The 70,897-nt window shown below is 47.9% G+C and overlaps 4 protein-coding genes across 4 annotated transcripts in view; all 4 read left to right on the top strand.

Annotated features, from left to right (window-relative positions):
- Positions 1-11,205: 11,205 nt before the first annotated feature.
- On the top strand, positions 11,206-23,867 carry LOC119444990 (CRISP/Allergen/PR-1). Its single transcript, XM_037709322.2, has 2 exons — positions 11,206-11,570; positions 22,747-23,867. Exons 1-2 carry the CDS (start codon positions 11,268-11,270, stop codon positions 23,767-23,769), a joined length of 1,326 nt encoding a protein of 441 aa, XP_037565250.2. The 5' UTR covers positions 11,206-11,267; the 3' UTR covers positions 23,770-23,867.
- A 6,702-nt stretch (positions 23,868-30,569) lies between these two features.
- Positions 30,570-41,837, top strand: LOC125944055 (cysteine-rich venom protein-like). Its single transcript, XM_049663790.1, has 2 exons — positions 30,570-30,927; positions 40,678-41,837. The coding sequence occupies exons 1-2, from the start codon at positions 30,625-30,627 to the stop codon at positions 41,680-41,682; spliced, it is 1,308 nt and encodes a 435-aa protein (XP_049519747.1). The 5' UTR covers positions 30,570-30,624; the 3' UTR covers positions 41,683-41,837.
- A 14,643-nt stretch (positions 41,838-56,480) lies between these two features.
- Positions 56,481-61,254, top strand: LOC119444989 (CRISP/Allergen/PR-1-like). Its single transcript, XM_037709321.2, has 2 exons — positions 56,481-56,747; positions 60,913-61,254. Exons 1-2 carry the CDS (start codon positions 56,481-56,483, stop codon positions 61,252-61,254), a joined length of 609 nt encoding a protein of 202 aa, XP_037565249.2.
- A 7,427-nt stretch (positions 61,255-68,681) lies between these two features.
- LOC119444988 (scoloptoxin SSD976) overlaps positions 68,682-70,897 on the top strand; it is an 8,603-nt gene continuing 6,387 nt past the window's right edge. The window contains exon 1 of the mRNA XM_037709320.2: positions 68,682-68,987. Within this exon, the coding sequence (XP_037565248.1) occupies positions 68,682-68,987 (306 nt within the window). The remainder of the gene's footprint in view (positions 68,988-70,897) is intronic.

The following is a 70,897-nucleotide window of genomic DNA, read 5'->3' as shown; positions in this document are numbered from 1 at the left end:
ACGGCGTTACGCGAACCAAACCTAGTGCGTATTGTTTCCAGTACAGTGGAGTAGCCGCCAGTAATTTTTTGTTACTGAAATTTAATTATTTAATTGTAATTAATTATCTAACTCGAGAAGTACTGTCCTAAGTATGAAAGGGTCAATGAGAAAGTTGTAGAGCAACATAAAAAACTCCCGATACAGCTTTCTGTTGCTCAATACGTGCTACATAAATGCGTTTTTCCGAGTGTAAAAGAAGCCAGCGAACACACGCAGAATTGGCGCGCGACTGGCCACTCGAGGCACTTTGCGTGCATTTGCGGGCTTCTTTCACGCTCGGAAAACACTCTTATGTAGCACGTATTGGGCAACAGAAAGCTGTATCGGTAGTTTTTCATGTTGCTCTACAACTTTCTTATTGACACTTTGATAATTATAGGAAAGTACTTCTTGAGTTAATAACTAATTACAATTACCTAATTAAATCTCAGGAACGAAAAAATTACTGGCGGCAACTCCACTGTACTGTAAACAATACACACTAGGTTTGCTTCGCGTAACGCCGTTCCTGTTTTTTAAAACCGTGCTGCGTGATAGCTGGGACACCCTATATATACAGGGTGTCCCAGCTATCACGCAGCACGAAAAACGACTTTGATGGTGCACGTTTCCAAACTGGTGTCATTCTGGATATTCATTCCAAGTGATTACGCCTTGCACTCAGCGGCTACAATTCGTAAATAGTCTCATGTTTTATAAAGTAATCATTTCTGAAGTTAATTAGAGAACTTTTTGTTGATCAGTTGAATGTGTGTTTGAATTTCTCATGCAAGCAATGTCAGCTTCTTTGAAAAATTCAGCTCAAGGACGAGTTATGGTAACTGCAGTAGGCGATTCTTATAATTTCGTTAAAGCGTAGGAATGATCACCCCGTATAAAACTAGAGTTATGGTAACTGCAATAGGCGATTCTTAAAAATTTCGTTAAAGCGTCGAAATGATCACCCTGTATAAATAGTGCTTGCGTTAAGCGACTAGTGTTGCGCTCTTCAATTACATCACGTAGCGTCTACATGGTTGCTTAGCAGTGATTGGACCTGCGGTATAAAGTGCACTCAAAGTAGTTCAACACTGCAGAGAATGTGTTGCTGCTTCAAACGGTACGTTTCCGCACTGTGGAAAATGCAGTATGAAAAACAATTATCCAGAACAGATATACCACCGGGAATAAGAGTGTTCTTGCTCTCTTTAGTTCGAAAAATATGCTATCGCTGTAGGTATTAGGAGCATGGAGCAGCATTAACGTTGGTTAGTTTTACTCCTAGTATACAACAGCGACTGCCGGATTTTTTGGGCAACGTAACCCACCACTTACTCGACCCTACTACTGTGGTGCGGCAGATGCTACTGTGGTGCTGGTCTAGATCGCCAGTATGAATCTGCCTGTAGCTACCGCTACTAACGCCAACACCACACGTACGTGCACCGCCTCGAGAAGTCGCACAATACTCTGGCGGTTGAGAAACTATACTGACTCCGACTGTCACCCGCGACAGTGCTTCAGTGGCTATGGGGCCCCGCTGCTGAACACGAGGTCGTGGATGCGATTATCAGCGCTGCTGTGGCCGCACTCCGAAAGGGGCAGAAAGGAAAAAAAAAACCTTGTCTGCTCGTTTCCTTTTGGGAGCACGTTAAAGGATCACGTGTCTTATAAAATTAATCCGGAGCCTTCCACTACGGCCTCTCTCACAACACCCCCCCCTGCCCCCCCCATGCTGTTTCAACGCGTTCAACCCATCAACTTAAATTAGTGTGCGATCGTCATAGAAATGGGCAAACGTGCGCAGAGTTAAACGTAGGGTTTTTCCGCTCACCCACTGCAGCAATTTTCTATAGAAACTCGCCGTTTACATTTTTTTTTTTTTTGCATGGAAGCGCAATGAACTAACCGCAGACTAGCTTCTCACAACTTTTACATTTAACCCTGCTGTGTTAAATGCGTCGGAGCACCAATCACCTTACTTCTTTGTTTACGTATTACACAGAATGTAGCCACGATATTAGCATGTACTCGCGTCGGAAGCCATACCCAGTACGTGAAGCGCCGTCACGATGGCGTGTGCTGAAATCAGTAATCAACGGACATTGTGACGGACAGACACGGTCGCTATGTGATCTGCACGCACACCGTACAGCCGGAAAAAAACCATCATTGGCAAACACAAAGGAGAGCATGCAATTCCGTTTCCACGTGCGGTTACACTTGCGACACCGTCGTAATTCATACGCGGGCACTTAGCTCCGCGACCACAGCAAACTTGCAGGTACCGTGTGCGTATGGTAACACGACCACGCACTTGAAGCGGTTGTGCTTAGAGGTTTTCTGAATCCTTTCTGCTTTTCTCTTCTTGCTTCATATGATAACGCGATGGTTCAGTAAATGACCTACACGGAGGACAATCGCTGGCTATCCCACATGTGAAAGGAGATATACGACAGGTACATTGTCCCACAAGAAATTCCACTCAGCCGCTTCCACTCAGTCTTTGTGTGAACGTAGTCTAATTGGGTGCAGCAGCACGAATCCTTAGATTGAGATGTAAAATGTCGTTCTTTCATCTCGCCATATATCTGCTTATTGATATTAGTTCTTCCTTTCCCCCTTTCTCTCTCCTTTTCTTTCGTTGCTTGGCATATTTATCATGCCTATTTTACCGTTTATAACTTCTTTTTTGCTTTGCTGGTGCCACACTGACAGTTCTGAATATTGTGCTCTTTTTTCTTTTCTTCCAAGTTTCGTAGATTTTTTTCAGATTGAAATCCCCCAGGGGGGGGGGGGGGGGGTGAACGATTGACCGTGATGTATTTTTCATTTGTGTGGCCACTAGGACACCTTGTTCCAGAATAGTGAATGTTGGGCCCAGAGATCCGTACTCCTTCTATTTGGGCACCGATCTAGTCTCTAGATATAGTTGAAAACGAGCTTGAAAGATGAATTTCCAGCGAGCCTTGTTGACTACCGGGTGTCATACAGTTTGGTAGCAGAAATTCCAAACCTGCACTGCGGGTGTCGGTGACGCCCAAGGCTTTCAGTAGGCTGCATTGATCTGTGTTGACGTCTTTTTTGTCGACTGTATAGGTCACGTCATCGGCGGGAATTAGGAAAGTGACGTGTGACATGACGAGTACACTCCATGCCAAACGAATAAAGGCCAACTCGAAAGGAATAAGAGTGAGGACCGAGCCTTGTTAACCCCTTTGGCGTACGATATAATAAATTCTGTCAGCTCGTCATCGGCACGAAAGGAGAACGTACAGGAACTGAGAAATGGTGTGGGTTAGGTACAGAGGGAAACCAATAGATTTCATGTTTCAAATGACAGTTTTATGCAGTATGTTGTTGTAGGCCTTAGCGACATAGTTGCAATGACGGTACATACATGGCTGCCATGCGGGGGAACATGCATCTACAGATTTTTTCTAAGATAGCTGAGCCCCGGCGTTTGCGAAATACAACTTGCGCTACCCGCCGTTGTTGCGTACTCGCTTTGGCGTTTCACTGCTACACCTGAGGGTACGGCATCGAATCCTGGCCGCGACAGTCGCATTTTGATGGGGGCAAATGCGAAAAAGCCCGTGCACCGTGCATCGGCTGCACGTTAGAGAACCCCGGCTGGTCAAATTCAATCCCGAATCCTCCCCCACTACGGCATTCTTCATAATCATATTGCGGTTTTGCGACACGCCACCACTAAGTCTAATTTTGCTTTTCAAAAAAGCCTGGAATGATCAGTCATGTATGCGACAGCGCCGCGTGCTGTTGATAACAGCAGTGAAGTAAGCTGGCCCATGTAGTCACGTGGGCCGATCGCGATTGGTTGTAAGGCGGACGTACTTCCCTTCTCACGCATTTGTACCAATTCTTGTACTTGCTAACCATCTACGTTTGTCTCCAGATCCCTACGACATATCAATATAATCACCATTATCATAATCATCAGCCTATATTTATGTCCACTGCAGGACGAAGGCCTCTTCCTGCGATCTCCAATTAGCGCTGTCTTGGGCCAGCTGATTCCAACTTGCGCCTGTAAGTTGGAATAACAATATCGGCTGTCCATATTTCATTGAAGGTATCAAGAATCGAATCCCGAGCGTGACCACCTAGGATCTTGGACAATTCATAGGAAATTTTGTCGTGGCTTGGCACAGAGTGCTTCTTTGTGACCTCAATTACCGGCAGCACTTCCCATTGAATATGTGCATCGCACATCCCTAAATATCCCGATGAACGTTTGAAGGTGGGGCAGCCATGGCGTGGGCATTGTTTGGGAAAAAGTTGAGGACTACTTTATCGGCGAAGTCTTCAGGAGTGAGATCGAGGGCTGACATTGAGCTCGCATGTGGTGTAGGTTACGATCTCTTATTGATCCATCGCCTTAAAGTGTGCGCCAGAAGTGCCTCGTTGGTGCAGGCATAGATGTTTGCAGACCGCCGCCTGCCAAGAGCTGTAAGAGTGTGAAATGACACAAAGGATCGATACGAGGGATCACGTCGAGACGTGTAGGAGCACATACTGAAAACGGGGCGTAACATTGTTTGGTCAGTACTGCAGCTACGCCTACTCTCCCAGACCGAATTTAACGGCTCACACTGGCGCACTGAGATCAGATTGCAGTCGGACGCGATGTGAGCGTTCACCACTCATAACACTATTCAAGAACACACGTCCAGCTGAACCACATAGTGAACTGGCAACCCCGCGCACGCTAATTGGTGAGGCCACGTGCTGCAGTTGCTGCTTAGCTCTTCGCCCAATTCCACAGCACATCACTATTCGTACCTCGAGTCGGTGAGTTGCCTCCACCTTCATGGAAGTTTACTTGTATGTCAAGCGACAAAGTGCTTGGCCACCAGAAGAAACATAACCCGGCATACCACTAAATATTGACGTTGCTTCGCATTCACCTACGCATTAATTAACCTCTTCAGTGAAGCAAGGAATATACCATGAATGTCTGGAACTGAACATTACTTGAACAGCAGGCCGTTCATAACTCCACTGAGGCACCTTCATGTTTACCAAACAGCAGTCCAGAACACATTGGCATTCGTTCGTTGAGTACCAATAAACTGTCTAAGAGATCCAATATAGCTTCATTAGTGTCAGAAAATACGTTGTACCTGAGATGTATCGCTTTCAGAGGTCACGCAATACAAATATTTAGGTCTATGGATAACTAATGACCTCATATGGACTAAACATATTGAGGAAGAACAGCAAATGCTAATAGTAAACTATCTTTTTCTTCGAAGTGCAATTAATTTTTCTACTCCTTCCGTGAGACTTCTGTGCGCCTTCCTGTGCCAGACTATGCTTGTATAATGTGACACCCGTACACTAAAACTATCACAGATAAACTTGACTGAGTAAACAAGAAGGCTGTTCGCTTCATTTACAATAATTTCAGATGTACCTCAATAACATACTTATTAGAAAGATCTAAACTTGAATCCTTTAAGCATGAAGAAATGATAAGAATCGACTAAAATTCATATACCAAATTATTATCGTCACTATAAACTCAATTCTGTACTTTTCTACAGGATACGGTACAAGGCAGACACGAGCTGGCTATAACCGCTTTTTTTAATCAAAAGCAACTGTTTGAAATGTTATTTCCTTTTTCCGCGAACTGTCAGTAATCAGAATGTGCTAACATTTGAATTGAATTGAATGTTATTTCTCCTGTTTTCAAGGGGAAGGAAGGCTGTAAAGCTCGTGTGACCTGACAAAGCCGTGCAACCTACAATGACGTTATTTGTGTCGCAATAAGCATAATTAATGCTCTTTGTCTTTTTCAAATCTGGCTCTTTGGTCACGAAGGCTCTTCAGCAGGCGAAAGCTGTAACTTGGGGGCCTGGATCGAGTTGTCGCCTTCCCTGTAGAGGTAACCAGATGCTCCGGATAGCTTACAAACAGGCACGATGGCGGTAAACGTGGTTATAATAGTGTTTGTAAAGCACTTAGTACTCTTACACAAACTAACACTTCCCTCAATATACCAGACGAGCACGATCTGTGCATTGTGTACCTGAATCACATGGAACTACGGCCTGATGACAGCCCGTGCACCAAGATGGTCCTAGGTGCATCAAATGTAAACTGGAATGTCCAGTTAGCGGAGACGAAGTGACTTGTTGTTTCAGTAAAAGCGGCTTTGCTTTCCACGAACCATTACACCTGAGAAGCGTACTATGCATCGCAAGGTCAGTAGCAGCGCAACACAAGACATGAACGGAAGTAGAAATGACAACACGGCACTGACTCTCAACGGATAATTTTTTGAAGAATTGTCTAAGATACATAGGTGCCAAAATAAAAGAACCATGGCATGCGCAAGACACAGATAGAAATTACATATAATCAAGAAATACAAAGGTAACGAAATTTCTTGTCGTGAAGAGCGATAGATGGTTCGCGGATACATGCAATACCCTTCTCTTTGTATTGTAATCCTCAGCGATTTATCTTATAAATTGGCTCGCGTATTTAAAGATGATGTTAGTTTTATTTGAAAAGGGGCGCCGTGTTGACAGTCATCGCCGTGTTATTGTTTTTATTGCTTTGTCCTTGTCTTGTGTTTCGCTGTCATGAACCTTACGATAAATCCTAACCAACTGGCCCAACTTGTCTTGAAGCGTACTATATCCTATGCCTTCTCCCCCTTCAAAGCAATGTCAAGATTAAACTTTTCCATTCACAGTCCTTCAATGAATTGGCTTAATTCAAGGTGTAATCTAACTACACCAACATCATCGCGTTTGTCTCACCTGTACATATCATTATTTTATATTGCTAGCCTTTATAATTCCTTTTTCCGCCGTCCTCCTAGGGTCTTTCTGTCCCCAATCTCTTTCCCCACTGCAGCTTTAATTAACTCAATGAAGGTAAGTTTTCTGCGCTTCATTAAGTAACATTCTCTATATTTATTTCTCCTCGGCGCAAGAGACACCCGGCCCTATGGGGTGTTATGTCAAACTATCCTGTTACATCGATCTATTCTGCACGCTGCCCGGCGAGGTTTGCGCTGTTTCTTTCTAAAGTTCGGAAATGGCGACCCATGTATAACCCTCTGGAAATTAGTAAGGATCAACGACTATCTATGCGGCGCCTTGTCACGTTTCGTGCATCAGTGACAGCAATCGCCTAGAATCATGTAGAGCGATCGTACGACTCTGTATGCGAAACGCTGAGACCATATATCTTCAGTGCAGTCGCATTCCGGGGACAACAGCCAGTGCTGATTACGCTGCTACGGTTGCGCAATGCAGTGCGAACCTTTTCTGTCGGATCATCATCATCCTCATCAACAACCTATTTTTACGTCCACTGAAGGACGAAGGTCAATCCCAGCTATATCCAATTACCCGTGTTTTGCGCTCGCTGATCCCAACTTGCACTTGCAAATTTCCTAATTTCATCACCCCACCTAGTCTTCTGCAGTCCTCGAATGCGCTCTTCCCCTGCTTCCCTCCCCTTCATTGCATCCGATCGCTTCCCACCGATCGAATGCAATGGTAAACGTTTCTTTTGAACGACTGTAGTAAGCTTCCAGATAGGACTTGGCAATGCCTGCCTTATGCCCTGCAACCCATTTTAACATTTCTGTAAAGTTGTTTCTCAAGATCAGGGTCCCCTGTGAGTAAGTGGCCTATTAGATAAACGTACTCCTGCACCGATTCTAGACGCAGACTGGCCATCACGAATTCTTGTTCCCTTGTCAGACTATTGAACATTATCTTGGCCCACTCAGCGGCTACAATTCGTAAACTGCAATATGTAGCGTAAATATATGTTTAAAAAGTTCATTAGTGTCTTTTTTAATTAGTTGTGTATGTGTTTAGATTTATCGTCCAGATTTCTCGTCCTCGCACGCTTCTTTGAGTAATCCAGCTGAATTACTATAATTGTGCTATCTTCGACAGGCGATCTTGAAAAAAATGACGATCTGGTATTCTATTACTGTACGTTTGTAGAAGGGGCGTCCATCGTAAGGAGCAGCCCTTTCTGATTTCACGGCAAACCCTTGCGTAATCGCACTTTGCGTGCACTTTCCATCGTTATTAGGGCAAAATCAGCATACATTGAAGAAAAACATACACAAGACAAATATGGCTGCACCCTTTGAAGATCCTCTCGCACATTGTCGTAAGTAAGATCCCTGGTACTGCTTATCAATGTAACATCAAGCACGTGATTTCGTATTTGAATACCTGGAATCAATTGACTGCCCATAAAAACTGTCATTTATGCTCTAATGTCTACAGGTCCGCAAAAGTATATGGACTGCAGGCTCGCAAAAAAAAAGAAGTTATTCATAATTCAGACTTATAAACAGAATGCGATGAGTGCACTGGAACGTTCGCAACGCTAAGCTAGGAGTGTAGTCCTAAATTTCAAGTTACATTCATAGTTGACAAAGAAATCGGCTTTATGGTGGAATCACTGGTCTGTATAAGCTCACGGGTGTTCATGATACAAAAAGCCCGAAACGAAATCGAGATGACAAGTGGGACTGAAATGTTCCTTATTGCCATCTCTGGAGCTATCAAGGCTCTTGTTTCATTTTATTGCGATAGCAATTATATGGGCACTTCTACCGGATTTCTGCCGTCGCCGTCGTCGTCGCCGTCGCCGTGAGGTTCCCTATAGATAAAATCTTCGCCGCGCGCCGTATGCCCGAGCGGAAGCGTGCGGGGACGCGCGCTATCACGGAGAGCGAACGCACTCAATCACCCACGCGCAAGCAAGGAAGCGGGAAGCCAGCGCCGGAGGGAGCGCGGGGGGGGGGGGGGGGGGGCACTTCTACGCTGCCAACAACCGCGCTCGTCGCTCGTCTGCACCGTCTCATCTCCACACGGCTCTGACCTTTATGCGCCGTGCATTCACCGCTCACTTTCCGTTGAAGCGAGAGACCGCACGTACCTTCGCCCGCTGCGGCGTATGGGCTCGCTGCCAGCGTTTTGACAGTCGTTGTCTGCAGTCATTCAGTGTGATCTATTCGTGTTTGTTTGTGCGTGCTCACACCACGCTTGTTCATTCAGTTAGTAATAGTCGGGCCACATTTTCCAACGCACGCTACACATGCAATGCTGCCCGCATCGGCAGTGCAGCGCTACAGGTGTGTCCCTTCGCACGCGCGCTGCCCACGGGAAGCGCTTCTCATCAACACCGCCGCTTCACACGCGCCTTCTCGTGGTCATCGAGTCTCTCTTCATGTCGGTCTACTTATGCCGCAGCACACCTGCTTACTTAAAAAGCTCATGTTTACTAGAATTCATATTGCTACCAAAGCCGCTCACCTTACTTCTTATGACATTGCTGTGTTGCTATCACATTCATTGCTTCGCCCTTAGGGCGAAAGGGAGGAGGAATAAACATTTATTGCGGAACCAGCACTTTAAGATGGCCGGGCCTAAGCCTCCCATGAGGGGACGTCGAGGGCTTGCCTCGCCGCCGCCTCACGGGCGTGCTGGGTCGCCCAGGTTTGGTCGTCGAGGGCGGAGCTCCGCACAGGCTCACGCAACCTCGACGAGAGGGTCGTGGTGTTAATGTGTGTGTACTGTGTTGGGCACTCCCACAGCATATGCGGAAGCGTAGCCGGGTGAGTGCCACAGCACCGGCAGTTGGGGGTATTGTAAACTTCAGGGAATATAAGGTGGAGGCGGGCGGGTGAAGGGTACGTATTAGTTTGTAGCAGACGCAGGGTGGTAGCCTGCGCCCGGCTGAACTTGGGGTGAGGTGGGGGGAAGGTTCGGCGACTAAGGTAAAATGCCTTAACAAGATCGTTGTAAGTAGTCAGACTGTCCCTGGTGTCCAACTCGTCTCCAGTGTCTCCGGCGCGGTTGACTAGTCCTCGCGCAATGGAGTGGGTGACCTCGTTGAGGTTGGGGAGGTGTGGGTGGACAGTGCCCGCGTGGGCCGGGATCCATGTCAGGGAGATCATGCTTTCTTTAGAGTGTGGTGCCAGGCGGAGGATACGAAGAGCTTGAGGAGAAATACGGCCTTTGCTGAAGTTACTGTGAAATTTTTTCTCCCTCCCTTGCAGAGTAACACGTAGGCGTGCTACTCTGCTAGGGAGGGGTATACAGTAGTACATGCCGGCAACTACGCAAGCTGCCATCAAATGCGCCGACATCTGCTATTTTAACAGATTCTCTACACGTGTGATCAGAGCTCGCTCGGCAGAACAGACTCAATTATACAGGCCAACATTTCATTCGTTGTGTCCCTGCACATTTACAGGCAGTTAATATGGGTGCCTGGTTAATGTTGAATATATTTAAGTGAAATGGCAGTCTTGCTTATGCCTACGCCTCCCTGGATGGCGCGGTAGTTTCGGTCTTGTCCTTTGCTGCATACGTCTCTTCGGCAAGGCACAGAAACTTCTGCCTAAATGAAGGTTCTACAATGCGAGCAATATTATTGAATTCTGACATCCAGCATCTGAGGTTCTGGAATTCATTATGGAGTCCGTCATAAGCCCGTGCGAAGTTGCTTTTACAGGATTGCAAGTTACATTTTATATTTACAGGGCTGGTCTAACGCAGTTAAGTCTCGTATAATGTTTTATGGACCTGAGACAATTGGTAATTTCTTATTACTCTGTCGTCGATTCTCGCTACAAAGCAACATACTTCCGGAGGCCCCGTTCCGCCAGCTTTTAATTTCACTGACTTTCGCAATTATCCTTCCTATGGGGGCCTCAGCTCTGTGCTTCAGCCAGAGGAATGTCGGCCTTTAAATGTGCAATTTCATTAGCAACACAAAGAGATGGCTGCGATGATGATGATGATGATGTCCTCAGCACATCCATGGCTCGTACCCACTTCGGGGGATTGGCCAAGAATTGAGCATCTGGCTGCGATAATTTGATCTTCTTCTTCTTCGGGTTTGTTCAAAATTGTCATGCAAAGTCCGAGTCCTACTTTTTTATATTCAAGCAACCTTGCATAAGTTCTTTTCTGTTTTCTCTACTTAATCTCTTTTATTTCGTTTTTATTGATTCGTATAACCTTATTTTATTTTAAATGTATGGTCCGCTTCTTGGTGAATCGCCCGACGTGGGTATGTGCCCCAGTCTTTCAATCATCATTATCATCATAATAACTCGGGGCGGGTAGGTACCACTGCATCATCATCAGTCCAAACGCGGGTGACCACGCGCCCGTCGCTAGCAGGCAGCGAGCAACGAGAAGGAGCACATTCGAAGCACCATCAAGATGGTAAGGACCGCCGTTGTCTTGCTGTTTCTGCTGGCGATGGCTGCCGTCCAGTCACCCGCCGCAGCTCAAAACTGCCCGCCGAGCTACCACAAAAAGAACCCTAATCACACGGCTTGCAAGCGGCGAAACTTCTGGTGCAAGATAAAGGTCAAAGGCGTGGGCCCCTTTGATCGCAACTTCATCTTGAAACTGCACAACGAGTTCCGGAGCCAAACCGCACTGGGGAGACTGCCGGGCTTCCGATCGGCAGCTGACATGCAGGAGCTGCTCTGGGACGACGAGCTGGCATACGTAGCACAGGTGAGTGCCATACGAAGGTGAAGCCGTGGTTACTCACGTCGTCTCGCCTTCTATAACGCTGCGCGCCATGCCCGGTGTGTCGACTATGGCGCTCAGCGTTTCATACTCATGTCGCATTTTGACTTAAGCGTTGTAGCACCGACCGAGGCGGCTTCTAAATTAAAAAAAATATATATGGATTTTACGTGGCAAAACCACGATATGATTATGCGACACGCTGTAGTGGGGGACTCCGGAATAATTTGGACCACCTGGGTTTCCTTAACATGCACCTAAATCCAAGTACACGGGTGTTTTCGCAGTTCGCCCCCATCGAAATAAAGCCGCCGTAGCCGGGATTCGATCCCGCAACCTCGTGCTTTTAAATAAGCCTACCGGCGAAACCGAGGAGCGCGCCCGCCGGGAAATACGGGACTGACTGAGGCGCAAATGAGGAGAGGGAGAATAACGTTTTATTACGAGATACTTCTAAATATTTAGCCTGGGTGGCGTCATGAGGTGCCTCTATAGTTGCTATCTAGAAGCCACGAGATATTCCCCCAGCTAGGACCACATAGGGAATGTTCACCTTCCAGACTCAGCGGGTTCCAAAGCTAATAGGAGCATTAACTGGTCAGCGGTCGACGTAACAGACGTTTAGATTTTTCGTCGAAAATACGCAGGGAAGAGGTGGAGCCACGGTCATTACAGGCTTAGGTAACTTTGCAGCATATAAGTATAGGTTACGGTGAGGTGAGATATTATAAAATAGAGATAGCCCGAAAACATATAGAACCCTATTTATAATGTCCTTTTCATCACACTTGGCCGTTGGCTTCAACGACAGGTAGAATGACTTGAATTGGCGAGCTCTACTCGTTCAATGACACATGAGGTCGTGCAACGCAGCTGAAAGCTCCGTGAAATTTCAACTGTCCGTTATGCGAACGCGGTTATGAAACATCCGTTATACAGTATAACGCGTAGAGTGCGCCGGTGGACGAGCCGGTGGTGGCAGCCTCCCTAAGTGCGTTCGAGAAATGAGGCAGCCATCCGCCGCTGTTTTCAGCCTCATTGCTGGTGCTTCTTTGTTTGATTCAAGTTTCCGGAGCGAAATAACCGACACTCTTCGCACGTGTGCTGGCCAAGGCATGTCGACGAACAATCGTTGCGCGTTGAGGTGCTCAAATACTGGCAAGAACGCGCCGGTGACACGTTCTTAATTCGCCCGCGAGGCCTCATGAGCGGAAGAAACGGCAGCAATGGATCGCCGCCGCTAAGCGGGAAATTTCGCGCTGTCACGCTTTCTTTTGTCAGATCGGCGTTTGTTGTACTCGATCAGTTTACACGCGCAAGCGACGAAGTTGATCAAGGCGTACCCATGTTTTGTTTCTGTTAGTCCGCAGTGCTGCATGCGGGTTATAAGCATTTCGCTTAGGTTCTCAATGCGGCATGCCGCTTCTACCGTTTGTCGCTTGTTTGCCGTAGTTGCTCTATAGCTATAGGGTGCACGACTGTACGAATGTATCGTGTGGCTTACAAGGACTGATTTAGTTGGTTTTATCTGGCCCATTAAATCGTCGCGCCAGCTGTCACGCATTTCGTGTTTTGTATCTATTTTCATGCGTGACTTTGCGCATGTTGAACGGTTGCTAGTTGCTCATGCAGAACTGTTGCAGGACTGTTGTCGCTTTGGCTAAGGTACGAGCATTTTGGTGTCTTGGGCCACCAGCTGAGTTGCGACGCGATAAGCTTAAGGAATCCGAGTGGCAGAGTTCGCAGCGTGCGCCGCTAACGCGCGAACACGTTCTGCTTCACGTTGTCCTGTCTCTCGTCGGACCAAAGCAAGATTCACCCGTCGAAGTCGTTGCCTTTCTGCGTCGCTCAGCGCGGCAGTTTTCCTAATTGGTTCCATCGCAAGCGAAGCAGTAGGCGGCGTATAAGAACTGCTGATGCATGCTCAAGCTGCACTCCGTAGGCGACGAGGCGTCACAGGCTGACCGGACGCGAAAGACAAACAATGTGCGGAAACTGCGTTGTCACATGAGCAGAAGACCTACACCAGGCTACACCGCGTTGGAGCCTCCACTGCTCTGAGACTACCGAAGCCCACACTATCGGCGCTCGTTAGCATCATGATGCAGTACTTCGCTTCACCGCTCCTAGATAACGGCGCCATCCCTGTCAAGAAAGCATACTTTACGCGTTCGCGCCGACGTCCCTTCCGTGGAACGCGCCTTAAAACACTTTCGTGGTAGAAAAAAAAAAAAAAACGTTAGTGACATCGCCTTATCAAAGAAAACGGAGCAACCTCTTTACACTAGCTTCATTTCGTATAACTATGGCTTCGTGGCGCTTGTCTGCATGACGCAGACAAATCACAGCCGCGAACTTCAGCCATCCTTGCTTAAAAGTGACGTCGTCTGCATCCCGAGCTTATACTTTCGAAAGCTCCCGCTAAGTGGTGATCAGCGGAGCCTTTATGGGCGTCCATACGAGAATACTGTTATCAACATATCATAGTTTCCTACAAGTATTACTAGAGGGTGCTAGTGTTTGCTGAAGCTGCCTGTCATCATGGGAATAATGGGTAGTACATAATAATAATCATCATCAGTCTATATTTATGTCCACTGCAGGACAAAGGCAGCCCCCTGTGATCTCAAATTACCCCTGCCTTGCTCTAGCTGATTCCAACTTGCGCCTGCAAATTTCCTAACTTCATCACCCCACCTAGTTTCCTGCAGTCCTCGACTGCGCTTCCCTTCTCTTGGTATCCATTCTATAACTCTGATGGTCCACCGGTTATCCATCCTACGCATTACATGGCCTGCCCAGCTCCATTTTCCCCGCTTAGTATCAACTAGACTATCGGCTATCCCGGTTTGTTGTCTGATCCATACCACCCTCTTCCTGTCTCTTACCGTTAGGCCTAACATTTTTCGTTCCGTCGCTCTTTGTGCGGTCCTTAACTTATTCTCGAGCTTCTTTGTTAACCTCTAAGTTTCTGACCCATATGTTGTCACTAGTAAAATACAATAATTGTACACTTTTTTTTCAACAACAGTGGTAAGCTCCCAATCAGGATTTGTCAATGCCTACCGTATGCACTGCAACCCAATTTTATTCTTCTGTAAATTTATTTCTCAAGATCAGGGACTCCTGTGAGTAATTGACCTAGATAAACGTGCTCCTTTACAGACTCTAGAGGCTGACTGGCGATCCTGGTGAGATATTGTTCCGATCCTGGTGAGACATTGTTCCTTGTTCCTTTGCCAGGCTATTTAACATTGTCTTTGTGTTCTGCATATTGATCTTCAATCCCACTCTTACACTTTGTCGGTTAAGGTCATCAATAATTTGCTGTAATTTCTGCCCATTGCTTGCTGCACGACTGTACGATTGCATCGTGTGGCTTGCAAGAAGTGATTTTCTTGGTTTTATGGGGCCCGTTAAATTGTCGCACCAGCTGTCGCACAGTTCGTGTTTTCTTATCTATTTTAATGCGTGACTCTGTGCGTATTGAACGGTTGCTAGTTTCTCATCCAGAACTGTTGAATTTTTTTCAAGTACGAAGTCTTTTGCCTCACCTTGCTTGCAACGGGCTTAAATCACGCTTTGTTTTATCGGAATTAATAGTGAAGCGCTTTTTAACGTCTTTATTGTTTTCGCCCGAGGTCATCTTCGATATTGCGGTTTCTTGGGAAATGTGTTAGAATATAAGTAGCTCAGGGCGGGGATAGGTGTTCGCTGCTGCGGATTGGTGCTCACTGAAAATTTTCCGTCGTGTTTATTATTTCGTTGCACCTTGATGCTGTCGGAGGGGACTTAACACGCAGAGAGCAATTTTTTTTTTTCGTGCGCATTTTGTTTCTCAATTGAGTTCTTTTTTATTATATTGCGCGGCGTAGGAGTGCAGTGCCTACGCCACGAAGGATTACACCCGGCCATGCCACCAGCGCATATCTACCTATAGGCCAGCGCTGCTTCGTCTTTAAATATGTCTGTTGCTTTTTTCTTCCATAACATTGAAAACAAATTACACCATCTTCCCGTAGGAGAACCCTGAGCAGTATGCGAAGCAGCCATGGGGTCGACTCAAAGTAGTTTTATCAGCTGTATAAACTTCGGACATGCAGCAGCACCAGCAACGCGCAGAACTGTTGTCGACGCCGTCGGCGTTTTGCCTGCGTTCGCACCGAACGCGCGCGGCGTTGGTGACTGTTGCCGGTGCCTCTGGGGCGCCTATCGTCGCGCCTCTAACCTAAGCTGCTTCGATCGCGCGCGGAGCCGCAGGTGTTGCCATTCGTTGCGCAATCCGGAGAGGAGAGGAGATGAGGAGAATGAGAGGACGAATGATGATGAGTGGGCGAAGCACCGGGGGATCATTCGGGCAAAATGCCGGAAGCGTTCTCAGGAAGCCAGAAGCTGGCTTCCGGAACCGGAAGCGGAACCGGAAGTGGAACCGGAAAGGGGAAACGGAAGCTGTACCGGAAGCGGAAGTCGGCTTCCGGTTCCGGCTTCTGGAAGTAGACGCCTGCACGGCGGAGCGAGGGAGGGACATAGCCCCGACCATAAGCTGCTTCGCATCTAAAAAATATTCCGGCCTCCATTCCACCCTGTGAAAGTGGACGTACAGCGAAGCTCTTGCCGACGTTACACATGCGCCACCACAAGGCGTCGCACGGTCGAGATCAATGTAGCGCCCTTGACCTCGTTCGCGCCCTTTCCGTTGGCGCTTCGACGCCGCGGTGCACGTTCGCGGCGTCCATATACGCTTGCCCCTAACCCGCGTTCACGAAGCGAACGTCGCTGTAATTTTTTAACAGTATTGCCCCAATATCGATTACGGTCGCAGCACAGTCTGCGCGGCCGATGCAACGGGCAGAGCGCCCACTCATCAAGGACAGATACATCGTGTGCTCAAGTACGTCACGCGCGCATGCAGGTAAATAAGGTATAGTATACCCTCATTCAAGTATACGTCTGGCGCAAGTGCGTTATTGAACTAATTCAATTTCCCAAAGTGCGTCAAAAATTTGTAAAGTACGACTTGCACACAACCTGCACACATGATAGAATCGGGCTGTAATTTCAACGTACGAGAAAAGATGATTCTCTTACGCGGAAACTCAGAGTTGCACTAGCTCTGGAGACGAAAATCTTTAATTGTCGACGCGACGGTATACACGCACGGACGCAAAAAAAATTTGTCGGGGCAGTCATATACAGCTTCTCTGTAAAAACAAAAAAGTATAGTACTCGTAAGTTGGTAAGACTTTCGCTTTGTACACTTCCAAGCAGGTCAATACGGGAATTGCAGATTGCGATGGCTGCAGCGGGAAGGGCAGTTCGTCGTCGTACAACGCGAAACTGCATCATGCTTCGGAATTGCATCGGAGGTGCAGTGTTCACTCCCACTTATTCACTCGCGCGTTTATCGACTTCCTTGACTAGCGAACGCGTTTTCATCAACAAGTTCGCAATTACTCTTCTCGATGCGACGTTGAGGGGAATGATTGGGAGATGTCAGGTTTATTCATCGGCAACAAGATCACTTCAATGTGTTCCGGCATCGCGCTGTGCGGACTCGTTTCAGATATAAGTGTACATAAACGACGTGCGTCTATTATTGAGGTACAGAAAAGTATTACGCCAAGGCTGGAAATAAAACAAAGTATCGTTTATCCCTCTTTCATAGGAATCAGTAGCACACGGAAAGCGAAACGTGTCTTCACAGAAGCTGTTGCATGTTTGCTTTGTGAACAAAAAGTCCGCTGCAGAGAAAGGAGCACGATTTGCGGGCCGGCGACCATGTTACCGATTTCCTATAGGCGCACGGCGTCCTGTTGGCGAGTGGCGTCCGGTTGCCGAGTTCCTTCGGCGAAGGATGCGAGCAGTTTGGTCCGACTCCGAAGTGTGTTAGGCAGCCAGTTGAGTTGCGACGCACTCAGCTTCAGGAATGCGAGTGACCGAGTTCGCAGCGTGCGCCGCGAACGCGCGAAGGCGTTCTGCTTCACAAGGGCGTGTCTCTCGCCGGACCTAAGCGAGATTAGCCTGTCGACGTTATTGCCTTTCGGCGCCGCTCAGCGCAACAGTTTACTTACCTGGTGCCATCGCAAGCGAAGCAGTAGGCGGCGTAGAAGCACTGCCGATGCACGTTCAAGCTGCACTCCATAGGCGACGAGGCGTCACAGGCTGATCGGACACGAAAGACAAACCATGTGCGGAAACTGCCTTGTCACACGAGCAGAATACCTACACCAGGCTACACCGCATTGGAGCCTCCGCAGCTCTGAGACTACCGAAGCCCCGACTGTCGGCGCTCGTTAGTATCATGATGCAGTACTTCTATTCACCGCTGCTAAATGACGGCGCCATCCCTGTCAAGAAAGCCTATTTTACGCGTTCGCGCCGACGTCACTTCCGTGGAACCCGCCATAAAACACTTTCGGGTTAAAGTACGGTTTCCGTACTTCCTATACTCGAAAAAAATAACAAAGAAAACGGATTCATGAAGCAACTGGTGACGCTTCCACTAGTGGGAAGGGGGGGGGGGGGGGAGGGGGTGACGATAGGGGCAGGCCAACGTCCCCCTAGATAGCAGGCCTGTGCACTCTGCTGTATGACAGAAAAATATATTGCCAAGCCCGGCGCAAAATCACTGCGGCTTACACGGCGATCTAGTCCCCATTAGATGTCATGGCAGTCGAGGAAGGTAACATGACGTCATTGATCGAAGTGCACAGAGATGGTATGCTCGCAAGCCGCTCTTTGCCATGACAAGCGAGCGGGGTTTGCTCGGGCATTCTCGTGACTGATGCGGCAAGTGCGCCCATCATGAGCGCACGAAGAATGCGCCACGTCTTGCGAATTTTTTTCTTTTGTTCATTTTCTGTTTCTGCTTTCGTATGCTCAATTTATTTCCGTTGTCATAAAACACTAAAAGCGCGCTTTTGTCAACACGAAATACACTCCCTAGCACCTTCATCCGTGCAGCATCATTCGTTTAAAAATGAAGCAACACAACGTAAGCTAACTGCGCTTCCCGAAAGCACTGATGAAGACGTTGTAGATTATTTCAAAACATATTTTGCATGTATCGGTCCATCCCTGGCTGCAAAGTTTGGCGAATCAGAAATATATCTATCTTGCAGAGTCGCGTACCTAACACTTTCGTTATGTATACCATTGAACTTAAACACGTGGTGGCAACAGTCAGTAAGATGTCAACCTCTAAAGCCTCCGGACTTGAGGGTATTTCTATTCGAATGAATAAAGAGAATATAGATATATTAGGACCAGCTTTATGACAATTGTTTAATCACTCCGTGAACTGCTCTAGATATCCGTCTCAGCTGAAGATTGCTAAGGTTATTCCCATCTTCAAAGATGGAGACCGCAATGACCCTTGTAATTACAGGCCAATATCCATGCTCGGTACCATGAATACTATATTTGAAAAAATTATAAGCAGTCGGTTCCACAAATTTATTGATAAATATTAGGTTATGGGCCCACAGCAACATGGATTTCGTCCGAATCATTCAACTTCTTCAGCAGTGTTAACGTCAACTCAAATAATTAATGTAGCTTTGCAAAATAATATACTTCTATGTGTGTCATATTTCTGGGCCTAAAAAAAGTCGCTGATACAGTTGATCACAGCATACTTCTACATAATTTTAAGCATCACGCTTTTCGCGGTAGCTCATTGGGTCTTCTGACTGGCTACGTTATTGAATGAGTGCAAGTAGTCAGAATGAACAATGTTACATCATCACCTAAGAATATGCGCACTGGAGTCCCTCAAGGATCCGTCCTTTGGCCACTTTTATTTTAATTATATATTAACGACTTCCCACTTAATTTTGGTACAAGTGTAGTTCTTAAGTACATCGACGACACTTGTAGTAACAGCCGATAACATTTGTGATCTAGAAACTAAAGCAAACGAAGAGTAGAAAAGCAAGTGCATAGTTTTTAATGAACAAAATTACGATTAACGTTAAAAAAGACTAAATATGGGGTATTTCGAACGCGTGCCAATATCTCGCCTGCTAAATCACAGGATTTGCAAATAAACAATATTCCATTATGCGAAGTCAGCTAATTTCAGTATCTTGGCCTGATTTTCGGTAGCAACCTGCACTGGCAAAAACAAATAAGCTCAATTTGCACAAAGATCGCATCGGGATGCTACGAACTCTCACAAGCACGTCATCATCTAGATACTAACACACTGTGTATTTTATATTATGCACTGATTCATAGTCATATATCACATACTGTACTGCATCATGAGGTGCGACATGCAAAACTCATCTTGAACCTGTACGCAAACTTCAGATACGAGCCCTGAGAATAATTACCCATTCATGTTACGATGAAGCAAGTCTGCCTTTGTTTAATAAAATGAATGTTTTGCCGTATCATATGATGCACGAATTAAAAATTGCCACACCTGTTTTCAGTATTGTTTAAAACAACCTGCCTTTTCATATTTCCATATTTTACACATCCTCTCGTGCGACCAGAAATCAAAAGTAAAGGAACTTTAATCTTCCTCCAACTAAGAATATTTACGGACAACGTTTGCAATAGCTTTCAGAGTCTAAAATTTGCAATAAACTACCTGCAGAAATAAAAACAAGCAAATAATTTTTCACCCCTGCTTAAAAAGACCTTTCTTAGCCCGAATAATGCTTTTCAATGTGAACAATCATGATGTCCTTTTTTGTAATGGTAACTCACTGAAAGCTGCTAAAAATACTATATTTAACTAGTGTTGTGACTTTGTCGAGATTAACAATGTATATTTAACACCTTCGTAATAAGTTGCCGGCAATCCTCTTGTTAACTAGTGTTTTATATGTTCACTTAGAAATGTTTAATACTATAACATGCTTTTCACTATTTCGCATTTCCTTTTGTAAGCTCGTGCAATTTAATGTTGTACGATAAATGTGCGTATGCACGTGATGTATATTTCTTGTTTTGTACTTGTAATTGTTATTTATTTTTCATTCGACCCACAAGTAGGCTTTGTCTATGGGTCCAACCAGTTTCGGTATTTCTGTGTGCTCTATTTCTGCAAAGAATTGGCAAAAAAGTTGCGGATTTATCAGCCAGTCAAAGGTGCACACAGTCGAGAGCTGAGCGTATTAATTTTTATTAACACATTTAGTACTGTAAGATGACTCGAAGCAAGTTGATAACGTCAAAATAAATATGCAATTCTTATTTAACATTTCAATTCGTACATATGAAGCGAACAAGGGTGCCATAAAGACCCAACTAATAATATAAGATTTCTAGCCATTTTCTAGCCTCTGAAATAAGCTATGTGACAACGCATAACTACCGCTCAAGTTGTCTTGCTTCTGAGGGTCCCTACAGCCGTCAGCGGTACAAAATTTGGCTATACAGGAGTTACTTATATTTGCATCAGTGTCGCAGCAGCGGCACATCATAAATATTGAGCCGACGATTATGTTTGAGGATGATTTCGTCATCACTGCTCCTGAAACTAAATAAAATAAATGTTTTTTTACCTATTTTAGTCTTGGCAACATAGGCGGACAAACCAAATTCCGAAAAAAAAATGTGTAGCCCATTTGACACGAACTCAGGCTCATCATTACAAGTATTTATTAAGCAGAACAAGTATACTAGTGCCTGTCAGTAGGAATGAACTGAGAGACTCTGCTCTTACGTCACTGAGGCTTCCGCAGACACTTAGTGCCCCAAGAACACTGTTGTGCTCATGCAGAACGAGTACTTTCGTGCTCAGTATGAACAACAACGCGAATGCACGCCAAAAAGGGGTCAGGCGTTGCAGCGCGCACGGCTCAGCGCCTTAACTCTGCGCCCGCGAGAAGACGGCGCGCCTCAAACCGCCAATCATCGCGGCTCACTTTCGCGCGCTTCCGCTTGCACCCACAGCATATGCGGCTGAATGTGCGTTTCCACCGGCGAGAAGGGGGGTTCCAAGGTGTGCGTATATCTACTATTGTGGCGCCGCTAGCGGCATTAGCGCTCGGAGCGAACGCGATTGTTGCGTAGGCTTGAAGTTTGGCTGAAATAACGTAACAATTCTATGTTAATGCTACTCCTTCTTGTGCTTCTTCAGCGTCGCGAGTGACACTCCGCCCACATAATCACCGCGACCGGCTGGCCGTGTACTGTGGGTAAGAAATGAATAGAACGGAGAAAAAAAAATTGAAGCACTGCTTAAGCTTCGCCTTGAAGATTGGAACGCGAACAGCGTCATCGGGCCCCGCTCGGGTCGCATTTTTCTTTATGAGCAGGCTTCACTGCAACACGAACGTGGGAAAGCCAGCTTACAAAAACCAAGCTTATACCGATCCCCTTAAAGTCGGCTTCACTTTTAAGCAGAAATGCATTGCTGGGAAGTCGTTTTCCCAGAGGCGATATAAGTCGTTTTATATTAAAATGTGAAGGCCCTATTACTCTTTTTTATTATTTTAATAATTGCTTGCTATTGCCCTGGCGAGCGCGCGTGTCCAAAACGCATTAGGCAGGCTAAGTCCCAATTTGACCTGCCCAGGATGCGAGCACCATCTGGATATGATTGTGGCAAGTACCCTACCGAGCGCGCCGATGTTGGTATGGTAGAAATGCTCCTCGTAGTTTCCTCGTAACATAATTATGTTTTCTTGTGCATTCAAATTACAATCCGACGCCGCCGTGTCTGTAGGTTGTGGTTAAGTCGTACTTTACCATTTTTCTGACGGATTTCAATGTGAGAAATTCAATTTTTGTTGACTAACATCTTGCGCCACGCGGAAGGCCTGCGCGGTCGGGGTGGTTGGGGATGATTTCCTCCGCCACGGACGCCGACACCTACGCCGACGCCGACGCCTGATTTTCTGCGACACGGGGCTCATAACACTATCCCGTTCAAAAGAAATGCTTGCATAGTATCAACCCTGCACGCAAAGCACCACAGCGTTGAGGCCATGGGCGCTCCTTTGGGCGCTAAGCGCGCAGTTACTCTGTTAACTGTGCTGTACAAAATCGCGAATAATTCATAACTGCGCTTTACTAATATATTTTTCGTTCTTTCCGGGGCAAGCACGCATTCCTTCTTACGACCAAACACGATCATCCTGACAATGTCAGCGGCTAGATGAGATGACCATTGAAATTGGAACCCCCCTCCTCTCTTCTGCAGGCTCACGCCAATCTCTGCACGAAGCCGGATGGTGACCTGAAGCATGATGAGGTCACGGACCGCTTTACCAGTCGCTTCACAAAGACGGGCCAGAACTTGGCCTGGCAAGGCCGGTCCAAATACGTCGAGGGAGCCAACTGGACCTGGGCTATGGACGGCTGGTTCACGCAGGAGTACGGACTCTACCCGCCAGAAAACGTGTCCCAATTCACTCCCATTGAAGGTGTCAAGATAGGCCACTTCACCCAGGTAATCTGGGCCGCGACGCGCTATGTGGGCTGCGGCTACGTCTACTACAATGCCGAAGGGGCTGTTTATACGCACATGAAGCAATACACCTGCAACTACGGCCCTACCGGAAACTACGTAGGGGAGCCCATCTACAAGGAAGGCCCGACGTGCAGCGCCTGCCCGCCGTCCACTAGCTGCAACCGGACAACGGGTCTGTGCGGCGTTTCGTCGGGCAGTCCTCCGACCAGCAGTACTAAAACGGGGCCCACAACGACGCCATCTGAAGGACAACTGCCGCCCCTGTCCTGTCCGCCCTGTCCATGCCTGCCTACGCCGAATGTATATCAGGCGCCTGCCTCACGCTATCCGGGTTATCGCTATCCGCCCCCGTACACCAAGCAAAGGCGGTACCCTCCATACGCAAAGGACCCGGCGCCGAGGCGTTACCCATTACCTTACGAACCACGACGGCGCAATGGGCTGCCTCGTTGCGTAGATGTAGAGGGTTACAAGCCAGGAGTTCCGGGGCAAGCGGCCTGTGTACAGGATGGTGGCAGCACAGGCCTTCCTAGCGTCGACGACAGTGACGGCGCGCACTATGGACGTCCCGGCCGAGGTGCAGCTATCTGGCTGTACTTCGTTGCAGGCACCGTCACTTCAATGGCGGCGGTAGGGGTGTTGCTTGGCCTACTCTTGGTCTTCTGGCGCTTCATCGGCTCGACAGATGGCGCTGGAGCGAAGCTGTCGACCGAGGTGATGGTGACGCCGGCCTACTCGGGCACGTCGACTTAAGAAGGCGCGGTTGTCTTAGTGGGCGCCGTATAACGAAGGCCGTAATCGACGAAGCCCCGCAGAGGCTGTTGGCCGAAATAAAGAATGCACACAGGCCACGGAGCGACATGCTGGTGCGACGTTTTTTTACTCCTTACACAATTCGTTACACCTACATTCATTCATATTGCTGTTTCCTTTCTTTTATTTTCTTAAGAACATACCTTCCTATTTCTGTTTTTAAGAAAACAGAAATAGGAATGCTTGTTATGAACCCTGAACTAATAATAAAGTTAATTTGTAGAAATGCAGAGTGGCTTCTGTAGCGAGTAAAGGAGGAGTAATTTAATAAAATTGCTAAAGTAACTGCGCTGTAGCCATGCCGACGCTACAAAAGAAATAAATTTTAAAATTTGGAGCCCTTCCACTATATGAAGATGGGTGACCAGCGAAGCTGTTGGTTTGGTTGAATTATTTTGTTTAATTTGGTAGTTATGTGAAATGGTTGAAAAGTCAAAACAAATATATGAGCCACATATGATTTCTTTCGCTTCCTTTCTTTTTCCTTCCTTCCTTCATTTTTTCTTTCTTTATTTCTTGTCCCTGGCTCATACACGCATATCCAATGCGTGTATGCTCCACACGTAATTTTATTAAGGCGAAAGCCTTGTATGAATCATCGTTCAGTCGAGCTTCAACATCCTTGAGCGAAAACCATGTCGCCGAAGCGAAATCATACACATACAACTTACTTCACTATTAACTTACTACACCGAGCCGACATCAGTGTCTTACCTATATCCAAAGGCTCACGCAACAATTCTCATGATGTGCAGGTCACCATCGTCAGCGTCTTCTATGAGTAAGCAAGCAACGCTCCAACAATTGTGATTGCGCGCGGGTCAAGCAAGCAACGCAAGAAAGCAAGCTCCGCAGCAAACAACGCAAGGAAGCAAGCAAGCAGTTTTTACCATCCCGAAGTTTAAAAACACCGCCATCCCTACGTTTTCATACGACGCCACAAGGTGGTGCGAAGCATCTGAAATTGTTTATCTACTTTCGGTTGTTGGCGGTTGCGATCTCCTGGAACCTAGCCTATAACAGCTTCGCTGTAAAAGTAAATTGAAGAAATGTTATAGGCATTTGAAGAATTATTAGCAAGATAATAAAGTGTCTAGTTTCTAGAAAGTAAATGCGAAACTGTGCAGTCACAAAGCCTCTCGTTTTCGTTGTATAACACAATACATCAGCTTGGTGTGCCCAGTGCCCACCGGTAGCGCAAGAAGCGCCGATAGCCATGCATTTCGGATATCGCGTTTGAATCGCTGAGCACTGGACCTTCTGTACATCGCTTTCCGGGCTGGTGGAATGTAACGATTAATTTCCCCCGATTTCATTTCTTTCTTATCATCCACCGTTCACGACTGGCTGATCTGTTAATAACTTAAGCGGAGTTACATGCAAAACCATGAAGAAACTTGAACAGTAGTCATCATCAGCCTATATTTATATCCACTGCAGGACAGTGGCGTAGCCAGAAATTTTGTTCGGGGGGGGGGGGGGGGGGCTGAGGTTGCAGCGCGGCCTCCTCTTTATAGAATTTGTCGAGGGATCAAATACATGAATAATAACTGCATTGCCAATGTCATTGTATATTAGATGCTGCAAACGAATTATTGAACGCTGCGCACTGTCAAGTAAAATATGTATTTTTGCATAAAAGAATATATTCGTATGTCCCAAAAATTCTGGCAGCAATAACTGATATCACTGCGGCCGCGTTTTTTTTTTGTCTATTTAATAAGTAAAGAAAATATTACACGGACGTCAGAACTATATCAGTTCGAAACCAGCAAAGCAGTGTATACAGCTGATAGGAAGAACGTAAAGGCCACGAAATGAATAAGTTGAGGACAAATATTGTGATGAATCTTCGTCATTCAAGAACCTTGTTTACATTTTTGCACATATGCAGCGGCCAGGAAAAAACCTCAATGACGCTTTCCCTCGTTGCAATAGATTGCGCAGGAGCAGCTGTTACCGGTCGTGTATTGTAATTACACCGAGATTATACTCGCAACAGTGAGCACAAATAAAATGTAGGAGAGAGAGAAGTCATAAGGGAAAAGCAGGGAGGTTAACCATGCTGAGCCCGGTAGGCTACCCTGCACTGGGGAAGGGGGAGAAGGGATTGAAAGAGAAGGAAGAGAGAAGTTCACAGTTCACAAGTTGCACATTTACAGTTAAGCGTTCATCGCTGAGTTTCGTCACAGGCGGTCATACAGGCTTGTGCACTTCAAAAAAACGCAGCAGCGCCTTTGTAGCCCTGCACATAGCAGACACAGAAGGCCACGCGCCCAAGATCTTTTCCTCCGTAAAAGGCCTGTCGTCAAAGTGCCCCAAAGCCGTCCGAAGGGCAATCCTCTCATCTTCGTATCTGTGGCAGTCACATAAACGTAGGAGTTCTGCAAAATATACATTAGAAATGCGAAGATAGAATGGAATATACAAATGCGGAGATACAACTCGCTAAAGGGCAAAAAAGAGTCGCTGGAAACAAAGTTCACTTCTTGTATACACAACACCTCGCAACAAAGATGCTTAAATATGCGTATGCGTCTAAGTCTCCAATAAATCTATGTATTTAAGCAAACGTCCCTGTATATTATGTGTCAAACAAGACAAATAAACACGTTGCGGAGTCAGAGATAGTAAACTTTGCGCACAGAAAGACAGATGATCTAGGCAAGAACAAAACTATAATCGCAGAAATCGTGATATGTACTCGGGCCATGCAGTGGTCGCGACAGCACCATACAGGTAGAATAATAGAGAAATAATGCAGAAATCAGTACGAAAATGTGTAATTTAAGTGCCTGCACAGCTGCAGCAATTATTCTGCACCCAAAATTAAAGGAGGGTTTTGCTTCGTTTCAAAAAAGAAATAAAAGCAAGTAGCTAAAAAGGAAAGAAAAGGACAAACGAAAGCCACAGATGATGTGGCAAGTTGAACTACCCAATATCCGAGTGTGTTTTTGGCAAACGCAGCGTGGGCCGGGCTTTCAATGAGCAAGGTCGGTGAAAATTGGTTATTGATGTCCTCGTAATTTTCGTATTCGCATGATAATTTTGATCATAATGCTAACTGCTAGAATAAACGGCTAAAATTTCTGCGGTTTTTTAAAAGCTAACGAACAGTCGTACGTTTTCATAATTACGAGCTTATGGAGCTGAAGGAACAGAGCTTTTTAGTTGCATTGATTTTTGCTGCATCGCTATCTAAAGGACAAACTTCTCTCGGCGGGGAAGTTGAGCGAAGCGGTCAATGACTTCGAACACGTTGATGCCGACGTCTCTGTGGGTGTATAAAGCACCAGTCTAACCATGCGTTCCACAGACATTGTAGAGCGCAAGTAGTTTTTTAGTAAACTCTTGTTAAAAAATATTCTCCCTGCGCTGGCAGTGGTCACTGGAAGGGTGACTAGAATCTGAAACAGTTTGTACATATTTACATAGAACCCGCAGTCGCAAAGAGAGAGGGCATCTATTCCGGTGCTAAAACCTAAAACACTCCCTCGATGTCGTTGGCATCCTTGTTTAGGTACCTCGCACAAACAGTAGGCTGTTCGATTCCAGCGATGTCCGTCAATTCGTCAGGAAGTACGTAGAAGCAGCCTGGTTTTGCAACTAGGCTTTCTTTGATAATTTCGCCACAAATTTCTATTATTTGGTTTTGTGCATCTGGGCTTAAATAGGAGGCATTACTGGGGGAAATTCCAAATAGTTCTTCAGATATGTATCTCCACAATCAGCTCGCATGCGAAGAAGCGCTCTGAAAATACCTGTATTTTCAGCGGGGGCTACGCTTAAATCCATAGGGCCACTGTCCCTGTGGCCACGGAGAGCCAGACCTTGTAGCCCGCAAAAAGAATTTCCTCAATAATAGGCCATTTCCTTTCTCCTGTTTTGTCATATTTTACTTTGCCTGCCCTGGTCCAGCTGATCGATCACATTGGGCACGCTTCCTGAAAATGTTTGGAGAAAATTATCAGCTGCTAGCTCACAGTCACGGTAATATTTAGTATTTTCGTGTGTGTGGAAGATCGCGAGCGCGTGCTTTCATTTCTGGAACGGCTTTGACACGAGGGCTCCAGTGCACGCATGTTGGTCCAAGTTTATAACAGCATTAAGCCCATAAAGTTCCAGAATTGAAAATCTTTTAAAGCACGCCTTTGGAAATGTCAGTGCACCTTTCGCGTCAAAATTTTATGAGAACTTTATACCCATAAAGCTTCGGAATTGAAATTCATGCGCTCCGTAGATCCCGCGGCCGCTGGGAGATGCCACAACGCGTCCGCTCGCTATCGAAAATCCCTTGAAAGTTTGTGCTCGGATGGGGCTCCTTGCGTTACGTGACCACAGGTGCCACGAAATCCAGCCCGAGTTCGCAATGTTCGTGCCGAAATGTCTTTCGAGCGGGAAAAAGACATTGTAGACAGAATGCAGAATGATTCCCGGCGTCAGTGGTAGTTTTGGTCGGCGGTGCATGCCCGCACGAAAAAATTTCGGGGGGGGGGGGGGGGGAGGGGCTGAAGCCCCATCAGCCCCCCCCCCCCCCCCCCCCCCGCCTGGCTACGCGCCTGCTGCAGGACGAAGGCCTCTCCCTGCGATCTCCAATTCGCCCTGTCTTGCGCTATAGCTGATTCCAACTTGCGCCAGCAAATTTTCTAACTTCATCATCGGATCTAGTTTTCTGCCGTCCTCGACTGAGCTTACCTTCTCTTGGTACACATTCTGTAACTCCAATGGTCCATCGGTTACATCTTATGCGTTACATGGCCTGCCAAGCTCCATTTTTCCCTCTTAATGTCAACTAGAATATCGGCTATCCCCGTTTGCTCTCTGATCCACACTGCTCTCTTCCTGTCTCTTAATGTTAGGCCTATAATTTTTCATTCCATCGCTCTTTGTGTGGTCCTTAACTTTTTCTCGAGCTTCTCTGTTAACCTCCAAGTTTCTGCCCCATATGTTAGCACCGGTAGAATGCAATGATTGTACACTTTTCTTTTCAACAGTGGTACGCTCCCAGTCAGGATTTGGCAATGCCTACCGTATGCACTCCAACCCAATTTTATTCTCCTGTAAATTTCTTTTTCATGATCAGTGTCCCCTGTGAAATAATTGACCTAGATAAACTTACTCCTTCACAGACTCTAGAGGCTGACTGGCGATCCAGAATTCTTGTTCACTTGCCAAGATAGTCGACATTATGTTTGTCTTCTGCATATTAATCTTCAACCCCACTCTTACACTTTCTCGGTTAAGGTCCTCAATCATTTGGTATAATTCGTCCCCATTGTTGCTGAATAGGGCAATGTCACCTGCAAGCTGAAGGCTGCTGAGATATTTGCCGTTGATCCTCACTCCTAAGTCTCCCCAGTCTAAGAGCTTGAATACTTCTTCTAAGCATGCAGTAAATAGCATTGGAGAAATTGTGTCCCCTTGCCTGACCCCTTTCTTGATAGGTAACTTTTTGCTTTTCTTGTGGAGAACCAAGGTTGCTGCGCAGTCCTCCTAGATATTTGCCAAGATATTCACTTATGCCTCCTGTGCTCCTTGATTCCGCAATGCCTCTATGACTGCTGGTATCTCTATTGAATCAAATGCTTTTTCATAATCTATGAAAGCCATATAGAGAGGTTGATTGTACTCCGCAGATTTCTCTATTACCTGATTGATGACATGGATTAATTAAATTAAAAAATGGGGTTTTACGTGCCAAAACCACAATATGATTATGAGGCACGCCGTAGTGGGGGACTTCGGAAATTTCGACCACCTGGGGTTCTTTAACGTGCACCTAAATCTTAGTACACGGGTGTTTTCGCATTTAGCCCCCATCGAAATGCGGCCGCCGTGGCCGGGATTCGATCTCGCGACCTCGTGCTCAGCAGCCCAACACCATAGCCACTACCATAGCCACTGAGCAACCACGGCGGGTTTGATGACATGCATATGATCCATCGTAGAATATCCCTTCCTGAAGCCAGCCTGTTCTCTTGGTTGACTGAAGTCAAGTGTTGCCCTGATTCTGTTCGAAATTATCTTCGTGAATATTTATACAATACTCAAAGCAAGCTAATGGGTCTATAATGAAGCAATTCTTTAACGGATAGCATCTCCAACCTTCCTGTCGCTCTGCCCAAGGCACTAGGCCCCCAAAGGTAGTAAATTTTGAACATTAATTCTAATCTAAGAAGGCAGAACGGTGTTTCTAAGGTTCTTTTTTGCAATTCAGCGTATCTTTGACCGACAATGAGAAAACGATCCCATATTTCTTGTGGCCCGTAATAGGGACAGTTCGGCAAGGGAACCAGACCCGCCCTTTTTAGGTAAAAACTTAGAAATTTGTCGCATTTGACAGAGTTTACTATTTCTATAATGCGACTATTAAGTGCTGGAAATCTGAGGAGTTTGTTAAATTTATAAGCTGGCGCTGATATTATCCTCCTTCTTCTTTGTTCAAGATTGTCATGCAAAGTCTGAGCCCTACTTTATTCATATTCAAGCAATCCACCACGATTTATTTTCCGTTTCTCTTCTTAAGCGCTTTTATGGGTTATTTATTTGTTCATTTAATTTTTTTTCACTGTATCGTCCGCTTCTTGGTCAATCGCCCGATGTGGGTATGTGCCACAGTCGGGAAGGCATCATCATCATCATCATCATACCTCATGGTGGGTATGTAACACTGCATGAATTCATCATCATTATCATCATCATCATCATCATCAGTCCAAACGCGGGTGACCACGCGCCCGTCGCCAGCAGGCAGCGAGCAACGAGAAGAAGGAGCTCATTCAAAGTGGCGTCAAGATGTTAACAACCACCGCTGTCTCGCTGTTTCTGCTGGCGATGGCGGCCGTCCTGTCGCCCGCCGCAGCTCAACACTGCCTGGCGACCTACCGCCTAAGGAACCCTAATCACACGACGTGCAGGCAACGACCGTCGTGGTGCAGGATAAAGGACAGTGGCGTATCCATGGAACAACGCTACCTCATCTTGAAACTGCACAACCAGTTCCGGAGCCAAACCACTCTGGGCCGACTTCCCGGCTTCCCAGCGGCAGCTGACATGCAGGAACTGCTCTGGGACAACGAGTTGGCACACGTGGCACAGGTAAGTGCCACAGAAGGTGAAGCTGCGGTTACTCACGTCGTCTCGCCTTCTATATACGCCGGCGCGCCGCGCCCGATGTATCGGCTTTGGAGCTCAGCGTGTCATACCCATGTCGCATTTAGACTTTCGCGTTGTGTCGCCGACAGGGGCGGCTTCGAAGCCTTCCGGCTTAGCCGAGGAGCGCACCCACCAGGCAATGCGGGACTGACTGAGGCGCAAACGAGGAGTGGAAGAATAACATTATATTACGGGATATTTCTAAATATTTAGCCTGGGTGACGCCATGGCGGGCCTCTATAGTTGGCGACTAGGAGCCACGAGATATTCATCCAGCCAGGACCGTATAGGGAATGTTCACCTTCCAAAATCACCGGGGTCCAAAGCTGACAGGCACGTTAACCGGTCAGCGGTTGACGTAAGAGACGTTCAGAGTTTTGGTGGAAAATACGCAGGAAAGAGGTGGAGCCGCGGTCTTTACAGGATTAGGTAACTTTGCAGTATATAGATATAGGTTACAATGAGGTGAGATATTATAAAATATAGATAGGCAAAATGTAAGAGTCCAGTAGAAGTAACAAACATTCCTGAGGCCAAGCAGGCTTGGGGAAGTTTTTGCCCGCCACCTCGTTGCAAAGGCAATGCCAGTAGTTATCATCAATCACGTGAAACCGGTACTGGTGCAAACCACATCACCACACTCTCCAGCGGCCATCAGCCACTTTTACATGAATGCGATATCCCAGTTCAAGCCACCCTAACAGTGGCACATTGTATTTCTATAGCAAGTCACCTTTAATATAGCTTGTCACCCTTGACAACAGTGCATCAAATTTAGCGCACCGGCATCCAAAATGAGCTATCGTCTGCAAGTGGAGGAAGGGAGACAATATGTAGACATTTCGCTATCTCGAGGTTGATGCAGTGCGCAATTCTTTTAGAAGGGATTTCATAGAAATGAATTTGCCAAATCAATTCGAGCTTTAGGTGGATGTGTCTTGTTACTATGCCATCCCTGTTGGCATGCATACGATACGTCTGTGCTACAAAGTGTTGCACATGTGCTTACGGTTCCGCGTTTTCTGTGACTTGTCCGAAATTCCGCGTACTTGATAGGCTTTTATTTCCACCGAAAATCTTCTTTTTTTAATATCTTTTGGTGCGTATAGTTCTCCTGATAAATTTTACACGGTATCTTTTTGATGATTTATTTGGTCGAAATTACTTGATGGCTTTCTCGGTGAATATCTATTTTGCTAATTCTGTTGACACTGAAACAAGCTGTGTAGCTGGATATCCTGCTATTCAACGCTGTACAATTGTTTCCAATTAACACAGAAAACTATATTAGAAAAGCAGTATAATGAGGACACAACACCATAGGCTGATATGGCTATCCAGGAATTAAGAGTTTCGAATGAAAATAAAAATAAAGGGAGCTTTATTTGTAATCTTATGTGGATGCAGTGCTTCAACATGTAATACAGAAAAATGACTACTTGCATATTGTCGCGAAGAAAGTATGCCGCAAGCACCTTTTTCTTAAATTGGCTGTTCGGTCTTCCTCGATGCGGGGGAGCTGGGCAGAGACGTGGAACCACGCAAACGAGCAGCGCGGGCGACTGGAGCCCTTGCACCGCGACGGCACCTCGGGCATGAGCTCTTTCTTGCCCGGCCGGCGCCGACGAACCTGACAGTCACTTCGTGTACGTGTCGCGGGGGTCGTTTCACGCTCGGCCGTATACTGTCCATCACGGGGCAGGAACGCATTATTAATAGTCAATTTTGTCACGTCCATGGTGTTTTCGCGACCATTTCTGGTCGCTTAAACTATGGCCCCTATTGGAAAATGTCGGCTTGCCTGATTGGTCGGAGCAGGCCATTGGTGGAGAAGCCTGCGTCACCCGCGGGTCCGCGGGTCCCTTGAATGATGTAGAAACCAATTTAATGAAGGGGTTTGAGTCGTTTCGGGTAAGCAATGAGACAGCAGCCCACTGCGCCGCTTCACCACGGGAGACCAGGCCAGTGAGGCAGGCCATCGAGGATAGGTGTGACATCGTTTTATGTATAGCATGTTTTATAATGCTGCCTCCCGTCATTGTGCCTGCCGATCTGCACTTGCCTCTGACGGAGCTCATTCCCCTTCATCGACGTCTCCCTGATGAGCTGATGCGTTTGAATACTAACAGCTGCGTCACATCGCTACAATATGACGAGGTCTAACAGGCGCGTTCGGAAATAAAACCCAAATTTTGACCGTTAAAGGGAGCAAGAAGAATGGAACCTTATAATTGGCCCGGTGGGATGCTTTTCGTCACTTAAGTATTTCCTTGCTCGGGTGGCATGATGGCTCGTTACCTTGACCTCGTCGGGCTCCTTGCATCGAAGCGCATGCAGGCTTAGCTCTCTGGTAAATTTGATTTCAGACTCTTTGCGGTTAAAACCAAATTTAGGTGGAAAAAAGAATAGGCTTACCTTTCTCGCCTTTATTTATTTGTTTGTTTGTTTGTTTGTTTGTTTGTTTATTTATTTACCTTTGTTCAAACCGAAAACACTCAACTCCATCTATAATGTCGTTTTCATCAAAACGTGGCGTTGGCTTGGACGACAGGTACAATAACTGATCGCTATAATTCGCATTTGATTCAGTAGAGATACCAGCAGTCATAGAGGCATTGCGTAATCAAGGAGTACAGGAGGCATACGTGAATATCTTAGCAAACATCTACAAGGATTCCACAGCTACCTTGGTTCTCCACAAGAAAAGTAGAAAGTTACCTATCAAGAAAGGGGTCAGGCAAGGAGACACAATCTCTCCAATGCTATTCATTGCATGGTTAGAAGAAGTATTCAAGCTCTTAGACTGGGAAGGCTTAGGAGTGAGGATCAACGGCGAATATCTCAGCAACCTTCGGTTTGCAGATGACATTGTCCTATTCAGCAACAATGGAGGCGAATTACAACAAATGATTGAGGACCTTAATCGAGAAAGTGTAAGAATTGGGTTGAAGATGAATATGCAGAAGACAAAGATAATGTTCAATAGCCTGGCAAGGGAACAAGAATTCAGGATCGCCAGTCAGCCTCTAGAGTCTGTAAAGGAGTACATTTATCTAGGTCAATTACTCACAGGGGACCCTGATCACGAGAAAGAAATTTACAGAAGAATAAAATTTGGCTGGAGTGCATACGGCAGGCATTACCAAATCCTGACTGGGAGCTTACCACTGTCCTTGAAAAGAAAAGTGTACAATTATTGCATTCTACCGGTGCTAACATATGGGGCAGAAACGTGGAGGTTAACAAAGAAGCTCGAGAACAAGTTAAGGACCGCACAAAGAGCGATGGAATGGAAAATGCGATAGCAACACAGCAATGTCATACGAAGTAAGGTGAGCGGCTTTGGTAGCAATATGAATTGTAGTAAACATGAGCTGATTAAGTAAGCAGGTGTGCTGCGGCGTAAGTAGACCGACATGAAGAGAGACTCGATGACCACGAGAAGGCGCGTGTGAAACGGTGGTGTTGATGAGAAGCACTGCCAGTGGGTAGCGCGTGCGAAGGGACACACCTGTAGCGCTGGACTGCCGATCCGGGCAGCATTGCATGTGTAGCGTGCGTTGGAAAATGTGGCCCGACTATTACTAACTGTGGTGTGAGCGCGCACAAACAAAGATGAATAGATCACACTGAATGATTGCAGACAACGACTGTCAAAACGCTGGCAGCAAGCGCATATACGCCGCAGCGGGCGAAGGTTCGTGCGGTCTATCGCTTCAAGGGAAACTGAGCGGCGAATGCACAGCGCGTAAAGGTCAGAGCCATGTGGAGATAAGAGACGGTGTGAGCGAGCGACGAGCACGGTTGTTGGCAGAGTAGAAATGCCCCCCCCCCCCCCACGCTCCCTCCGGCGCTCGCTTGCCGCTTCCTTGCTTGTGCGTGGAAGATTGAGTGCGTTCGCTCTCCGTGACAGCGTGGGTCCCCGCACGCTTCCGCTCGGGAATACGGCGCGCGGCGAAGATTTTATCTATACGGAACCTCACGGCGACGGCGACGACGATGGCGACGACGACGACGGCAGAAATCCGGTGAAAGTGTCCATATAATTGCTATCGCAATAAAATCTTAGGACTAACGTTAAGAGACAGGAAGAGAGCGTTGTGGATCAGAGAACAAACGGGGATAGCCGATATTCTAGTTGACATTAAGCGGAAGAAATGGAGCTGGGCAGGCCATGTAATGCGTAGGATGGATAACCGGTGGACCATTAGAGTTACAGAATGAATACCAAGAGAAGGGAAGCGCAGTCGAGGTCGGCAGAAAACCAGATGGGATGATGAAGTTAGGAAATTTGCAGGCGCAAGTTGGAATACGCTAGCGTAAGACAGGGGTAATTGGAGATCGCAGGGAGAGGCCTTCGTCCTGCAGTGGACATAAAATATAGGCTGCTGCTGCTGCTGCTGCTGCTGCTGCTGCTGCTGCTGCTGCTGATGATGATGATGATGATGATGATGATGATGATGATTCGCGAGTGCTACTCGCTGAATGGCACATGAGTTCGCGCAACGCAGCCGAAAGATCCGTGAAATTTCAAAGGTCCGTGATGTGAAAGCGATCATGAAACAGTCGTTATATAACGCGTAGATCACGCTGGTGGACACGCCGCTGGTGGCAGCCTCACTAGGTGTCTACGGCAAAGGATGCAGCCATTCGCCGTAGTTTTCAATGTCATTTCTCGGGCTTCTCTGTTTCCTTCACGTGAACAGAGCGAAATAAGCAGCATCCTTCGCATGTGTGTGCTGGCCAAAGCTTCAACGCATGTCGACGAACAATCGTTGCGCGTTCCGGTGCTCATATACCTGCAAGAACGTGCCGGCCACACGTTCCTAATCATTTCCCCGCGAGTCCTCATGGACGGGAGAAACCGCAGCAATGGATCGCCGCCCCTCAGCAGGAAATTTCGTGCAGTCACGCTTTCTTTTGTCATGTCGGTGTTTCTCGTACTCGGTCAGTTCACACGGGCAAGCGATGAAGTTTATCACGGCCTACCCATATTAGTTTGCCGCTTATTTATCGTGTTGCTCTAGCTAAGGTGCACGACTGTACGAGTGTATCGTGTGGCTTGCAAGGACTGATTTAGTTGGTTTTATCTGGCCCATTCCATGCTACCTTGGTTCTCCACAAGAAAAGTAGAAAGTTACCTATCAAGAAAGGGGTCAGGCAAGGAGACACAATCTCTCCAATGCTATTCACGGCATGCTTAGGAGAAGTATTCAAGCTCTCAGACTGGGAAGGCTTAGGAGTGAAGATCAACGGCGAATATCTCAGCAACCTTCGGTTTGGAGATGACACTGTCCCATTCAGCAACAATGCAGACGAATTACAACAAATGATTGAGGACCTTAATCGAGAAAGTGTAAGAATTGGGTTGAAGATGAATATGCAGAAGACAAAGATAATGTTCAATAGCCTGGCAAGGGAACAAGAATTCAGGATCGCCAGTCAGCCTCTAGAGTCTGTAAAGGATGTTCTGCATGAGCAACTAGCAACCGTTCAACATGCGCAAAGTCACGCATGAAAATAGATACAAAACACGAAATGCGTGACAGCTGGTGCGACGATTTAATGGGCCAGATCATCCTAATCATCAATCGATATTTATGTCCACTGCAGGACCAAGGCCTCTCCCTGTGATCTCAAATTTCCCCTGTCTTGCGCTAGCTGATTCCAACTTGCGCCTGCAGATTTCCTAACTTCATCACCCCACCTAGTTTCCTGCCGTCCTCGACTGCGCTTCCCTTCTCTTACTATCTATTCTGTAAATCTACTGCTCCACCGGTTATCCATCTTGCGCATTACATAGCCTGCCCAGCTCCATTTTTCCCGCTTAATTTCAACTAGACTATCGGCTATCCCGGTTTGTTCTCTGATCCATACCGCTCTATTCCTGTCTCTTAACGTTAAGTCTAACATTTTTCGTTCCATCGCTCTATGTTCGGTCCTTAACTTGTTCTCGAGCTTCTTTGTTAACCTCCAAGTTTCTGACCCATATGTCAGCACCGGTAGAATGCAATAACTGTACACCTTTTTTCAACAACAGTGGTAAGCTCCCAGTCAGGATTTGGCAATGCCTGCCGTATGCACTGGAACCCAATTTTATTCTTCTGTAAATTTCTTTCCCATGAGCAGGGTCTCCTGTGACTAATTGACCTAGATAAACGTACAACTTTACAGACTCTATAGAGGCTGACTGGCGATCCTGAATTCTTGTTCCCTTGCCAGGCTATTTAACATTATCTTTGGCTTCTGCATATTAATCTTCAATCCCACTGTTACACTTTCTCGGTTAAGGTCCTCAATCATTAGCTGTAATTTGTCCCCATTGTTGCTGAATAGGACAATGTCATCTGCAAACCGAAGGTTGCTGAGATATTCGCCGTCGATCCTCACTCCTAAGCCTTCCCAGTCTAAAAGCTTGAATACTTCTTCTAAGCATGCAGTGAATAGCATTGGATAGATTGTGTCTCCTTGCCTGACCCCTTTCTTGATAGGTAACTTTCTACTTTTCTTGTGGAGAACTAAAGTTGCTGTGCAATCCTTGTAGATATTTGCCAAGATATTCACGCAGGCCTCCTTTAGTCCTTGAGTACGCAATGCGTCTATGACTGCTGTTATCTCTACTGAATCAAATGCGTTTTCACATTCTATGAAAGACGTTGATTGTACTGCGCAGATCTCTCTATTACCTGATTGATGACATGGATATGATCCATGTATATATACATGGTACTATATAGACGGGCCTAAACTTCTTTCTTTTGGCTTTAAACGGCTTCGTGACTTAACGAATTGATCATTTTGACCCAGATATCGCGTCACAAATGCAACGATTCGCTTTTTGTGCGCATGCGCATAGGGACTAATTGTCTTGCAGCGTTTAGAAAACTACGAGTGCTTGAAACTTTAGAAAGATAAAGCCTAATAAATAACATCACTGCAACGTTTCAAGCCACAAAAACAAAGATTAGTTAGACAAATTCGCGTACTACCCACCATTCTCATAGAGTTTGGTGTTCTACCCGCCAAACTCTATACGCAACATACTACGCGAGCACCACTGAAAGATTGTCTGGAGCATGCAAATTAGTCATTATTAAGAGCTGAAAGTTTATTCAAGCGAAGCTTCTATTTCCTCGCTTGAGTGGGCAACGGTGTTGGTGTGATTTTCGTGATTTTGTATGCATTAAGAAGTAGACGCAGCGCAAGGCGCGCGCCCGTAACACGTTCACGCTCTTCGGTGCACGCTCGGCAAACGAAGATTTCTCACAGGCGTCCACACACAGGAAAGAGTGTGAGATTTCTCACACCCTTTCCCTCCATTCGAAGGAGGGAAAGGGTGTGATAGCGTGTTCGCTCGCTTCGCGCCCTCCTTTCCCCTCCATTTCAGATCAGGCAGTCACATGGGGACGCCGCGTGTGGTTCGTTCTGCCGAACAGCAGGGTGCGTTGAAGGAACGGCTGCAGCGCGAGCGGGCCCGTGAACGTGCTCGCGTGCTCGCCGGGTGAATCTAGAGCTTTGGCAAGTTGAAGTCGACGCGAAACGACAACCACGGGCCGATGCTCAGGTTAGGGCTGCCATCGCCGAAGCAGCACGCCGACCCTTTAATAAGTCTCAAACGGTTAAAAAAACACAAGGCGAATTTGCACTCGTTCGCGCAAAGCTTAGGCACAGCAAAGCTTACTGGCTACTACTGCTATAGGCATGAGCTGGGTTGCTGCTAGGTCTTAACTTGGTTTACCTCGACTACGCATGTAGGAAGGTATTCTCGAGCGATCATTTTCGGAGGTTCCATCCGTTTCCCGAAATTTCGCGTGACTAGCGCTGGACGCGTGGGCGCCTACGAGCGACAGCGCTCCTGGCATACCACAAACGCAGGCAGGCTAACCAAGTTTGGTACAGTGCCAAGAACGCTGTCGCATGGCGACGCCGAACGCGTTGGCGACATTTCGCGTGACTAGCGCTGGACGCGTCGGCGACAGCATTCGTGGCATGGGCAACGGCAGGCGGAGGCGCCAGCAGTAACAACACTTCTTCGCCATCATCTCTTGTCTCCTTGTCCTGTCTGCTTGTCTTGTCTGCTTGTCCTTTCCCATGATAAGCGAGCGTGGTTTGCTCGGGAGTTCTCGTGACTGGTGCGCCAAGCACGCACGAACGTCGCGTCTTGCGAATTTCTAGTTTTTTTTTTTGAATTTGTGTTTCTGGTTTCGCATGCTTAATTTATTTCCATTGACATAAAACACTAAAAGTGCGCTTCTGTCAACACTAAATACACTCCACGTTAGCACCTTCATCCTTGCAGCATCGTGCATTTATGAATGAAGCAATTAAAGCTGACGGATTTATCAGTCAGTAAAACGTGCACACAATCCAAAGCTGAGCGTCTTGATCTTTATTCACACATTTGGTACTGTAAGATGACTCGAAGCAAGGTGACAACCTCAAAATAAATAAGCAATTCTTATTCAACACTTCAATTCGTACATATGAAGCGAACAAGGGCGCTGAAATGCCCCAACTATAATGCTATAAAATGTCTAGTCGTTTTCTAGTCTCTGAATTAAGGTACGTGACAACGCGTTACCACCGCTCAAGTTACTGGGGCTCCTACAGCCATCGGCGGTACAAAAGTTCGCAAAAAAAGGGTTACTTCTATTTGCATCAGTGTGACAGTAGAGGCACAAGAAAATTGAGACGACAATTACGTTTGAGCATGATTTCGTCATCGCTGGTCTTAACAATTGATAAAACAAACAGATCATTTTCTTCTTTTCCTTTTTTACCTATTTCAGTCTTGGTAATATAGGTGGACAAAGCAAATTTTGAAGAAAAAAAAACGCATAGCTCATCTAACATGAACTCAGGCCCATCATTGCAAGTATTTATTCAGCAGAACAATTAAGTACTAGTGACTGTCAGTAGGAATGAACCGCGAGACGCTGCTATTATGTCACTGAGGCTTCCGCAGAAACTTAGTGCCATAACAACACTGTTGTGCTCTTGCAGAACGAGTACTTTCACGCTCAGTAAGAATTAGAACGCGAAAGCTCGCGACAAAGCGGACAGGCGTTGCAGCTCGCACGGCTGAGCGCTTGAAGTCACCATTCTTCGCGGCTCACCTTCGCACGCTTCCCCTCGCGCCCACAGCATATGCGGCGGAATGTGCGCTTCCGCCGGCGAGAAGGGTTCCAAGGTGCGCGTATATCTACTATTCCGCCGCTATATTGTGGCACCGTTAGCGGCATTAGCGCTCGGCGTAAACGCGATTGTTGTGTTGGCATGAAGTGGGCTGGAATAACGTAACAATTCTATTCCAATGCTATTCCTTCTTGCGTTTCTTCAACGTCGCGAGCGACACTCCGCCCACTTTCATAGGGACCGGCTGGCCGTGCACGGTGGGTAAGAAATGAGTAGAATCGAGAGAAGGGAATTCTTGCATTATATCAACCCTGAACGCCAACGCACCGCAGCGTTCAGGCCACGCGCGCTCCTTTGGTGCTAAGTGCGCAGTTACTGTAACTGGGCTGCACAAAATCTCGAATACTATAACTGCGCTCTACTGAATTTGTATTTATCCTTCTTTCCGTGGAAAGCACAAATTCTCCTTACGACAAAACACGATCATCTTGACAATGTCAGCGGCTAGATAAGATAGGCATTAAAGTTCGACCCCTCTCCCTCTCCCTTCTTCTGCAGGCCCACGCCTATATCTGCACGAAGGCGGACGGTGACCAGAAGCATGATAGAGTCGAGGACCGCTTTACGAGTCGCTTCCCGAAGACGGGCCAGAACTTAGCCTGGGAAGGCCAGCCCGAGTACACCCCGGGACCGAACTGGACCTGGGTTATGGACCATTGGTTCACGCAGGAGTACGCACGCTACCCGCCAGAGAAGGTGGCCCACTTCACTCCCATGGAAGGCGTCAAGATAGGCCACTTCAGCCAGGTAATCTGGGCTCAGACGCGCTACGTGGGCTGCGGCTATGTCTACTACCGCGTCGACGCGAAGGTGTTTCGACACATTAAACAGTACACCTGCAACTACGGCCCTAGCGGAAACTACGTAGGATGGCCCATCTACAAGGAAGGCCCGACGTGCAGCGCCTGCCCGAAGAATGGTCAATGCAAAATGGCCACCGGTCTGTGCGACGATTCGGCGGCTGGTCCTCCTCGGTTCAAGAGGCCTCGAAAGATACGGCGCCCAACGACGCCGTCTCAAGGACATCTGTCAACCCAGCCGCCCCGACAGACCTGTCCACCCTGTCCGTGCCTGCCCTCCACGCCGAATGTATATCAGGCGCCTGCCTCACGCTATCCGGGTTACCGCTACCCGACCCCGTACACCTCCCAGAGGCGGTACCCTCCAAACCCACAGGATCCGGCGCCGAGGCGGTACCCGTTGTCCTACGACCCGAGACTGCGCGATGGGCTGCCTCGTTGTGAAGATGTAGAGGGTTACAAGCCAGGAGAGCCGGGGCAACCGGCCTGTGTAGAGAATGACGACAACGGAGGCCTTCGTAGCGTCGACGTCAGTGACGGTGCGCACAGTGGACGTCCCGGCCGAGATGCAGCTATCTGGCAGTACTTCGTTGCAGGCAGCGTCACTGGATTGGCAATGATGGTGCCGCTGGGCGTATTCTTGGTCTTCTGGCGTTTCACCGGCTCGACAGATGGCGCGGGAAAAAGCTGTCGACCGAGGTGACGGTGACGCCGGCCTAGTCGGCCACGTCGACGTAAGAAGGCGCGGTTGTTGAAGCGGGTGCCGTATAACGAAGGCCGCAATCGACGAAGCCCCGCAGAGGCTGCTGGCCGAAATAAAGAATGCGCACGGGCCACGGAGCGACGTGCTGTGGCGACGTTTTTAACTCCTGGCACAATTCGTTACAGCTGCATTGATTCATATTGCTGGTTCCTTTTCTTTTTCATTTTTTTTTCTTTTTCTCAGACACAAGTTCTTATTTTTGTTTTCTTAAAAACAGAAATAGCAACATTTGTTATGAACCATGAAATAATAATAACGCTTATTAGTAGAAGTACTGGCCGCCTCTGTAGCGAGTTTTAAGGGAGATGCGAGTAATTTGACTAACGATTGCTAAAGTAACTGCGCTATAGCCATGCTGTCACTACAAGAGAAAAACTATAATCTTGATCAGCCATTACACACTGTGAGGTGGATAACCAGCGAAGCTGTTTAGCGCACGACACAGAAGTCATGCAGAATTTTGAACAAACGTACAAACGTATTTATTGTCCCGATGAATGGAAACGTACAAACATATTTATTGTCCTGATAAGTGGTCATCGTGACGATAGGTATGCACACGCATTCGCCCATCACCTCTGTTATTAAATCTTTCCATCACGTATGACAATTAACATCTACCTCCTTAAGCAATGGCTCAAACCCCCGTAAACGCGGCCTCCGTATGAATGAACTTCTACGCTGGAATGATGAGCGGCAACGGAGCGAGCCACTGCGGAAGAAGACGACGACGAACTCGTGAGCAGTGGCAGGAGCGCGTTCGCCCAGTCGCGTCGAGGGCCGCCAACGACCCAGCAGTGGAAGAAAACCACGACGCTCGAGCCATTGCAGATAATGATAGTTTTTTTTTTTTCGAACGGACGCCATAGCCTAGCTATAGACAGGTTCGCCGTAAAACTAAATCGAAGAAACGCTATAGGCATTTGCGCCAATGACTAACGAGGCAAATAAGAGTCTAGTGTCTAGACTGGTAAATGCAAAGCTGTGGAGAAATACGACAGGTCTATTGAAGAAAAGGCAATTCCTGTGTAGGTATCCATCTGGTGGTGTGGCTATATATTGAATCAATTTTATTGCGATAGCAATTATATGGACACTCCAAAGCAGGTTTCTGCCGTCGGCGTCGCCGTCGCCGTGAGGTTCCGTATGACGTCAACGGCGATGAAATCGTCGCCACGCTCCCGACGTTGTATGTGCGAGTGAAAGGGCGCGAGGGACGCGCGCTTTCACGGGGAGCGAACGCACGTCGGAGAGCAAACGAGCGTTCTGCGCCGTGCTCCCTGAAGGGCTGCAGAATTAAGCGTCTCTTTCCTCCTTTCCATATATACAGAGCAAACGCAACTTTTTCCGTCGCGCGAAAGGCTGTGGGGGGACGGGAGGGAGGGAGGGGGGGGGCGACGTTTAGCTGCGGCACCAAATACGTATATATATAAAAACGCCGCGCGCGTTCTGTGCGAACGCGGGCAAAATGCCGACGGAGTCGACAACAGTTCTGCGCATTGCTGGTGCTGCTGCATGTCCAAGTTTATACAGCTGATAAAACTACTATCCTTACTCCGTATAGCTCTCTACTAATTTGCTATCGCAATTGGTGCTTCGCCTTTCGGGTGAAACTGCGACAATTTTTTTCTTTCACCTCACAGCTATGGGCTGCGAAGAGATAAAGTCAGTACAGAAGGAAATACTTGACTATGTAAGAAATAGGCAGCTAGCAAAGTCGTTTAAATTCCAACAGCGTTAGTAACTGTTGCAGAATGCGCTTCTTGCGTGGAGCCACTTATACAAATCGTCTTGTGTTTCATATGTCCTTTCAGGCAAATTTTTACTTGAGCTAGCAAGTTATGCTTACTGTTCCTCTTTCTCGCATCAGTAACTCTTTCATCATCATCATTGTAACTGATCTCTGTCTCAGAGAAACATATCAGAGAGAGATCAGTTACAATTACCACGTAACTTCCTTCCCGTCTCTGCAGCTCTACGACTATCTTGCTCAATGAGGCGCGGTGAGGGTTGTACTGGTGATGATGACCGCATGATAATGATAAAAACTGGGAGGATGCTTAAGCTTCGCCTTTAAGAGTGGAACAAGATAGCATTCAAAGATCCCTGACTGCTTCTCACGCTTCCCGGCAGCTGCAGATTATGTAACCGTAATGTTTACCGGGAAACGCTGGCGGCGAACGCTATGCATCATGGCGAGCTTTCTGGTTGAAACGCGGCCTCTTGCGTGACCAATCCCGGTCAACACCACCTAGCCCCGGTGCACAGCCGTGCCAAAATTATTACAAGGTTTTCAGGTTTCTGTTATTGTTTAGCACTTTTGATATTTCGGTCTGAGAAGGTTAACGATAAGAGGCATGCGCTGTCGGTGTTTTGTTTCATGACATTTGTTTGTGGGATGTCATTCTCCAATTTTCTAGGAATAACATTTGCCAAGAATGTAAGACAAGGTATAGACAACTTCCACCCCTTCAGGCGCGAATTAAATCTGGCAATGAAAAAAAATCATCTTTACATCATTTTTGGCTCTCCATGCTTCAATAAAAGAGCCATTAAAAGATGGAAACAAATTTTATTTTTTCATTGTTTTGTTTTTATTTTATTTTTTATAAAAAAATTATTCTTCTTTGTTCACATTTGTGGACATGGCGCCTTAACCCTGAAAAAGTGTTGTACTGTTCGTTTAGCTAGGTAAGTGGGGCAAAACATTTTTGCTGCGATTCTTTCTTGATTATCTAAACATTTGCAATCTACTTTGTGTGGTAAACATGAAAGCAATGATTCTGAGCCGACAGGCACAACCACACGTGACATTTTCGGCAGCGAATTCAGCTCTTCGCTGCGCATCCCCCACGGCGGCAAGGCTGTGCGTTTGGTGTGCGCACGTGCTGCGGCCAGTGATCGTACCTGTCATACCTAATGGCAGCGGTTGGAAGTGACTGCGGTGTGGCCTTGTTGACAACGGGTTTAGAGGTGTCACTGCTTCGCCTACCGCACTTTTTTTGGAGCATTTCTGTTGCAGGTGATCAGGCTGTACGCAATGTCTGTTTGGAACGCCATCATGTCCATGGGGCTGACGCGCTGGAGTTTTTGAAAGACGGTGGCGCAGCCTGGTGGCGTGTAATGAAGTTGGCTGGGGTAGTTCTAGACGGACACCGTCCCTAGAGTTACAGAGGTCTCGCGCCCTTTGTTCGTCGTATGGAATTTTGTGAGCAGTTTTCAGAGTCGAAAAGTGCTTGAAACTTACGCACGACCTTGTGCGCTACCGCGTGCATCGTCGCTCATAAATAGCGAGCGCTCCCAGCTTCGACAAACCGCGTCGAAGGCAGGAGGACCTGACGACTTCGCTGAGCAGCGCGCGGTCCCGAAGCATGGTGGCCGCCGTTATTGTTGCGTCGTAAATTGTCATGAACATGAGCGTCGTAATCCTGATGTGCGGTTCTATCAGTTCGCCGAAAAGCCGCACGAAGCGGAACGACGGAAGCGCTGGATACGCGTGTAGTAAGTACGCAAGAGAAACGCTGTCTGCTACATTTAGGGTATTTACAACCTTTGTTGCACGTGTTCTCTGTACTATATTCAGCCCTGACGGCACGCCTTGGCTGCCGACGCCGCAACTTGCCTTGCAAAAAAAAAAAATAGAAGTAAAAAAGTTAGCAATAAAAATATAAACTTTTTTTTAAAAGGCACCATGCAAGGTTAAGCTGGCAAGGTTAACAATGGGCTCCGTGAAGGCCCGCGAATACCAGCCCAAAGTAGTTTCGGAGTGAGCAGCCAACACGGGGCCGATAGCGAAACCACGGCTGTCCTCATGCGAATTTGCGAACTGCCATCGCGCACATGCACAATTTGAAGAATATTGTGGACGCGATTGTTGAAAATTACGCGCAACTGCCGTGCCTGCTGAAAGTGCTTGCGCGAATGACTGTGCTGCAGAAACTGCATAGACCCACGGCGGCCCGAATGCGCGAATTCGGGCCACCGACGGCCGCGGCCAGCAGTCGTCGGTGGACCTTTCATGATTCCGTTTCGTCGTTTATTGCAGAAAATTTTGGATTTCTTAAGAGTAATCTCTACGTCCATTCATTGTCGCTAATCGCGTGAACATGTCTCATAGAACTTACCTCTATTTCAATGTCGTACGACATTCGCTGAACTTTGCGAGTGTCAGCGCGCCGAAATAGTCCCTGCGATCTCCTGCACGTCGTAAATGTACTGGGCGTTCAACAGCTCGCTGCCTTTCGAAAAGGGCTCGACCTGAAGAATTCTTGCACGCCTGAAATTCGCCGAAATCCAAACCGCAGCAAAAGCAAAGGTTTCATTGCGCGCCTGAGCTTTCAGCGGCAAACGGCCACCTTTCCGACTACTCGCAACCAACGAACTCGCCGTTGAGGGCGCTGTTTAGCGGCGCTTTTGCAGCGCCGCCTGGGCAGCGAGTCTCCCCCATGGTGTTTCTCTGTAGGAGCTTCTCAGCGCTTGCATTCCTGAGGTACTCTAACCAGCTGTTGCAGCGCAGAAAACAAAAAAATGAGAAATCACGGGTCACCGTACGCACCCAGTCTTGCTCCGCGCATTCATCATCCGAGAGATCTGCATATACGTCGCCATTTTGAATTTTGGCTAGAAGTTCATTGACAGTCTGGTCATCGACCTTACTTCTCTCTACCGCATGCTTAGAAATGTCGAAAAAACTAAGAGGTTTTGATTATTTTAGCCACGGGGCGTCATGTGCTATACAAGGCAGCTTGCTCGGAAACGCGACCTTGAGGCGCACTGTCCACAAACGTGGACACTAACTTTCGGTAGTTCCGTGCGGCACTCTTACGCTTGGTACTCAAATAAAATATAGTATTTGTAAATCACGAAACATTGGTTTTTACAAATAAATAGCTTTTGGGTGTTTTTAATCACTTTAGTATCATGAAAACAAGTAAAAACTAAAAGTGTTTACACCGTAGAAGCTTGAAGCGGCCATTTTCCCGCGCTTTCTGGTCATTATTTCATATGTCTTCAGGGCGTTGGCGCCACTTTTCAAATAGAAAAAGGAAAGACGCGTTGGCCCGCGCTTTTCAAATCCCATTTTTCGGTCTGTGTTGGGGATTAAGCGAATGCAGACTTGGTGTCCACGTTTGTGGACACGGCGCCTGAAGGGGTTGATAAAATGGTGTTGCAATATAATCCCGCATATGTCGTATGTCATATAGCAAGGCATGGCTTATACGTATGGGCGGAAAGTTTTCATTTTTCCCCCGGGGGGGGGGGGGATAGGGGGGTTGCGGCCGACTCGCTTTTCGAAACCTACCCACCTACCCATGTAATATATATATATATATATATATATATATATTGTGACGGGGTGCCACAATATATATCACAATCGACACCCCCTGACGGGGTGTCACGGGGTGTCGATAACGCTTTTTGCGAGCATTTTGTCAACTTCGCCTTGGATCACACGACGTATGGCGAGGGAGACACGATAGGGACGGCGGCGGATAGGGCTCGCCTTCCCCGTGTCGATGCGATGTTTGACAACAGACGTTTGGCTCAGAGAACGATCATCGAAGTCGAAAATGTCGTGGTAAGTCTCCAGGAGGTGGCGAAGGTCAGTAGCTTGATCAGAAGGAATGTCAGCAGGGATCATTCTGACATCGCGCGGTGAACTGCTTGTGGTGCAAATCAGGGACGAACTGGAGGTACTGGAGGGATCCAACGCGCAAATTTCGCAGTCTTCGGCAGCAGTGATGGCGGCGAGTGACTGCCTGCCGGAATCAGTTGAGGAGAGGCGCTGAAGTTTAAAATAGGAATGGCGATGCGATTGCCGGTGACAGTCACGAGGGTGTTAGGCACGGCGACGTTCTTGGCGAGCAGAACGTCTGTTACCGGGGATAGCACGTAATTCCCATCAGCGACAGGAGGGTTCGAGACCATGGCGATATACATGGCGGCTTGCGGGGGCATGCGCACATAGTCGAGAGAGCAGAGACGGGCCGAAGGCGTGGTTTGGGCATCAGCTAGGAGAGGTAGTTCGAGCTGCAGGAGGTAAGTCACACAGTCAATTAGGGCAGAATGAGTTGCGAGACAGTCCAGACCAAGTATATAACGTCGTACGGAAATTGCTCAAGAACGGCAAATAAAACAGATGTTGGGTTACTGGCGATGGTGATACGGGCGGTGCACATGCCAAGGATGGTGGGAGTTCCTCCATCGGCCACGCTTACAACGTGGAAAACAGCAGGTGTTACCACCTTCTTTAGGCGACGGCGAAGACCAGAGCTCATGACAGAAATAGAAGCCCCGGTGTCGACAAGTGCAGAAATCGTCACGCCATCAACGTCAACGTCCAACACACAGCGTCGAGTCGGCAGAGTAACTAGAGGGTTTTGGGGCAAAGTCGTCGATGCAGCGTTACCTCCGGGCGCTGCATCGTTTAGTTTTCCGGAGTGAAGGAGCCACGGTTGCTCGGCGACGGGGCGCGGCGAGGTGGCGGGGAGCGGGAGGACGGACGGCGGTACGGTTGCGAACGCGACTGGTGACCTCTAGCTGACGGCGAGCGGCTGGACCGTGTCGTGGCAGCGTCAGGATTGTAATGGTGTGCCGCAGATAGTGGCTCAAAAGGGCTGCGATTAAGGCGGCGAGCATGGCCAAAGGATGGAGTACGGTGCGGGAACGACCAGCGGTTGTTACGGTAGCGAGCAACGTGCCCGACATGGCGGCAGTTAAAACAGATAGGCCGATCGTCTTCAGTTCGCCAATCAGCAGGGTTACGAGATCGTGGAGCGAACCGTGGATACCGAGGGACCGATGTCGGCGCCCCGGAAGCGGGAGTCGGGCTGACAACGGCGCAAGCAGCGTGAACGCCGAGATTCGCGAGTTCGTTTCGCACGATGGCTTGGACGAGTGAAACCGCTGGTGTGCTCGAATCGCCGGCGTTAGAGCTGGTAAAGAGGCAAGCGGGAGCCATTGCCTCGATTTCGCGGCGGACAATCCTCGTCAATTCGGCCGAAGGCGGCGAAAGGTTAGATGGCGGCCGCTCTTCACACAAAGACGTTGCAGCGGTGTTGGGAAGCTGTGTGAATGGTTGCTCAATACGGCGGCTCTTAGCCTGCTCGAAGCGCTGACACTCCTCGATCATGGCATCGACGGTAGCACAATTTCTGCACATCAGCAAATTGAATGCGTCATCTGCTATCCCTTTCAGGACGTGGCCAACCTTGTCAGACTCTGGCATGTTACTGTCAGCTTTACGGCACAGCGCCAGTACATCCTGTATGTACGACAAGTATGATTCCGTGGACGTCTGGGCGCGGGTTGACAGCTGTTGCTTCGCAGCGATTTTTCGACTGGAGGCCTTACCGAACAGGTCACGGAGCTTTTGTTTGAATGTATCCCAGCTCCCAAAGTCGGCCTCGCGATTGTCATACCACAACTTCGCCGTTCCACTAAGGTAAAACACCACATTGGCCAGCATGACTGTCAGGTCCCAGTGGTTGGAATCGCTCACCCGTTCGCATAGCGTAAGCCATTCCTCAACGTCGATACCATCGATCCCGTTGAACGTTCCAGGGTCTCGGGGTTGGACTACTACAATCGGTGTCCGCGGCGCAGAAGCAGATTCTGGTTGGTGTGCCATGGGGGTCGCACCGCAGCGCCGACCGCTTCGGAGCTCCGTCGTCTCGCGAGAATACCCCGCACCTCCACCAATGTGTGACGGGGTGTCAAACAGGTAGAAGCGGGACAAGATTTATCAACAGGGACTGCTGGCTGAGATGGCCAAGATGGCTGAACACGCGCAGCGTCCTCCGGCGATCGTCGTCTTCTTCCTTGATGCAAGTAGGCGGCCCGTAACAATATATATATATATATATATATATATATATATATATATATATATATTATAAGGAACCGTTTATTCTAACCAAGCTAGAGCTACGACGAAGAACAAACTGGGCGGCTGATAATGATAAATACAGATGAGGAATTTGTACAAGCGATGATGATGTGTAGAGACGAAGAAGAGTCAGTCAAGGGTCGTGCTCACACTAGAAAGGTCTGGAATCAGTCACCGAGACGCAGATGCTCTATCTCGTTACCCTTTGCGGAGCAATAATTACTCAGCATCGCCTAATCGTACTGATGTACAGCCCGCGCCCAGTTCATCACCCGTATCCGTCTCATCACTCGACTGACTGAAACATAATCACCAATCTGTCCTTGTTTCCCACCAACGTGCCGACCCATACTGCCTAACTATTCTCGACCACATACCAGGTTCTTCTTCACCTGCGAACGCCCGACTCCGTCGACAACTTAAACAATTCAAGCTTCAAAATGGGGCTTTGTATCGCTATATTTATCACGTAGGTGGCAACAAATGGGTACCCATCATACCACGTTCGCTGCAACGTGAGGTGCTTGAAGCCTTTCATGATGATCCGACGGCAGGTCATCTCAGGTACCACAAGACATACGACAGAATACGCAGTCGGTGCTCTTGGCCTGGCCCCTCTTCTGTCGTAGCCCGGTATGTCGCATCATGCGTTCTTTGTCAACGCCGCAAATGACCTACGACTTCTCCATCTGGTCTTTTGCAACCTTTTCCTTGTCCCGCTTCGCCCTTCGAGGTCGTCCGAATAGACTTGTACGGTCCTCTTCCCAAGATCTCCAATGGCAATCGCTGCATTGTTACGGCCGTAAACCATTTGACACGCTACGCCGAGACAGCCTGTATATAATCTGGGAGTACCGCAAAAGTCGCCAATTTCTTTCTGCGCAACATCTTATGTCACGGAGCTCCGCGCCTTCTCCTCAGCGACCTTCTTACCCAAGTTCTGCGCTCCTCAAACACCGTTCACAAGACCACTTCGAGTTACCACCTGCCAGGCCAACGGCTTGACAGAGCGTTTTCATCGTACTCTATCGGATATGAGTGCAATGTAAATCAGCCCCGACCACACCAACTGGGATGCAATCTGCCGTTTGTGACATTTGCTTACAATACGGCTGTGCAACACACCCACCGGCTTTTCTCCATTTTTCCTCGTCTATGGCCGCTCACCTAGTTTCGTTTTGGACGTCTCGTTCCTTAGGGCTCCCGTGTCCTCAGCAATGCCATTCTCAGAAAATTTTTGTCTCGCCTCGAAGCCTGCCGGCATCGAGCCTTCGATATCGCCGATATCGCTCAGGATGCTCGGAAGCATCGCTACGACTCGACTCACCGTGTTGTCATTTTTCCCCTGGTGACGAAGTTCTTCTATGGACTCTTGTGGGCGTTCCCGGTTTGTGCGAAAAATTCGCCAGTCGATTTATTGGACCCCACTCGGTCATTGAGCAGACATCTCCGGTTAATTACCGCGTCTCGCTCCTTAGAATTTCTTCAGACCACCGTTGCCATGGCACAGAAATTGTGCATGTGTCGCGCTCAAAGCCGCACACTCGCCGCATTTCAACTTAATGCCGCGCGACCAGGCGACCGCTTCCACCGCGGGAGGGAATTAGTGTGAGCGCGACCCATGACTGACTCTTCTTCGTCTCTACACATCATCATCACTTTTACAAATTCCCCATCAGTATTTATCATCATCAGCCGCCCAGCTTGTTCTGCTTCGTCGTAGTTCGAGCTCGGCTGGAATAAACGGTTCCTTATAATTAGGGCTCCGTGTTTTCGGATAAATCCGAAAAAGCCCAATAAACACTCGCCGGTAAAATTTTTAACAATTCGGAATTATCCGACAAACTCTGATTTTACCGGCCAATATGACCCTGTTCCGTTCTATATCGAAGGTTCTATTCTATTCTATGTTCTAAGCAGTCATTGATAAATCGGCCGGTTTGGCCGATATAAACTTTAGCACACGTCAACAGTATCTCGTGGGCGACACCCATCGCGCGTTTAACAAAGGGCTTGTCGCGCACGGAGCGAGAGACCTATGACCGCTTAACGACTGTCGCAGACCTTCATGGATACTACGCTGCTTTCCCTGAAAAGTGCAGACAGTTGAGAGGAACCTTCTCGAAGCACTCCAGTACACTAGTGAATCGTTTTGGTATAGTTTTCAAATTGTGAATCTAAATGTGAAGCGTGAGTTACCCCACGCGTTCGAAACCTATGCGCCGATTTTTAAGTTAGTGTTTCTTGAAACTGACGACATGAGCCAACTCATGAGTGATTTTGCGAACTATGGGAGCTAATTAATCAGTAACGTTGTTGAACCGCTGTCGCTTTGCAGACTTCACACTGTGCCAGTGGCCAGTGCTTTCTCACTGCACGCTGAGTCTATTTTTAGCGCAAACGTTGAAAGGGCATTTTCAAAGCTGAGAATCATCAATCGAAAGGAGCGTGCTTCCATCAGTGACAGGAACCTCGTAAAGTGGGATTGCGTCTATTACAACAAGCTTTAAGGTTGTAATACGCACAAACATAGGTGTTTTGTATTCAAGTATTTGTGCTTGTGTGTATATGTGTTTGTGCGTTCAAACCTTCCAGACAACAAAAATACGCTTCGTGTGTTCTGGTGTTTTCATATTCAGGATATTTCATCTAAGATTTCGGAGTATTCAGAATAATGCAAAGTTAAGCTCCGAACTTCGGAGAATGGGGGATTTAGGAGAAATAATGGTCGATAAACTCCGAAAACACGGAGCCCTACTTATACTGTATATATATATATATATATATATATATATATATATATATACTTTGCTAACATATTTCTATTGCTCGATTTGTGGCGAAAGCACTAATATCGACACTCCAGGCAAATTTTCGCTGTTGTCGTCGCCGTGATGTTCCGTATTAAATAAAAAATCTGGGTGCGGGAAAAAGCACGTAACGGTGAGCTGAAAAGGATGGCGGCTTGATAGGCATTATCTTCCCACGCACTCAATATTCGTGTTAGTTGTAGGTTACGTAATCAAACGCGAACGGAAAGGAGAGCACGCGTCTGCTCCTCTAGCCCTGCCGTAGCTGTGAATGACTGTGCGCAGCGGACGCTTATGCGGTCCGCGTGCAATATCTAATTGTTGGTAGTTATCGGTGGGTGCAATGATAAAGGGCGAGCAGGGATTGCTGCTAACTTGAAGGGCTGTCCTTCCGCGTCCCTGGTGCTGCAGAGTTAAGAGACAGAGGTCATTGCAGATCACTGACAGGAGGCCGTCTGGGGTGAACATAAAAATAGGCAGATAATGATGATGAATAAACTTTCGGAGTTGCGGTCTATCACGCGGCTGTATAGGCTCCATACACTGAACAGGCGGCGCTGCTGTGCAGCACTCTCCACCAAAATGTTGCGCGAATGAAGGATTATGCACTGGAGACTATTTACAATGTATATTTACAAAAGGCAAATGCCGCGCTGGCCAGTTCAGGCGACAGCTCGAGAGCAAGAAGTTCGTCTTCTTCGTCGGGGTGCCCGCGCGCATCGTCCACAAGAAACACACAATATGCATGTAGCAATATAGACCATCGGGATGACAAGACTGAGCTTGTAACAAAACGTTCCCTCCTAATTTGACAGCTCATACTTTTTTTTTAATTCAAGAGCCATTTCTTCAGAGTTTTAACTTTGAGGGGATTCACGTTTCCGTGATCCGGTTGGATTTCTTGTAGGTCGTGAATGCTGCCACGGTGACTGCTGGAAAAAGTAGAGCACGGAGAACGAATGGAAAGGGCGGAGAGTCGATGTCAGAAGTTGAGCCCGGAGGTAGCGCTATGCGTGCAGATGCGTGCAGCAACAATGGAGACGAATTACAGCAAATGATTGAGGACCTTAACCGAGAAAGTGTAAGAGTGGGGTTGAAATTAATATACAGAAGACAAAGATAATGTTCAATAGCCTGGCAAGGGAACAAGAATTCAGGATCGCCAGTCAGCCTCTAGGGTATGTAAAGGAGTACGTTTATCTAGGTCACTTGCTCACAGGGGATCCTGATCCCGAGAAAGAAATTTACAGAAGAATAAAATTGGGTTGGAGTGCATACGGCAGGCATTGCCAAATCCTAACTGGGAGCTTACCACTGTCATTGAAAAGAAAAGTGTACAATCATTGCATTCTACCGGTGCTAACATATGGGTCAGACACTTGGAGGTTAACAAAGAAGCTGGAGAACAAGTTAAGGACCGCACAAAGAGCGATGGAACGAAAAATCTTAGGACTAACGTTAAGAGACAGGAAGAGAGCGTTGTGGATTAGAGAACAAACGGGGATAGCCGATATTTTAGTTGACATTAAGCGGAAAAATGGAGCTGGGCAGGCCATGTAATGCATAGGATGGATAACCGGTGGACTATTAGGGTTACAGAATGGATACCAAGAGAAGGGAAGCGCAGTCGAGGTCGGCAGAAAACCAGGTGGGATGATTAAGTTAGGAAATTTGCAGGCGCAAGTTGGAATACGCTAGCGCAAGACAGGGGTAATTGGAGATCACAGGGAGAGGCCTTCGTCCTGCAGTGGACATAAAAATAGGCTGATGATGATGATGATTAAAGCGGACACTGGGGCTCGTATAGTCTCTGCTGGGTGCTACTGCTGAGCGTTGGCAGGAGCAGCAGCTTCGCGCAGGTGCAGCGAATGGTATCGTGTGATGTTCCACTTGTAAGGCGAACTGCGCCCCATATATATATATATATATATATATATATATATATATATATATATATATATATATTGTGAGGAAGAAGACGCGTCTCCGTGTAGCAGCATCGCCAACGCTCGGCCCGCTCGCTGTTGGTCGCTGGTGTCTTTGGAGACGGCTCCACACTGCCTCGCCGTTCTTGGAACTTGTAGCATCCTTGAAGGACACCGCATTAAACCTCTTCTCAATTGATGGAGGTTGCTGGAGTTCCCCCACCGCTTGCAGCCTGGAGCTTCGAACATGAACGCTTCCGCCCATCATGACCGACAACACAGACCCGCCGGTGCCTCCACCCCAGTCCGTCGTCTGCACCGTGGTTCCTCGGTAGCGTGTTCCGAAGGTCTTCCGCGGTACAGATGACACCGACGTGAAGGAGTGGTATACGTCGTATGAACGGGTGAGCGTGCATAACAAATGGGACGACGTCGCGAAGTTGAACAACATCCTATTTTATCTTACTGGCGTTGCCTAACTCTGGTTTCATAACCACGAAGTCGACATCCCGACATGGTCTACTTTCAAGACATCTTTCACTCAAGTGTTTGGCCGACCTGCTGTCCGCAAACTACGCACTGAACAGTGCTTGCGTGCCCGTGCACAGCAGCCTAGTGAAAATTTCACGAGCTGCATTGAAGAAGTGAGGACACCGACATTCCACCTGGCTCTTCTGCCCTTGTCCATCCAGTTCCATCGCCACTACACTAACCCCTGCCGAACACTCCGAGCTTCTTTAGCTTCTACGCCACTTTAGAAATTCCTTCGATGCTTCTCAGCCGCAACTAGGCCGAACGTACTTCATTGATACCAAGTACTACATTGATACCAGCTTACACCAGCTCTTGCATCAACGACCATTCCGCGTCTCTGCCGACGAGCGTCGCGTCATCAACGACCAAGTCGACGATATGCTACGCCGTGGCGTTATTCAACCATCCCACAGTCCCTGGGCGTCTCCTGTCGTTCTCGTTCGCAAGAAGGACGGGTATATTCGCTTTTGCGTTGACTGCCGTCGATTAAATAAGGTCAGGTGCAAGGAAGTCTATCCTTTGCCGCGCATCGACGACGCCCTTAACAGCCTTCAGGGCGCGGAATTCTTTTCGTGCCTAGACTTGCGTTCTGGGTACTGGCAGCTTCCTAGGGCTGAAGCCGATCGCCAGAAAACGGCGTTTCTTATACCTGACGGCCTATACGAATTCCGCGTGATGCCCTTTGGACTTTGCAACGCGCCTGCAACATTTGAACGACTCATGGACAATACGCTGCGTGGCCTCAGGTGGTCTATGTGTCTTTGTTACCTCGATGATGTCGTGGTTTTCTCGCCTGACTTTCCGACCCACCTACTTCACCTTAGACATGTTTTGACGTGTCTCACCAACGCTGGTCTGCAACTGAACCTCAAGAAGTGCCGCTTCGCCGCGCGGGAGCTGACCATCTTAGGCCACACCGTGTCCAAGCACGGCCTTCTACCGGACCCTGCAACACTTCGTGCAGTTGCTCAGTTTCCGAAGCCTACTACCGTCAAAGAACTTCGCAGATTTGTGCCCTTGACCGAGCTCCTACGTGGTGGCGCGGACCTCTCCTCTTGGTCCTCTGCATGCGACGCCGCGTTTGTTACACTGCGTCGTCTTCTTACCTCTCCACCTATCTTCGCCAGTTCGACCCGACAGCGGCACCTGAGATACATACAGAGGCCAGAGGGGTCGGTCTTGGCGCCGGCCTCGCGCAACGCAAGCTCGGCTACTCCGAATACATGGTGACCTATACGTTCAATTATAAAACTTGTTGTTGGATATTAACACGTCAGAGTCAAATCCATGCATGCCATGGAATCATTTCTTGAAAGCTATTTCGGCATTCCGTCTCGTATTGCTCGTGACTGCAGCGCTTACTCTTGAAAATGCACGGTTTATTTGGAATTTACAGTTTTTGTTTATTTCGTCTAACTGTTTAGCTCCATTCTTCAAGTTTCTTTCAGTTGTTTTTTTTTCTCATACCGCCAGCTTCATGGTCAATCGCCCGTAGTGGGCCAATGCCACTAATCGGTGACATGAACAAGAATGGTGACGACCGCAGCTGCCTTACCGTTTCTTTTGACCACGGCAGCCATGTGGATGCAGCAGTGGATGCCGGCCGCGGCCGCCGACTGCCCCCAATTTTACAGCCACAAGAATCCGCAGCACACGGCGTGCAAGCCTCTCAACACATGGTGCAAGATAAAGGAGAGCGGCATGGACGATACCCAGCGCGGCCTCATACTGAAGCTGCACAACCACTACCGGAGCCGGATCGCACGTGGCAACGTGACGGGATTCAAGCCGGCAGCCGACATGCAGGAGCTGCTCTGGGACTCAGATCTTGAATACGTGGCTCAGGTGCGTGCTACGTAGACGAATGTGGTGTAGCCCTGACGCCACTGAAACGTCATCAACATTATCATCATCATATCATCATGAGCCTATGTATGTCCACTGCGGGACGAAGGCCTCTTACTGTGATCTCCAATTTCCGCTGTCTTGCGCTAGCTGATTCCAACTTGCAGCTGCAAATTTGCTAACTTCATCACCCTACCTAGTTTTCTGCCGTCCTAGAATGCGCTTCCCTTCTCTTGGTATCCATTCTGTAACTCTAATGGTCCACCGGTTATCCATCCTACGAATTACAGGGCCTGCCCAGCTCCATTTCTTCCGCTTAATGTCAGCTAGAATATCGACTATCCCCGTTTGTTCTCTAAGCCACACCGCTCTCTTCCTGCATCTTAATGTTAGGCCAAACATTTTCCGTTCCATCGCTTTTTGAGCGGTCCTTAACTTGTTCTCGATCTTCTTTGTTAACCTCCAAGTTTCTGCCCTATATGCTAGCACCGGTAGAATGCAATGATTGTACACTTTTCTTTTCAACGACATTGGTAAACTCCCAGTCAGGATTTGGCAATGCCTGCCGTATGCACTCCAACCCAATGTTATTCTTCTGTAAGTTTCTTTCTTATGATCAGGGTCCCCTGTGAGTAACTGACCTAGATAAACGTACTCATTTACGGATTCTAGTTGTTGACTGGTGATTCCGAATTATTGTTCTCTTGCCAGGCTATTGACCATTATGTTTGTATTCTGCATATTAATCTCCAACGCCGCTCTTACACTTTCTCGGTTAAAGTCCTCAATCATTTGCTGTAATTCGTACCCGTTATTGCTGAATAGGACAATGTCATCACCAAACCGAAGGTTGCTGAGATAATCGCCATTGATCCTCACTCCTAAGCCTTCCCAGTCTGAAAGCTTGAATACATCTTCTAAGCATGCAGTGAATAGCATTGGAGAAATTATGTCTCCTTGCCTGTACCCGTTTCTTGATAGGTATCTTTCTACTATTCTTGTGGAGAACCAAAGTTGCTGTGCAATCCTTGTAGATATTTGCCAAGGTATTCACGTATGCCTCCCGTACTCCTTGATTACACAATGTCTCTATGAGTGCTGGTATCTCTACTGAATCAAAAGTTTTTTTTTTTCATAATGTATGAAAGCCATATAGAGAGGTTCATTGTACTCCACAGATTTCTCTATTACCTGATTTATGACATGGATATGATCCATCCTAGCATATCCCTTCCTGAAGCCAGCCTGTTCTCTTGGTTGGTTGAAGTCAAGTGTTGCCCTGATTCTTTTCGAAATTATCGTCGTGAATATTTTATACAATACTGAAAGCAAGCATGAATGGGTCTACAATTCTTCAATTCTTTAACGTCTCCCTTCCTGTGAATGTGTATAATGTTGGCGTTCTTCCAGCTTTCTGCTACACTGAAACGTATCTAGGCATAAACAAAGTTTGTCTAATGCAGTTCTCCGGAAGCCCGCAAAGTGAAGGAAGGATCACGAAAACAAAATTATCATCCCCTGTAATATCCCACGAAGCTACAAACGAAACTCATACGGTTGTAACAGTAAGAAGTCTTCGCAGTGGTTTATTATCATTATCATTATCATCATCATTATCATCATCATCATTAGTAGTAGTTGTAGTAGTAGTAGTAGTAGTATTCTCCTGCTAGCTTCCTTGTTAGCAGGAGTGACCGCCCCGGAAAGACGATGTTCGGTCTGCGGATCTGCATGGATTTTAGAGCGCAGCTCTTAATGGCCTGTTCCTGGTGCCAGCATCGGCGATGTGGTAGCCGAGCGAACGATAACAACAGCGAAAAATGAAAGAGCCAGACGCGAGACGTAAACGGCGGAGACCAATGAGACCGGCTCCTTCGCTGACGTGCGCGCGGGAAACTGCTTTCATGCGGACCCTCCCGACCATTCGTTGCATACTCGTATCTGGGCCGGTATTTTGTAGCGCTGCCTTATGACTTCTTCTATACTAGTCTTATCATCCACCGCTCACTGGCCGGCTGATCGCGTTGATAACGCGATCAGACCGTCGCTCTGCCCACTGACAAAGGGCGATAAGCGCGAAAAGGCATTAGCACCGGAAAAGCATCGCTACAAAATACCGGCCCTGGGGCGCTATTTTGTAGCGATGACTTTAAAGTAATAATGCCTTTTCGCGCTTATCGCGCTTTGTCAGTGGTCACAGCGACGGTCCGCTCGCGTTATCAACGGGATCAGCCGGCTGTGAGCGGTGGATGATAAGACTATTCCAAAATAAGTCATAAGGCATCGCTACAAAATCGCGGCCCTGGTCTCAGCCGGAACGCTTGCTTCATACTATCGCCTGCTCGCCTCAGCTCTCGCTCGCGCATGTTTGGTTTAATTGGTTTGGCCTCGTTCGCGCTTGTTTCGATTGTCATGGCTTGCGATTGTTTTGTAATCGGATTGTACGCGCAGCGCAAACTGTGTAGTACTTTATTGAAGCCAAGCGGCACCAGCGATTACAGTGAAACCTTCCACGAGTCATGTATAAAAGCCCACGCGCTACACCGGCAGATCAGATTTTCGACGATTGCCGACTCTGCTACATGTATCTCTCAAATTCTTTGCCTCAATATATCTCGAAATGAAAACATGGCTGTGCTCAAATTTCGCAATAGGGAGTATAGTAATCGTCGGTGAATTTGTTGTTGAAGTTCAAAGCTTTCTTTCCTACATATGAAACCGCATTGGGTTTTCTTCCTAACTTTGTGGTACGTCCGGGTGGATGGCAATTTTTTCCCTCTCAGAACCTTGTTTACGAAGCTGTGAAAAGAAATAGATGTTACGGACCGGGGATTAGGGGGAAGGGGGGCGGGATCACAGAAAATAAAGGCACCTATAGGCGATGCTTTCGGGCTAATCTATATACGAATCAAACTTCAAGGATAACAAGAAAGCTTGTGAAGCTTGTAATCACCGCGCGACGAGCGATGATTACCACGACGACGGCGATGATGATGATGATGATGACACGACGACACGACGACATGAGCGCCATAAGGGTACGGCCACGGTAGCGGCAGAAACGCGCGTTCTTGACGCGCGTCAAAAACGCGCGTTTTTGCCGCTAGCGTGGCCGTACCCTAAACCTTACAGTGTATTGAAGCGACACGTGAACTATACAAGCTCAGCTATGCCACTTAACACGTGACTACAGTATACGATTCAGCGGAGCTTGCGTGTCGTTTCTCGGTGAGAATGCCTCGACTAACGCCGTTACCGAGCCAAGGCGATCGCTGTGATGCTACGCTAAAGTCTATAATGAAAGGAACCGTATTCTTCGAATCTGGAGATCGCACTTTCAACGGACTTTAAAAAAAAATCATGGGGTTTTACGTGCTAAAACCGCGACCTGATTATGAGGTACGCCGTATTGGAGGACTCCGGAATAATTTGGACTACCTGAGGTTCTTTAATGCGCACCTAAATCTAAGTATATGGCTGTTCTCGCAGTTCACCCCCATGGAAATGCGGCCGCCGTGGCCGGTAATTGATCCCGCGACCTCGTGCTTAGTAGCCCAACATCATAGCCACTAAGCGACAGCGCCGGGTTTTCTATGCACTCCGCTTCGGTGTTACAAAACGTTCGCGCCCAGCTCTATAACACAAGGTCGCGGGTTCAGTTACCAGCACATCTGCCTGCCGTATTACCAACGGGGCACAATGCTATTAAGAAATACTGTTCAGATGTTCCTTACACCACATGTTAAAGAATCTATATATACGTGAGATGAGAGCTATTCCTCACATTTCCACTGCCATGCGCATCCATCACATTTCAGATGCAAATAAGTATCCTTCGGGTGTTGACACAAATAATTTTAGCATCATTAAACGGCAAAAGGAAAAGCAAAACGAAAGGAAAAAGATATATATTAAAGTCGGTGAAGGATCAATAGGATTGATCATTCATCCTTGGTTAGATTGAATGGCATCATGTACAGTAGAAATGGAACACATTCAACGACAGAAGAACGGAGACATGCCGTGGTGAAGAGTATTCGAGGTTACGTCAAACGTTATAGTTCCTTCAAAAACTACACTTTCTTTTGCGATCGAGCGCGCAGAACTACTGCCACGTTACCGATCATAACGCTAGCGTCGAACCTCGATCTCTTCTTCTACACAGGCACATGCAAACCTCTGCACGACTCCCGACGGTGACCTGAAACACGACCACGTGCGGGACCGCTTCACGCCACGCTTCGAGTTCACGGGTCAGAACTTGGCGTGGATAGGCCGGTCGTTCAGCGACGGGGGGCCCAACTGGACCTACGTGATTCTCAACTGGTTTGAAGAGCACAAGCTCTACCCCGCACGCCTGGTGTCTCGGTTTGACGTCACCGCAGGCATCAAGACGGGCCATTTCACCCAGCTTGTCTGGGCCAAGTCGCGCTACGTTGGCTGCGGATACGTCTACTACACCGTCGACAAGGCCCGCTACCCACACATGAAGCACTACGCGTGCTGACTACGGCCCGTCCGGAAACTACCTAAGACGGCCCGTCTACTTGGAAGGCACCACGTGCAGCGCATGCCCTGCGCCCACTCGGTGCAACCGGCGCAAGGGTCTGTGCGACGGCGTTTCGGACGATCCAGTTGTGACGACCCCGTTTATACGGTACCGAACGCCCGGAACGAATCTAACGCCCTCTTCAACACCCTCTCCGACACCCGTCCTGATTCTAAGTACTCCGTCATCCCAACCAACTTCGTATGCATCCCCTCCGCCAACCCCGTACCTGCGTTCTGAGCCGCCGACCCCGCTTGAGCGTATGACTGAACGTCCCTATATACTAGATCCCAATCCAAAGCCTTACCCAATTCCGGAGCCCGATGGTCCATATTCAACGTTCGAACCAAGTCCAGATACTCTTGACTTTCCTCCAATACCAGCGCATCCTTCAGTCGGAGCCGGCGGCGGTTCTCAAGGGGCTGACGGTGACGGCGATGCTTACCGACATGTCGATGAAGAGGCGAGTTCCTGGCTGCCCTTCATCGTGTGCTGCGTCACCGGAGTGATGGTTGCGACGCTCGCCACTTTCTTCGTCTTCTGGCGATTCACGGCCGCGACGCCGCTCCAGGAACCTGGTGGTGCGACGGGAGCGCGGCGCCCGACTACCCCTGCAGCGACGTAAAATGCCCGCCACCGCCATTATACAGAAGGCAGAATTTGGCGGCCGCATCTAAACTCATTACATATATTAAATGCGCACGAGCTGGAGCAGCGAGATATGACAGCTTGTAGCAAAATATTGTCTCATTGATTTGAGAGCTTTTAATTTTAATGTGCAATTGGAATTAGCTAGCGCAAGACGGGGGTAATTTGAGATCACATGGAGATGCCTTCGTCCTGCAGTGGACATAAATATAGGCTGATGATGATGATGATGAAGATGATGACTTTTAATGCAGCTACATACTTTGGTGAGTATTCCAGCCCCGTCACGCGAAAAGTGTAATGCCTTGTATCGGCACAGAAATGCGCAATTTCATAAGTGAAGATATTTAATCGTTATAATAATGTAAATGTAGATTTGTAGCTTTATAAGTGGCCAAGTTACAACCTAAACAAAAAAAAATCAGAGCCCTTCCACTACTGCGAAGATGGAAGCCAGCGAAGCTGTGACTATGGTGGGTCTGCTGTAGTGAATATTGCGCCCACGATGAGAATGGACGTATCGTCGTTGGGCATCACCCATCCGAACATGTTTATCATGAACGTTCCGGTTGAGAAACTCGCGTTGAAACGCGAGTTGAAACGCGGGGAAGTTGGCGCTAGCATTGCCGAGGCGTGCACCACCATTGTCGGGTTCCTGGAGGGCAAGATGACGCTGACGTTAGGCATCAACATCGCGCATCCTGCAATCGGAGTCTCCGGCTCTTCGCTGACGCTTCGCCTGAGCTTCGGAAGCCCTCACACTAGAATCGGCCTGTCGACGACGAGCCCTTTCCCGAGCGCGTTCGCGGCGGCGTTGCTCAAACTCGTTAGGACACGTCAGTTGCTCATGAATGGCTCATACCCCTTAAGCAATGGCTCATACCCCCGTAAACGCGGCCTCCCCATCCCGACGACAGAAGGTCAGTGAAATTCTGCGCTGGAATGATTAGTGGCAACGCAGCCAGCTGTAGAAGCAGACGACGACTACGAACGCTGGGAGCAGTGGCAGGCAGCGCGTGCCGAGCAAGCGCTCTAGGGAGCCTACATGCAACAGGCGCTGCATGTAGGCTCTCTAAAGCGCTCGTGCTCGGTACGGCATCCAATGGCACGAGCTCAAACCGAGGGGCGCCAATGAGCCAGCAGTGGAAGAAGACGACGACGCTCTAGCCAACGCTGATGATGACAGTTTTTTTTCTACACGCGAACACGATCGTGGGGAAATAGCGCTTAATAGCTTCACTGTAAAAATCATCAGCCTCAGTGAAGACGACGAACGCGTGAGCAGTGGCACGAACGCATCCGCACGGTTCCGTCGAGGGGTGCCATGGAGGCAGTTCGCGGGCTGGTGGTCATCGTGACGATAGGTACGCACGCACATTCGCGTATCACCTCTGTTACTACGGTGAAATCCCTATAAGTCTCCTCGTTCAGACCTTCAATGTACTTCAGCGAAAACCATGACGTCAAAGCGAAATCATACACGGTGTCTTACCTTTATGCAAATGCTCAAGCAGCAATTTTTATGGTGTGCGGGTCACCGTCGTCATCGTCTTCTATGGGTAATCAGGCAACGCTCGCGCAACAATTCCAATGGTGCGCGGGTCAAGCAAGCAACGCTCACGCAATAATTTTTGTGGTGTGCGGGTAACCGTCGTCATCGTCTTCTATGGGTAATCAGGCAACGCTCGCGCAACAATTCCAATGGTGCACGGGCCAAACCAGCAACGCTCACGCAGCAATTTTTATGGTGTGCGGGTTACCGTCGTCATCGTATTCTATGGGTAATCAGGCAACGCTCGCGCAACAATTCCAATGGTGCACGGGCCAAACCAGCAACGCTCACGCAGCAATTTTTATGGTGTGCGGGTAACCGTCGTCATCGTCTTCTATGGGTAATCAGGCAACGCTCGCGCAACAATTCCAATGGTGCACGGGCCAAACCAGCAACGCTCACGCAGCAATTTTTATGGTGTGCGGGTTACCGTCGTCATCGTCTTCTATGGGTAATCAGGCAACGCTCGCGCAACAATTCCAATGGTGCACGGGCCAAACCAGCAACGCTCACGCAGCAATTTTTATGGTGTGCGGGTAACCGTCGTCATCGTCTTCTATGGGTAATCAGGCAACGCTCGCGCAACAATTCCAATGGTGCACGGGCCAAACCAGCAACGCTCACGCAGCAATTTTTATGGTGTGCGGGTTACCGTCGTCATCGTCTTCTATGGGTAATCGGGCAACGCTCGCGCAACAATTCCAATGGTGCACGGGCCAAACCAGCAACGCTCACGCAGCAATTTTTATGGTGTGCGGGTTACCGTCGTCATCGTCTTCTATGGGTAATCAGGCAACGCTCGCGCAACAATTCCAATGGTGCACGGGCCAAACCAGCAACGCTCACGCAGCAATTTTTATGGTGTGCGGGTTACCGTCGTCATCGTCTTCTATGGGTAATCAGGCAACGCTCGCGCAACAATTCCAATGGTGCACGGGCCAAACCAGCAACGCTCACGCAGCAATTTTTATGGTGTGCGGGTAACCGTCGTCATCGTCTTCTATGGGTAATCAGGCAACGCTCGCGCAACAATTCCAATGGTGCACGGGCCAAACCAGCAACGCTCACGCAGCAAAATTTTTATGGTGTGCGGGTTACCGTCGTCATCGTCTTCTTTGGGTAATCAGGCAACGCTCGCGCAACAATTCCAATGGTGCGCGGGTCAAGCAAGCAACGCTCATGCAATAATTTTTGTGGTGTGCGGGTAACCATCGTCTTCGTCTTCTATGGGTAATCAGGCAACGCTCGCACAACAATTCCAATGGTGCGCGAGTCAAGCAAGCAACGCTCACGCAATAATTTTTGTGCTGTGCGGGTCACCGTCGTCTTCGTCTTCTATGGGTAATCAGGCAACGCTCGCGCAACGATTCCAATGGTGCACAGGTCAAGCAAGCAACATTGACAGTGAGAAGAACTTTTATTGGTCCTGAGAAACTCGCCAGGGAGAGCCGAAGGCTCCCTCAGGTCAAGTCGTTGGCTCCAACACTCACGCAATAATTTTTATGGTGTGCGGGTCACCGTCGTCATCGTCTTCTATGGATAATCAGGCAACACTCGCGCAACAATTCCAATGATGCGCGGGTCAAGCAAGCAACGCTCACGCAATAATTTTAAATCGAAGATTTATATGGCTCGGCGAAATTACCTCTGTACAAAAAACTATCATCATCAGCATTGGCTGGAGCGCCGTCGTCGTCTTCTGCAGCTGACTCGTCGGCGTCCCTCGGGTTGCTTTCTTGTTCGTGCTAGGAAAGCTCTCATGCCTCTGCCCCCACTTTTGTCGTCATCGTCTTCTGCAGCTGCCTGCATTGCCGCTTGATCCTTCCAACGTTGAATTTCACTTCTCTTCCGTCGTCGTAATGCGGGAGGCCGCGTTTACGGGAGTATCAGCCATTGACTGTCTTAAGTAACGGAATGAGTTAATTTTGAAGCAATTTAATTTCGAAGAATCACAAGCGGCAATGGCGGGCAAATGCTGCTAACCACACCGCCGAGCCAATTGCCGAGAAAGCTCGAGACATTGAAAACAAGCGACAACGGCGGACTGCGGGCATACCGTAAGTGACGTCGTTGTCTCCATCGCAGCCGAACGTGTGTGTAACCTCATTAAGAAACGCAAAGACGTAATCACTAATTCAGAAATACTTTAATGAACCATCGGGATTAACCGAGTGATAAGCACCGGGACTGTACGTTTCAGCTTCGCTGGTTAACCATGTGTACGGAGTGCTTGCACATTGGGTTTTTTTTTTCTTTTTAATCAGTTCGTCACGTAAGACCTCCTTAAGCAATGGCTCATACCACGTAAATGCGGCCTCCTCACAAGACGACAGAAGAGAAATGAAATTCTAGGCTGGAATGATAAGCGGCAACGTTGCCAGCTGTGGAAGGAGATGACGACGACAAATCAATGGCACGTTCGTACGCTTGCGCCGACAGCGCCAACGAGCCAGTTCGTAGGTTGTTCGCCAAGGACTGATTTGCCCTAGCGATATACAGCTTCGCTGTAAATAAAAATTTATCACAGGGAATACCTATAGGGATACAAAGTGCCCATTACAAAATTAATGGGGAAGCTCATGTAGGAGTAGGCCAACTGAAATTTGGGGGTGGGCCAACATGAAATTTCCAAGTGGGCCAGCTTGAAATGTGTGGGTGGGACAACTTGAAAGGACCTGGGGGTGGGCCAACTGAAATTTGGGGTTGATATAATTTAAAATTGTTGGTGAGACAACTTGAAAATGCACATGCTAAAGTTTAAACTTGGGGATGCGCTAACTCGAGATGTTGACGTGGGCCAACTGAAATTTGGGGGTTGGCCAACTTAAGTTTGATGGTGGGTCAACTGAAATTGGGGGTGGGCCAACTCTAGTTTGAGGGTGGGCCGACAGAAATTTGGGGGTATGCTGACGCATACTTAGACAACCCCAGTGGAGGCTCTGCATTCTCTTTTTCAATGCGAGAACCACTTGTTCAGAGATTTGGCTTTGGGGGATTCACGTTTCCGTGATGCGGTCACATTTCCGTCGGTCATGAATGCTGTCGCTGGGAGAATACTGCAAAAAGTACAGCAAGGAAAACGAAGGGAAGCGACAGAGGTTCCACGTCTGAAGTTGAGCCCACAGGTATAGCGCCATACGTGCACAAGGTGTCACAGAACCTCAAAAAGGTTGCTAACCGACATGGTGTGCCTTTTGTTTTATTGTCATAACAATTATATAGACACTGCAGCCGAATTTCCGCCATTGGCGTTGACGTCGACGTGAGGCTTCCGTATAAAAACAAAGTACGATAAGATCGCGGCCACGTGCCATGTGCTGTATGTGTGGGGGAGAGCAGGCGAGGGTGAGCTGAGAAGGATGGTGGCTTGATGCGCGGCATCCTCTCGCACGTATAAGGTGGGCGGGGGGGGGGGGGGGGGGAGGTATGCGCCCAGTCTTCTTGCGCGGGCTATAGCAGGAGCGGGGAGAAGTGTGCGCTCTAAGAGGGGGTGAAGGGGGATGGTTAGCCCGTGTTATTCACTCCTATTCCGTCCGCGGCGGCCCATGGTGCAGCTGAGGGCGGCCGCGCGCGCCCTGTAGACTTCCCAACATGGGCAGGGCCGTGCTACGGATGCTGCTTGGCAGCAAAGCTCGCGGGAGCAAACGAAAATGTGGCCAGGCAGCACGGTTGCTCAGGCGTGTATATAGCATATAGGAGTACGGTCTGCGAGATCGTCCCTCCCGTGCATTTTTCCGCAAAAGCCGGTCGTTCAGGGCCACAACAGCCTCCAACACACGAAAGGCCTACGCCTGCGCGTGAAAGAAGAGGAATGCACCACCACTGTTGTTGGAATAGTATTTTTCTAACGACTGCTATGCAGATTAAGTTTTTGTTAAATATCTCATCAACATAGTTGAAACCACCTACTTCTTGGCCAATCCCCCGTAGTGGGTATTCGCCAAAGTTTAGGAAACAAGACAAGACAAGGGTTAAGTAGGATTTCTTCGCTTTCGCATGCCAATTTAGTTAGCATTTTCGCATGCGAAATTTCTATGCCTATAGCGCAGTCAGGGAAGGGCGCTCTCACGTGCAACTGGGGTCCATTATTAAAGGGGCCACTGGGGTTCGTATCCTGCGCTGAGTGCTACCACTGAGAGTCAGCAGGAGCGGCATCTTCGCACAGGTGCAGTGAGTGGTGTGATATGATGTTCAATTTTTCTTTACGCCTTCATTGCCTCCATTGTGGATTGCCATCGTCAACTTTCTTAATTTCATCATTCTCTTTTACAACTCTTTTCTTCTTTCTTGCTTTCTCTGTCTGACTGTTTCTTCCTTTATATCTCACTTCCCTCACAATTTAAAGATTTCGAATATCTTAATTCAAAATCAAGAGCCTTCAAAATATTTTATTCAGACTGCCTGGTCCTTCGCCTATCCTGCATGGCCAATTGGGAGTACCAATGTTTTTCAGGTTGTCACCATCAGCGATGCAAGCGAGGTGGCCGTAATTCGTGTCTTATCTATTACCGTGGGTTTATGACATTTTTGTTTAGAAAGTCATCAGCTAGCGGAGAAGAATACTACTTTCGAAGTTGGGGTGCAAGTGTGACGATCCTTGAGGTCTCTCTCAAGAAATTACGACGGCACCCCCTCCCCCCCCAGAATTTTTACTTACACAGTGCAGGCTTGTTGCCATCCCTTCTGTGCTCTATTTGCAATGAGGATCAAAGAATTCAAAACGTGTGTCTTTTCACCGCTTTACTCTTTACTGTTTTTGTTTACTGTTAAAAGATTGTGAATCTTGGATCTACCTCTTTAAAATATTGGCCGGGACGTTTCCGACCCTATAATTCTTTCGTCTGGGGGCTCAAGTCCGGAACCGCATGCCACGTTCAATTTTTACTACTTTTCAAATAAATATAATGTCCACACTGTGTCTTCGTTCCTCTGGTTTTAACATGTGATTTCGCCTTTCGACAGCATTTACTCTATAGCAGTCCTGAAATTTGTGTCTGAACGAAACGGGGAACAATCCACCCACTTCTTGGCCAATCCCGCATAGTGGGTGTGAGCCACCAAGTGTTTTTGTTTGTTTTTGGCCTAATCCATTCGTCGTGGTCGCTCGCTTCAAATAACAGCGACCGCTTAATCATAATCATCATCACGAGCATTTGCAGAAGAAGATTTTCGATGCGGTGCAAGGATGACGACCACCGCTGCTGTCGGCCCGTTGCTCCTGGCGACGGTGTGGACGTCGCTGTGGACACCCACCGAGGCCCAGTGCACTCCGGATTTGCGCCGGAAGAGACCGACGCACACCCTGTGCAAGCCGCCCAACAATTTGTGCACCATATACGAGGCGGGCGTGAACGCCGCTCAGCAAGCCCTCATTGTGAACCGCCACAACAAACACCGGAGCGAGGTGGCGCAGGGACGGCTGCGCGGATTTTCGCCGGCAGCCGACATGCAGGAGCTGATCTGGGACGACGAGATCGCGCAGGTGGCGCAGGTGAGTCTCAAGTCTGAATATTCATACGGGCTCCGAGAAGGAATTGACGGGCCGACTGACTGAGGGGATTGATTGATTGATTGATTGATTGATTGATTGATTGATTGATTGACCGGTACACCGATCAACCGACCTACCGCCCAATTGATTGACTGAAGGACTCACTCACATTCACACACTGACTCACTCGCTTTCTCTCTCACTCACTCACTCACTCCTTATTTACGTACGTATTGATTAATCGCTGAAGTTTAACGTTGAAGCAGCACAGTTCTTATCGGAGACGCCATGTTCGATAGTTCTCGCACATCCTGATGCGATGCGTTAACTACGCGTGTGTGTGAGTATACAAAAAATGTGCTCAATCCGAAAGTAATTTGGGAAATATATGCTGGCCGATTCAGGTCATGGGCAGGAGAGGGTAGACAAACGAACATTTCATATATCATAGAGAAAAAAAAAGCTTTAAAATCACGCAGCAACTCCTCTCGGAGTTGTCTAATTATACGTAAGAGTTGTGCCTCTTGCTCAACTCCACGGAGTTCGACGTGATTATCAATGTTAATCACTTGATCCATCCAGTATAAACTCTTATCAACTTTTATCAGTCGTTATCAAACATATCGGGCTGGATCCGACACTTATCAACCCTTATCAGCGGTATCAAACTTATCGCAATGGATCCGATCTTTATCAACCGTTATGTATTGTTATCAACCTTATCGGACATGATATCACCCTTATCGACCCTTATCGGCCCTTACCAATCTTATCAGATTTAATCCGACACTTACCATCCCTTATTGCTGCTTATTAACCCTATCAGGATTGCTCCGATCATTACAAGCCCTTATCGCTTTTTAGCACCTTATTCATCCGCGTCGAACCATCATCAACCATGATGAGACCCATATAACCCCTCATCACACCTTATCACCCTTATCAACTCAATGGCTACTTATCTGCCTGTGTTGTACGACGCGATCTCTATGCGCAAGAGCCCTTAGAGATCGGTGGCGTTTGGATTGTTGAAGGAACGCCGCAACGGAAGGCGTATCCCGCGACCACCGAACGCATCGGAGATGGGGAGGGGGGTTGGCAATAAATTTTTGCAAAATTGCAATTCTTCTGGTGTCTACAATGATCCAATTCAGCTCTACATGTCCAAAAGATGGCTGTTATTCCCCCATCACTAATTCTGTCAAGAAAGCCTTCATATAAACTGTTATTCTTAGACATTTGTACCACCGGTACAGCCCATTCATATGCTTGAGATATATTTACCTTCGTCTGCAAGCGTGGGTGTGTAGCCCATTCGGTAAGACACTCAGCTTCTGAGCATGGGGTCTATGGTTCGAAACTCACTATTGCCAACGTTCTTTAAGGCGAAAACTTTAGGTGTCTATGTTGGCTACACCCTTCGTGGTGACCTTGGCGAAACTGCGCCGTGATGAAAAAATGGCGGATAGAAAAGAAAGTTCGGTGCAATTCAGTCTGGGCTGGAGCTTACCACTGTCGCTGAAAAGAAAAAAATATGATTGTGGCTTAACTCAGTTATGCCTGGGTGTGCATAGCGAGAGGTACGGTTAATGTTATTGTTTAGCTTGGTGTTTCATTCCGTCGTTGATCCGCGGCCCTGGCAAGAAATGCCGAAGTAGACAACGAACCATCGTCATTTGAATGCACTCTCCTGGCCGCTTCGTACTTACGACGCTTCTCGAGGCGTGTGGCTCGTTCTTCTTCCGTCTCCTCGGCTCGCTGCCTCCTCTTGGATTCGTTCCGACGACGAAGCCTGGCTGCTTTCAGTCTCTCCGACTCACTTTCCATATCTGCCGAAGAACCTCACCGAGCCGCCCCTTCTATATATACGATACAACGCCGGCTGCTGCTAGGCAACGGCTCAGCTTGCG

This window comes from Dermacentor silvarum, chromosome 3 (assembly GCF_013339745.2).
Source record: "Dermacentor silvarum isolate Dsil-2018 chromosome 3, BIME_Dsil_1.4, whole genome shotgun sequence".
NCBI lineage: Eukaryota > Metazoa > Arthropoda > Arachnida > Ixodida > Ixodidae > Dermacentor > Dermacentor silvarum.
The sequence above is the reverse complement of the archived record's forward strand: the minus strand, read 5'-3'. Positions and strand labels throughout refer to the sequence as shown.

Bases quoted from the DNA above. Each gene is read 5' to 3' on its own strand.
- LOC119444990 (XM_037709322.2), top strand. From the start codon at position 11,268: ATGGTAAGGACCGCCGTTGTCTTGCTGTTTCTGCTGGCGATGGCTGCC. The intron at 11,571-22,746 runs GTGAGTGCCATA...TCTCTTCTGCAG, and splicing joins AGCTGGCATACGTAGCACAG to GCTCACGCCAATCTCTGCAC.
- LOC125944055 (XM_049663790.1), top strand. From the start codon at position 30,625: ATGTTAACAACCACCGCTGTCTCGCTGTTTCTGCTGGCGATGGCGGCC. The intron at 30,928-40,677 runs GTAAGTGCCACA...CTTCTTCTGCAG, and splicing joins AGTTGGCACACGTGGCACAG to GCCCACGCCTATATCTGCAC.
- LOC119444989 (XM_037709321.2), top strand. From the start codon at position 56,481: ATGTGGATGCAGCAGTGGATGCCGGCCGCGGCCGCCGACTGCCCCCAA. The intron at 56,748-60,912 runs GTGCGTGCTACG...TCTTCTACACAG, and splicing joins ATCTTGAATACGTGGCTCAG to GCACATGCAAACCTCTGCAC.